A 72089-nucleotide genomic window follows, 5' to 3' on the forward strand; every position below is an offset into this window, starting at 1 on the left:
AACTGGGGACAGTCATAAAGGCAGCACCTACCACTTATACTGTATGTGAAGCTGCAGCTCAGGGCCCATCACTCTTAGGAATATAAAGCCTTTTGGGGGGGGTTAAGTAAAGCTGATTAATTTTTGATAACCCTAGTACCCCTTCTTATTCCTTTTGATGTTCAGGTGGCTGATAGCTCAAAGTAATATATGATTCAGATAATAGCTGAAACTTTATTCCCTTTGAAATATGATATGATAGGAAATTCCCTTTAAAATATTCTACAGTACTACATATTTCTACAACTGAGAATGTATTAGTCTATACTCATAGAGTTTATCCGCAGCATGAGAATCAGCTTGGTGTGGCATTAGACATAATGTAGATATCATTATGATTCAAGTCGGGATATTCTGAGACAATGGCAACATGTTCTCATATTTTCTATAATTTTTCTTGTCTTTCTTTTCTATTTAATTCCATCCTGACATTTAAAATGCTATCTTGTTGTCTCTCTAGCAACCAGAAAGCAAAATAATTGTGCAGCAAAATGTTGCTATTATCATTTTTAGCACTTATAATTCTAAACCCTCTCTTATTCATCCTGTGTCCTGTCTTTAAGACTACTGCCTTCTTGCAAAGGTAACTGGAGCCCTAGCAACCAGAAAACCGTTTATATTCCAAGTGGAAAAGATACAAAACAAAATGGTGAAATATTCAGTTTAGAATGCCATTGTTTACATTATACTAAGGGACTGATTTCTGAAAGTTTGTAGAATGTTGTACTTTTTAGCAAAAAAAAAAAATTTCTTACAGTTAATTAATCCACAATTTTTTCGTAATTTATCAAGTTTAAAAACCATAAAATCTACTAATACAAAAGAATGGCAAGTAAAAGCTGTCAAGGTCCTATAGAAGTCAGTGGCAGTCCCCTTTCTTTTCTTGCTATAATCAGCATTTTGTTCAAGGTTTTAGAGGTTTTCGGAGATTAAAAGCTTCATTTACGAAAAATTCTGGGTTTACAAATTTTTCCAACAGCTATTTTCATTCAAGCTTTTTTTATTCAAACTTTTAATAACGCTCATGCAATTCATGATTTTAGCGAAATAGAATTAAATCGGGGTTTCAAAAAGCTCTAATACCACTGACATTTAGCCTTTAGTAAATGGGCCTCCCCAAGGTGAAATATTACTTTAATATCTGTTAAAGGTCTGACCCCTCTAAAAACAGTGCATATGAAAAACAAAACTAAGAACTATGAATAACTTGTAAAATGTTTTCATCTTAATATAATATACAGTAATGCAATATAAGGTCATATCATCAGTCATAAACAATGCTTAATACCATCACTGGAATCATATGCCTTGTTGAAATTTGAGTATTGTAATACAGTAAATTGGCACAATGTACATAACTACATAATGGAGCCATATTTTGTTGCTGCGTCTTTGTAAAATACAGTCTGAGGATAGTGCAACTACATTATTCCATAAACTCAAGGCCAGAACTAGGGGTAGGCAGAGTAGGTGCCCGCCTGGGGTGCAATCACGATGGGCGGCGGACTTTAAAGGGGATTTTTTTTAAAAAAAACCTGGTTTGCTTGGCCTTTAATAGTTTTTCAATTTTATGAACAGCCTATTCCAACCTGCTCGTGTCCGTGATTTGTACTGCGGGCACTCCCCACCTTCCTCTTGGCAGCTGCTGGCACAGGTACATATTTGTGGGCAAATTGGTGGATTTTTGGCTTCTGCTGGCACAAGTACATATTTGGAGGCAATATTGTAGATTTTCTGGCTGATGCTGGCACATGTACTGATTGGGGGCAATATGAGGGATTTGCTGCTGCTGGCATAGGTACAGACTGGGGTAACAATATGATGGATGTTTTGTATTATGCTGGCACACAGATTGGGTGCTTGTGGGCAATCTGAGGTATTCATTGCCATTGGCACAGGTACATATGGGGGTAATATGATAGGTGCTGGCACAGGTACATGGGGCAACATTATAGATGCTAGCACATGTACAGGGGACAATATGAATGGTAAGGTGGGAAATAGTCATGTAGAACTGGGTGGGGGGGGCACTGATTGAAGCCCTTGCTAGGGGTCCAAAATACCATGGCCCGGCCCTGCATAAGCTGTTAGAGAATACTTATTCTAAAGGCTGAAATCCTCAAGCCTTGTGTCTTTGTGTAGTCACAGAAGTCCTGTGACTTATCATGTCCTTTTTTTACAATTTGGGGGTCCAGTTCTGCTTTTGCTAATTTCCACACAGCAGATACATTACTTCATTGCATAAATACCAAAGCCTAGACCAGTACAGCATTTTCCACTCCCAGTATCTCCTGACAACCTTTCATGGTTGGAAGATGTTCAACAACAGCTTGATGATCATGCGTTCTTAATTCATGTGTTCATAATTCTTAATTACTATGTGAGTACTGGGCAGCTTTTCAGTTCTAATGTAGAGTGAGAGAGACTGCAGCTCTACCAACACCTACTAGTATAGATTCAGGTGCAATATAGTGTACAACTTCTGTACCTGTCTAACCTATTGCCCCATACTGGTCTGATTTACTGCCCTGCTTCAGTCCAGCTATGTTCTCAGTTGGTTACAGACCACAAACCATTAGCGAGAATAGCAGAAAGCAATTTTCAAAGCAGGATAAGTGTAAATTATATTTAAATAAATTAAAACAATAACATTGATTTTAAAAATGTAATGGAAGCAGGACTCATTTACCAATGGTACTCACATGGTTAAAAAAAACAAACAGGACCAAGAAGCAACAGGGCACTGTGTGGTTTATGCATTTTGTACTAGACTCAATGATTAGAAATTCATTTAAATCTCTGTATTTACATCCACATGGTGAGGGCAAAGTTCAAGCCTGCATAAATAATTGCAGCAAGTTCCCTGTTAATAATGTAAAGGAAGTGGTCTGTGAGCAGAAGAGCGATCAGGTTTTGATGCTAGATTACATACTGTAATTTCAGTTAGTGACGTATATTAATAGCTAATACCCAGAGATCAGGCTTATTTATAGCACAGTAAAAGTCATAGAAGGACTGTTATGACCATGATTGTGCTCATAGGGTCCCTTCTGTTCTTCAGTTTGGGTAAGGATCAGACTGGGCTCACATATCAGGACTGGTTCAGCCAACTAACTCTCTTTCTCTCCTTTGCTTTACAGAAGTCATGTCTGATGTGCAAATGGCTCAGCAACAATCTAAAACGGCAAAACTTGGGGAATATGTCAAACTATGGTGCGGCCTCTGGATACACATTCACTAATTATTATCTTGTTTGGTTGAAACATGTTCCTGGAAAACACCCACTTTACATTGGCAATATTTTCCCAAGTACTGGTAACACTTGGTACCCTCCCTCATTCAGGGGTGGGAAATTCACTATAACAACACATAATGCAGAGAACACCGGGTACCTGCATATAGATAATGTTGATTTTGAAGACTATGCTGTGTATTACTGTGCTAGAGAAGCACATTGTGAATATTAATCATCTGCTCATACACATATTTAATCTCCTCATATCCCTGAGTGGCAGTAGCTTACTGTTGTGCAATCATAGTATTAATAGAAAAGAGCAATACTGTACAATGAGCTGGAGCAGATGTGCAAAGTACAGGATGTTTTTCTTTTCACCACAAAATAAAATGCATTTTGTACAATGTAAATGGAGAGAAACAATTTCATCACTATTAAATGAATCAACCATTTACTAACTACATCATTAAATTTCCCTTTCTGACATCTGAATTGCATCTTGACACTGACTGACCTGTGATTTGCTTAAAGGAGGTGTCTTTTTTTGGTACAAAATACCTGCTTACTGTGTCCAGTTTAAAAAGCAAGTTTACATCACAGGACAGCTATTCTATTGGCTCATATGTATCCTGTCAATCAATTTGAAAGTCTCAGTGTCAGCTCCTTTAGGCAGGGTCTCCATGCCTCAGAGGTAAGGACATCGCCATTGCCAAGAAGCAGTGCATAGGCGTTTTGCAACGGTGGCTGCAGACATCCCTTCTACCACTTTTCCCCAAAATGGTAATAGCTTGTTTAGAGTTAATGAAGAAATTGTCAGTTATAGAGTGGCTAATTCTAAGAAACTTTTCAATTGTTCTTCATTTTCATATTTTTTATAGGTTTTTAATTCACTGACCCCTTCTATAAAAGCTTGTTATTGCTAATTTTTATTACTCACCTTTCTTTTCAGGCCCTCACCTGTTATGTTCTGGTTACTTATTCAAATCAATGCAGGGTTGCTAGGGTAATTTGAACCATAGCCACTAGATTGCTTAATTAAAAAGCTAATTAATTTTAAAACAACAAATAATTAAAAAAATAAAAACCAATTGCAAAGTGCAAATCTCAACATCGTACTAAAAGATAATTTAAAGGTGAACAACCCCTTTAATATGATCACATAACTACTCAATGAATAGGTGTAGTAAAGGGTGTCTCTTGTCGCTTGCACACAACTTACCTGTATTTATTAGGTTTAGGAGTAAGAAATGTAATATAAAAATAGGGTAACACATGCAGCTCAAAGCCTGGGTCCACAAAAATGTGTTCCAGAGCTTGTAAATGCATTTAGTTAATAAAGAGAAAATGGTTTGTAGACAAAATAAAGCTTTTGGTTTTGGTGCTGGATGACATTTTTAATAGGGATGGACCTTAGCAGTTGATAGGTGGAGCTTAAGCTTATTTATAGCACAGTAAATAATGTAGCAGGGATGTAATCACCATGATTGTGCTCATAGGATCCCTTCTGTTCTTGTGTTTAGGTAAGGATACATGCAGACTGGTGACATATCAAGGCTGGTTCAGACAAATAACTCTCTCTTCTTTGTTTACAGAAGTCATGTCTGATGTGCAAATGGTTCAGCAAAATTCTGAAACTGCAAAGTATGGGGGAAATATCAAGCTATGGTGTGCAGCTTCTGGATACATATTCCCTACTAATTTTCTTGCTTGGCTGAAACATGTTCCTGGAAAAGACATTCTTTATATTGGTAACATTTTCCCACAGTCTGGTGGCATTTCATACTCTTCCCTATTCAAAGGTGGCAAATTCACTATAACAACAGATAATGCAAAGAGCACAGGGTACCTGCAAATAGACAAAGTTGATTTGGAAGACGCTGCTGTGTATTACTGTGCTAGACAAGCACATTATGAATATTAATCATCTTCTCATACACATATACATCTGCACTATCCCCTCATATCACTAGTGGCAGTTGCTTACACTTATTCAGTCATATGAGTAACAGGAAAGAGCAATACTGTACAATGAGCCAACACAGATGTGCAGAGAACAGAAAGTTTTTTTTTCTTTCCACCAAAAGTTTAAATGTAGAGTGTATCATGTGAATATGAAGTTATTCTCTTGATTCCTATAGCTGTCAACCAGTTTGAAATCCCTAATTACCATTCTCTGTAGTTTTACAACATTGGAAACATTGAAAACACCTTCCTTATAATGAGTATATTTACCCACGTAATAGTAATACTTGGTTCTCTCCCACATTCAGGGGTGGGAAATTCAGAGGTGGGATAACTACACACAGACAACTCAGATGTGTATTACCGTGATAGAGAAGAAAACTGTGAATATTAATCACCTGTTTATACTCATTTTTATCTGCAATAATCCCTCATATTACCAATTAACATCTTACTGTTACTCATTCATATGAGCTAGAAAAAGGAACTAAAATGTTCTGAAAGCTTGCTATCATTATATTAGTTAGCCATTAAAGGTATCACCTTTATACCACTTTTGTTATTTTTTTATTTCAAAAGGGTTGCCCTGTAACATTCATATGACTAATAGAAGAGAGAAACTCAAAAAGCTGTGAAAATGTGCAGAAAACAGGAAGCTTATTTTTTTAATAAAAAAAAAGATTACATACAATTCTAAATGGCAAAGCAATAATCTCAACATGGCTGGATGAATAAGTGTCTGTGTTAGGTAGGGCCAGAAGTAGCTGTAGACAGAAGAGGCACCTGCCTAGGATGCAACAATAGGGGGGGGGGGCGCTGGGTGGGTACCTGTTAAAGGGGCTTCTACCTACACCGAGTCTGTCACTCTCCCCGCCCTCCCTTCCCCTTTGTCACTCTCCCTTCCCCTCTGCCGATCTCTCCCCTCCCTCCCCTCTGTTACATTGCATGGGCGCACACACGGAGGGTGAGTGGTGGTTGGCCAAGTTTCCTTGGGCACCTGGTCAACTTGGCCCAGCCCTGGTGTAAAGACATCATTAACTTTCAGGATCACACTCACACTAAATACTGCATTATATCATGAGTCTGATTCTATTATCTGAGCCAGGATCATCTATCCCAGGGTTATAAAAGTTTACTTCTAAAATGTCCCAATTTCGCTTCAAGAGTCCTGGAATTCTGTGAGAAACATAAGGAATCAACAAATAAGTGATCAATTTTAAGATTTCTTTTCACCTTGAAGTTAATACTTTTTTTTGTTTAGGTCTCAATAATGTAAGTGTATTAACATGATTTTTAAAAACTGTTTGGCAAAACTTTTAGGTAAGGCACTCTGTGTGCTTTTTATTTTCTCCTCACTTGGTGTCCCCCATTCAGATCTATGTACTGTAAAGTGTACAGGATCCAGATCTAACTGCTCAGATGTTGACTTTTAGAAGAAAAATATTAGCCCTCTGTACAGACAAGGTCAATGCTTCTATCATAGACTGGGCCCGATATCAAGCTTAAGTGCAACACAGCCTCACAATGTTATTTATTTTTAATAGCACTATGCAAATTAAAAAGGTACTGACAGTACCATACTGTAATCCTTTCTTTGTGCTTTCTTCTAAAGCCGGGATCTGGTCATGAAGAATATCTAAGTACCCAACATGGTATTAGTGCCACCACATTAATGGGGTATATATTTCAGGGTATCTTTCAAGAAATATTAAGAGATAAAAATTATTTAATAAATAATAGAAATATAATATATGAAGAGTGGTAATTAAAGACTTGTATGTACAGTATGTAGCCTGTGTGTATATGTGTGTATATAGTGTTACTAGGATACACCGCTCTGTACAATTCTAAAACTTAATGGGGTTATTCACCTTTAAATTAACTTTTACTATGATGTAGAGAGTGATTGTAAGGATCCGCTTCCACGTTCCTTCCGGCGCAGGCGCAGGCGCGCTCATCGGGGAACCGATGCGCGTCAGCGCGCAGCGTTGGACGCCGGCGACGGTCGCCGACGCAAGGGCGTCAGCGACGGACGCTGATGACGGACGCACTGACGTCAGCTGTGCGACACCAGCGTGATGACGCCAGTTTGGCGCCAAATAAGCTCTATTTAATCCTAACCAGTACTGTGACTCCTTGCCTGGTTATTAGGTTATTTGACTGAAACCCTAGCATTGTATTCTACTGATCTTCTGTGTTTGACCTCAGCTTGTTCCCGGATTGTCTATTGCCGCCTGCCCTGATCTTCTTGCCTGACTTCGTTTACGACTCTTCGCTGCCTGCCCCGACCTCGGCCTGTCTGACTTCGCTTCTGCCTGAACCCTCTGTACTTCGCTTCAGTTAGTCTCATTGGCTACTCGTCACTTCACTTCTCCCTGTTCCACTCCAGGTGGGTTAGTGTTGTGCGAGGCGCTTGTGGGTTCGTGTTCTACAAGTTCCTGCTCCTTCTTCGTTGGATTAGACGGTAAGCCTGACAGTATAACCAGGCCATGGATCCAACTGAAGGGGCTTCTCCATTTGCTGTCCTGACGCAACAACTGTCATCTTTGACTCAAGCCGTTCGGGAGCTGCAGAGCGGTTACGCTCAGCTACAGGAACACATCAGAACACATCCTCCGGCTGCAAACCCTTCCTCTGCTGCAGCATCCTCTTCCTCTGCTCCAGCTGAAGTACAAGTCACTTCCGAAATTTCGGAGCCAAAAGTCGCTTTCCCCGAAAAGTTTGCTGGGGACCGGAAGTTATTTCGCAACTTTAGAAGTAGCTGCAAGTTGCTATTTTCGCTTAAACCCCACACTTATCCAAATGAACAGACACGAGTGGGGGTTATCATTTCTTTCCTGACTGGCGAGCCCCAGACGTGGGCCTTCCGTTTGTTGGATCGGCAAAGTCCTGTTTTGGCCACTGTGGACTCTTTCTTTGATGCCATGGCTGTGGTCTATGATGACCCACACAGAACCTCCACTGCCGAAGCCGCCCTGCATGCCTTGAGACAAGGTACCCGTCCTGTCGAGGACTACACTCTGGAGTTTCGCCAGTGGGCCGAGGATACGGAATGGAATCCTGCAGCTCTGAAGAACCGCTATCGTCTGGGCCTTTCCGCTGAATTAAAGAATGAGTTGGCCCGTACAGGCATTCCTGACACCTTGGAGGAGCTTATCCATATATCCATTCAGTTGGATCAAAGACTGAGAGAACGTAGGGAGGAGGAAAAGGCTGAAAAAGCTGGTCTTGTGTCTCCTACTTGGCTCTTACCTTCTGCTCCACCTCCTATCCGTATGCCTCCTATGATGACATCTACGGTTCCTACAGCCACTAACAGTTCTGCCCCAGAGCCGATGCAAATTGGAGCCATTAAGTCTGCATTAACTCCTGAAGAACGCCTCAGACGCCGCAGGCTTAATCTTTGCCTGTACTGCGGTCAAGCAGGTCATCTTCTTCGGAATTGTCCGACCCGTCCCTCGGGTAAGGAGACTTATGAAAGAGACTTTAACGGTTGCAACTTTTCTGTGTCCTTACTTACAATTTCTCTATCCTTGCAGTGGGGAGACAAAGTGGTGGCACTCCAAGCAATACTTGATTCCGGGGCAAGTGGGTGCTTCTTGGTCCATGAAGTTGCTCTTCAGTTCCAAATTCCTCTCCAATCCAAGAAGAACCCTATAGCTCTTCGTGTGGTGGATGGTTCTCTAATTACCTCGGGTCCTGTGGTTCAAGAGACTGCTGCACTTTTTGTTGTGATTAATAAAATTCATGCTGAAGTAATGAATTTTGATGTGGTGACGTCTCCATTATTCCCTATCATTTTAGGGTTACCCTGGCTACAGAGACATAATCCTTCTATCAATTGGGCCACTGGCGGTGTAACATTTTCTTCTAAATTTTGTCTTTCTAAATGTACATTAGAGGATTCGTCTTCTTCAATTAAAGTATGTTCCCTTTCTTCTTCTTCTGAAATTCATGATCTTCTTCCTCTGGCGTATTGGGAATTCGCTGATGTCTTCAACAAGAGAGGGGCCGACAGGCTACCTCCCCATCGTATTTATGATTGTCCCATTAATCTTCTTCCAGGAGCTCAAATCCCCTTTGGACGTATTTATCCTTTAACTGAGCCTGAACTCTTGGAATTGCGCACTTATTTGGATGAAAATCTAGCCAAGGGATTTATCCGACAATCTTCTTCTCCTGCCGGAGCTGGGATCTTCTTCGTTGAAAAAAAAGATCATTCTTTGAGACCGTGTATCGATTATAGAGACTTGAATAAGATCACGGTCAAGAATCGCTACCCTCTTCCTCTCATTCCAGAGTTGTTCCAACGATTTAAGGAGGCCAAGATTTTCTCTAAGCTTGATCTTCGAGGGGCCTACAACTTAGTTAGAATTCGGGAAGGGGATGAATGGAAGACAGCGTTCCGTACCCGTTATGGTCACTTTGAATATCTTGTCATGCCGTTTGGACTTTGTAATGCCCCCGCAACGTTTCAGCATTTTGTCAACGATGTCTTTCGAGACTTTCTCGATATTTTCGTCATCATTTATCTGGACGATATTCTAATTTTTTCTAGTTCTTTGGAAGAGCATAGAATACATGTGAAGAAAGTTCTTGCCCGCCTCCGTACTCACCAGCTCTATGCCAAGGTCGAGAAATGCGTTTTTGAACAGACATCTGTGGACTTTTTGGGGTTTTTTATCTCTCCTTTAGGAATTCAAATGGATTCTAAGAAAATCTCGGCAATTATTGATTGGCCTATTCCTTCTTCTAAGAAAGCTGTTCAACGCTTCATTGGATTCGCAAATTTCTATAGAAAATTCATTAAGAATTTTTCTCGAATTATTTTACCAATAACTGAACTCACACGTTGTAATCAAAAATTCTCTTGGTCACCACAGGCTCAGATGGCTTTTGAGAGATTGAAAGGACTCTTCACGTCGGCTCCAATTCTTCGTCATCCAGACTTGGCTCTTCCATTCACATTAGAGGTCGACGCCTCAGAAAGTGCTGTGGGCGCTGTTTTATCACAGAGGTCTGGGATTCAAGAACTCCATCCAGTCGCTTTTTTTTCACGCAAATTGGCCAAGTGTGAATGTAACTATGATGTGGCGGATCGTGAATTACTTGCTATTAAACTGGCATTAGAAGAGTGGAGGTATCTCCTCGAAGGGTCCAAACATCCAATTCTCATTTTCACTGACCATAGGAATTTGGAGTACCTGCGTTCCGCCAAGAGATTAAGACCTAGACAGGCAAGATGGGCCCTTTTCTTCATGCGATTTAACTTTCACCTTACCTACCGGCCTGGGTCAAAGAATGTCAAGGCTGATGCTCTTTCCCGCATGTTCTCCTCTGAGGATGAGACTCTCTCTTCTCCTGAGACAATTCTAAACTCTAATAACTTTCTTTTGTTACAATCTGTTCTTGTGGATCAAATTAAGGATGCCTCTAAAACTGTTTGTGAACCCTCTCTTGTGCCCAAAGAAGGGTTTCTTCTTCATGAAGGGAAAATCTTTGTTCCTGAACAAATGCGTTTGGAGGTTCTCAAGAACATTCATGATTCTAAACTGGCGGGTCATCCAGGTATAAAGAAAACTATTGTTTCTGCTAAAAGACTGTTTTGGTGGCCTGGGATGACTAAAGACTGTTCGAAATTTGTCTCTTCGTGTGAAGTCTGTACCAGGTCCAAGGATTCTCATGTTCGACCTATTGGCCTCCTGCAACCCCTTCCAGTTCCTTCTCGTCCTTGGGGCTCAGTGTCAATGGGCTTTATTTCTGACTTACCACTCTCCTCTGATTGCTCCGCTATTGTTGTCTTTGTTGACCGCCTGACCAAGATGGCTCATTTTAAATCCCTGCCTGGACTTCCTTCTGCCTCTGAGACGGCTGATTGTTTTATCAAGGAAGTAGTAAGACTTCATGGCCTTCCCGATGAAGTAGTATCTGATCGTGGTCCACAGTTTACGTCTCAATTCTGGAAAGCTTTATGTGGGGCTCTTAAGATTTCTGTGTCACTTTCATCGGCTTTTCATCCTCAAACCAATGGCCAGACGCAGCGAACTAATCAGACTCTTGAGCAGTATCTGAGATGTTACTCATCGTATCTCCAGGATGATTGGGTTAATCTCCTGCCTCTAGCGGAATTTGCCTATAATAATGCCCAACATTCTTCTATCAATCAGTCCCCCTTCTTTGCAAATTACGGTCTACATCCTGTCACCTTCCCTTCCTCCATTGTTTCTGATATTCTTGTTCCTGCAGTCAAGGATCGGTTAACCTTTTTGGCTGATAATTTTCTGAAGCTCCAGAGGAACATGAGGAGAGCGCAACAGAATTTCAAGATTTATGCAGACAAGAAACGAAGAAGATCCTGAGTTTAAGGTGGGGGACCGCGTTTGGTTATCTACTGTTAATCTCAAGTTGTCCTGCCCCAGTAAGAAGTTGGGTCAACAGTTCCTGGGTCCTTTTCTTATTACTCGGCAGATTAATCCTGTGGCTTTTCAACTTAAGCTCCCGGCTACCTGGCGTATTCATCCAGTTTTTCATTCTGCTCTACTAAAACCAGCCTCCACATTCCACTTTCCTGGCCGTACAACTTCTCCTCCACTTCCTGTTGTTGTGGACGGTCAAGAAGAATTCGAGGTTGAGAAGATCCTGAATTCCCGTGTTAGGGGCAAGCATCTACAATATTTGGTCAGTTGGAAAGGCTTTGGTCCGGAAGAGAATTCTTGGGAACCTGTTTCGAACATCCATGCTGCTGAGCTATTGAAGAATTTTCACAAAAGCTACCCTGATAAACCTTCTGCCAGTTGCGTCCTGAGGCCGCTCCTTGACGGGGGGCAATGTAAGGATCCGCTTCCACGTTCCTTCCGGCGCAGGCGCGCTCATCGGGGAACCGATGCGCGTCAGCGCGCAGCGTTGGACGCCGGCGACGGTCGCCGACGCAAGGGCGTCAGCGACGGACGCCGATGACGGACGCACTGACGTCAGCTGTGCGACGCCAGCGTGATGACGCCAGTTTGGCGCCAAATAAGCTCTATTTAATCCTAACCAGTACTGTGACTCCTTGCCTGGTTATTAGGTTATTTGACTGAAACCCTAGCATTGTATTCTACTGATCTTCTGTGTTTGACCTCAGCTTGTTCCCGGATTGTCTATTGCCGCCTGCCCTGATCTTCTTGCCTGACTTCGTTTACGACTCTTCGCTGCCTGCCCCGACCTCGGCCTGTCTGACTTCGCTTCTGCCTGAACCCTCTGTACTTCGCTTTAGTTAGTCTCATTGGCTACTCGTCACTTCACTTCTCCCTGTTCCACTCCAGGTGGATTAGTGTTGTGCGAGGCGCTTGTGGGTTCGTGTTCTACAAGTTCCTGCTCCTTCTTCGTTGGATTAGACGGTAAGCCTGAGACAATTGGTATTCATTTCATTAACTTTTTATTATCTGTGTTTTTTGAGTTATTTAGCTTTTAATTCAACAGCTCTCCAGTTTGCAATTTCAGCAATCTGGTTGCTATGGTCTAAATGACCCTAGCAACCATGCATTGATTTGAATATGAATAGAAGAAGGTCTGATTAGAAATATGAGTAATAAAAAGTAGCAATGACAATGCATTTAGTATCCTTACAGAGCATTTGTTTTTTAGATGGGGTCAGTGACAGTGAAAGTTGGAAAGAGTCAGAAGAAGAAGGCAATTCAAAAGCTATCAAAACTAAATAATGAAGACCAGTTGAAAAGTTGCTTGGTCATTCTATAACATACTAAAAGTTAACTTGAAAGTAAAACACAAAGTAAGCAAAGTTATAGGACTTGATGGAATACACCCAAACATCCAAAGACAACAAGTTGAAATGTATTTCTTTTACCATTGAAGAACATGTACTGGTGATAACATGATAAATACTAACCAGCAATTTTTATAAAGGGAAGATCATGTCACTGTGTGTTGGTATAGAACTGGCTAAAGGATTGATTCAGTAATTATTAACTGAATTTGACATGGGGTTTGACTGGCAGACGAACATCCCTCCACAGCGATTTGAAGCTTCAAATGTTTTCTTTCATCGAGACCAGCAGGGACACCTTCTTCCATGTGTTCCTGGATGATCCTTCCACCTCATGGCTGCTGGGGGGCCATTTAATAAATCATTATCATCTGTATCCCCATAGTTACAAATATTGTCAGTTTCCTGGGGAACTCGTCGATGGGTCGAACAGAATTAGTTTTTGTTGCTGATCACATGATTTTTAGTATTGATGCTTAACATTTTATACACAGGGCTCGGTCTCAGATAAAACAGTAAATATTCGCATGTCTATAATCACCATGATTGTGCTCATAGGGTCCCTTCTGTTCTTCAGTTTGGGTAAGGATACATGCAGACTGGACTCACATAGCAGGGCTGGTTCAGACTAATAACTCTACTTAGTTCCTTTTCTTTACAGAAGTCATGTCTGATGTGCAAATGGTTCAGCAAAGATTGGGAAGTGTAAAGTATGGGGGAAATATCAGGCTATGGTGTGAAGCCTCTGGATACACATTTATTTTTATTTATTATCTTGCTTGGCTGAAACATGTTCCTGGAAAAGACATTCTGTACATTGGCAGCATTAACCCAAAATCAAAAGCACTTGGTTCTCTCCCTCATTCAGGGGTGGGAAATTCACTATAACAACAATTAATGCAAAGAGCACAGGGTACCTGCAAATAGACAATATTCATTTGGAAGATGTTGCCGTGTATTACTGTACTAGAGATACACATTGTAAATATGAATCATCTGCTCATACTCATGTTTTATCTGCACTATCCCCTCATATCACTGAGTGGCAGTAGATTACTGTTATTCAATCATAGTATTAAGAGGAAAGAGCAATTCTGTGAATGAGCTGAAGCAGATGTGAAAAGAAAAATACTTTTTAAACAAAGAAACCCCTAGACTTCTGTTTCCATTTTCCTCATATAGATTTATCACATGGAACATGGAAATCAATTTACGTCAGTCGGTTTCTTATATAACATAGGCAGCACATTCTCTCCTATTTTGCTAGCTAGTTTCCATTAGTTTACATAACAGGATGGTCAACTCCAAAAGTTAAAAAAAAAACAAAAAGGATTAAAAAAAAGCAACTAAGTTCTTCATCTTTATTTATTCCATTGGACTTTTAATATATTTGGATCAATACTGTATCTGAGGCTACACATTGTAATTACCACACTTACAGGCTCATACCCTGCACATGTTTATTGGACACCTAACTTTTTAGGCTACTGTGTTTAGGATTTGCTCATGACTATAAACTTAGCAACCTGCTTCCATAGCCAAGTTAATTGGCTGCTAATTAGTGACGGGCGAATTTCTCCCATTTCTACAGTGCCAAAAATTCGGGAATTTCCTGAAAAATTTGCAAAGGAGTTCCACAAATTTTTCGGCGAGGCGAAATAGGACAGATTCGCCCATCACTGATTGCCACTGCTTGCATTAATATTCTCAACACCTAGAAGGTTGCGGACATACTTTATAAAGATATACTGATCGTTTTCCAGTGCTATATAAGCAATGGACAGCATGCAGCCCACAAAACAATTTTTTGTTTATTTACAGGACACTTTAACTGTGTAACTGTGTTGGTTTGCACACAACTTACCAGTGACTTTTTGGTTCAACAATTTACTAAAAAATACTACACACTACAAAAAAAATCTGCTTTTAAGTACAGCTATTTCCCTTTTAATATAGAGTAAACAGTATGTGGGCAGAATAGAACTCTAGTTTTGGTGCTGGATGTGATAATTTTTTGTGGGATGGACCTTAGCCGCTGATAGGCTGAGCCTAAGCTTATTTATAGCACAGTAAATATTGTAGCAGGAATGTTATCACCATGATTGTGCTCATAGGGTCCCTTCTGTTCTTCAGTTTGGGTAAGGATACATGCAGACTGGACTCACATATCAGGACTGATTCAGCCAAATAACTTTCTTATTCTGCTTTGCTTTACAGAAGTCATGTCTGATGTGCAAATGGTTCAGCAAGAATGGGGAAGTGTAAGGTATGGGGGAAATATCAGGCTACGGTGTGAAGGCACTGGATACACATTCACTGATTATTATCTTGCTTGGCTGAAACATGTTCCTGGAAAAGACATTCTGTACATCGGCAGGATTTACCCAGAATCTCAGAGAACTTGGTTCTTGCCCTCATTCAGGGATGGGAAATTCACTATAACAACAGATAATGCAAAGAGCACAGGGTACCTGCAAATAAATAATGTTGATTTTGAAGACTATGCTGTGTATTACTGTGCTAGAGATACACATTGTGAATATAAATCATCTGCTCATACACATATTTTAGCTGCACTATCCTCTCATATCACTGAGTGGCAGTAGCTTATGCTGTGATGCAATCATATTATTAATAGGAAAGAGCAACACTGTGAATAAACTGAAGCAAATGTGCAGATAACAGAAGGTTTTTTTTAACAAAGAAACCCCCAGACCAGTTCCGGATGGCAGTAGCTTACTGTTATGCAATTATATCATTGCTGGAGAGAGAAATACAATGCACTAGCACAGATAGAAGTTTTATATTTTCACCAAAAAAAGATTTATTGCATACAGTATAATCATAATAATGCACTCTGCTATACATGAGAGATGCACATATACAACAATATGCCCTGGTTTTCCTGGTTCATATCCCTTTTCACGTCTGCATCCCATGGTTCTTATCATTTGCTGCTAAAATGTCCCAATTCTGCTGCAAGTGTCATGAGGATAATAAAAATTGAGCAGACAATAAATTGTAGGATTATTTTTACCTTGAAATAAACCCTGTATTTGTGGAGGTCTCCGAGTTGAAATGGGCGTAATTGTCAAAAAACTTTTTGATGATACTCAATGTGTGCCTTATGCTTCCCCCTTCTTTTGTGTCCCCCGTTCTTATTTCTATACTGATCCAGATGCGTGAATCCAGTCCTGATACCTGAGCATAATAAAATGTATTCAAATGTTGAACATATTGAAAAAATAATTGCCCTTCTTGTTTACAAAGAATGTCAAATTATTGATCCTTAACTGGGCTTTTTATCAAGCCTTATAGGACAAAGAAAGTTAAACTAAAGACGTAGGCTAGAAATGTTGTACATTATGTTTTGGGTAGGGATGCACCGAATCCAGGATTCGATTCGGACAGGATTCAGCCTTTTTCAGGAGGATTCAGATTCGGCTGAATCCTTCTGCCCAGCCAAACCGAATCCGAATCTTAATTTGCATATGTAAATTAGGTGTGGGTAGGGAAATCGCATGACTTTTCGTCACAAAAGAAGATTTTTCTCCACTTTTTCCTTTCCTGCCCCTAATTTGCATATGCAAATTAGGATTCAGTGTTCGGACGAATCTTTAGTGAAGGATTCGGGGGTTTGGCGGAAAGCAAAATAGTGGATTCGATGCATCCCTAGTGTTGGGCTTCTGTACCAGCCCCAGGCAATCACAGCCCTTTAGCAGTAAAGATCTGTGTCTCCAAAGATGCCCCAGTAGCTCCCCATCTTCTTTTCTGCTAATTTACTGCACATGCTCTGTGCTGCTGTCACTTACTGACCTTAGGGGCTGACTCAAAATATACAGTACACATAGAATATAAATGTCACAGTATAATTCTCATTAGTAATTAATATGAATAATTACTACATGGCAGCACAGAAACCAGTGCAACTAGCATCAGAATTTAACAATCAGCCCTGCAGCATCAGTTTATATTACAGGCCAACCTAATTTTCTGCTTGATAATTTGCAAAAACCTCTAAGCTTAGCTTCTCAACAGCTGCTCAGAGCCCACAGAGCATATGAGTGTCACAGACACTTTCCAAGATGGTGACCCCCTGTGACAAGTTTGAAGTCCTGGATCATTGCTGCTATTGACAAGCTGAAACTTTACACTGGTGCAATAAGTTCAGTATATATTCAGTGCCATTTCAGCCCTATTCATTTTTAGGGTTTAGTTTTCCTTTGAGGGCAACACAATCATGTTAAATAGTACACTGAAAAATAATGGTACTGAAATTTTTTTTTTGGCTTTGGAATATCTCGATACCCTTCATGGTATTAGTGGGAGATCCTGTGAATACTGGCAAAACAGTTCAATAATTAAACAAACACTGAAGTTCCTTTGCCAGGAGTGTTTACATGAAAGTTTATATCACAGGACAGGTAAGACAACTTCTCTGGACCCTCAATAATTCTCATTGAGCACTGGAGACCAAAATTGTATGGCATAGTCTAGATGGGGCCTTATCAGCTCTGTACAATGGAAAAATAACCCCCTCCTCCCATGACTCTATGCCCCTTTTAATACAGCTGAAGACCTTGTTTGCCCTTGAAGCTGCTGACTGGCATTGCTTGCTACAGTCAAGTTTATCATCTATAAGGACTCCAAGGTCCTTTTCCATAATGGATTTGCCTAGTGCAGTCCCATTAAGGGTTTAAGTGGCTTGGATATTCTTACATCCCAGGTGCATGACTTTACATTTATCAACATTGAACATTAGAGTGAAATTCCACCTCTCTCCATTCATTTCTATGGGATTTTTAAAGGCGTATTTATCAACGGGTGAAAGTTCATCATTTGATAAATACGCCTTTAAAAATCCCATAGGAATGAATGAAGAGAGGCAGAATTTCACTCTAGCAGATGGTGGTGATCTCTAACTTCACTATTTGATAAATATATCCCTAAAGCTGGCCATAGACTCAAAGATCCGCTCGTTTGGCGACATCGGCAAACGAGCGGATCTTTCCCCGATATTCCACTAACGGCATGGCTATATCGGGGGTAATTCTAACGTTCAGCCGTATGGCCGAACGATAAAATTACGATGCGCCAAGGGGCTCCGACGGGTCGATCGGTTAAAAATCAAACCTTCCCGATCGATATCGTGGCCAGATATCGATCGGGAAGACCCGTCGGAAGCCCCCATACACGGGCAGATAAGCTGTCAAATCGGTCCAAACGACCGATATCGGCAGCTACCTTTAGTCGTTAATTAACAAGTTAAATAAAAGTGGGCCCAATACAGGGCTCTGAGGGACCCCACTAAGAACCTTACTCCAAGTAGAGAATGTACCATTAACAACCACCCTCTTTACCCGATCCTGTAGCCAGTTTCCTATCCATGTGCAAATGACTTCATTAAGCCCAATGGGCCTTAGTTTAGAAAGCAGTCGTTTGTGGGGCACAGTATCAAACGCTTTGACAAAATCCAAATAGATCACATCTACTGCCCCCCCCCCCCGCTGTCCAGCATCTTACTTACCTCATCATAAAAAGCAATCAAATGTGTCTGACATGACCCATCCTTCATAAAGCCATGCTGATTGTTGCTCATAATGCCATTCACTAGGAAAGAATTTTCAATGTGATCCCTTAACAACTCTTCAAACTTACAGGCCTATAATTGCCAGGCTGAGATCATAATTAATTTTTTAAATATAGGAATTACAGCAGTTTTCCTCCAATCCATTGTTACCATACCAAATTAAAGCAAATCGGAGAAAATCAGAAATAGAAGCCGGCCTAAAATTGAACTGAGCTCTCTTAAAACCCGGGGGTGTATTCCATCTGGCCCTTGTGCCTCTTTCATATAAATTTTTATTAAAACTTTATGAACCATATCCTGAGTCAGCCACTGACTAAATTGAGCTGAGCCATCAGTGCAGCTATGAGGTGGGTCTGGAAATTCTGATTCCTCTATTGTATACACTGAAAGAAATTAAACATATTTGGCTTTTCTGTATCTGTTACAACCATATTGTTACCATTATTTAAAGGAGCAACACTCTCAATCCTTCCGGATTGCTATTTTACAACATTTATTATAGTGTTTATATTCATTAAATGCAGATTCTGTCTCCATAGGCTTTTTCTTCATTCCTATTAACTATTTTACCTCTATATTAAGCCACATAGGGTTTTCTTGGAGCTTCTACATTTACTTCTTAAGAGAATAAATTTAGAACAGTAATGATTTTATTAAGGATCAAGTGGTGTTTTCCACGAAAATTCAAGTTTACGAGGTTATTATACTATCCTTGCATTATGGATTTGCTATTAAATCTCTAACAATAATGTGCTGAAATTCCCTTGCAAGAATTGTCTTGTAATGTGCTTATAATACATTTCTGTAGTGAACTAACTGCCATGTCTGGTGTTAATATGTTCATTATCATTTTCTGTGGTGATCTAAATGGCTGGTCAGGCGTTCATATTATCATTATCCATTTTCTGTGGTAATGCCCAGGGTTGATGGAGTACTTATTGTACATTTTCTGCAGTGATCAGTTGGTTTGTCTGAGGTTAATGTGATTATAATCCATTTCTGCAGTGATCTTACTGACATACCTAGGGATAATGGAGGGATGATATTGCCATATCTGGGTAATTATGCCCAACGGAAGTTCCAGAAAGGGGCAGTGATCGCTATATTTTCTAATTGTTGTAGCACTGGGCATTTAAAATCATTCTCTTTGGCTTTGGAGTCAGTGACACTAAATAGAAGGAAGTGCCAGATCTTCCTAATAATGTTTTGCACTCTGAATTTCTGTCTTTGATGTCATTGCCTATTGGTTTATAAACAGAGACTGTAGGGATCAGTAAAGTATAGAAGAATAGTGACTTTTCAGTGGAATAGTGAATTGTTTTAATGCAGAAGTGGAATTTCTCAATCTATGGTTATAAGCATTAATGAGACAATATTTTGTACCATGCATCTTATTACAAGGCTTGGACTCTGCTTTTTATTTTCTTGGGTCCCAGATTGAAATCAAAGCTTCTGGAAATTCACGACAAAGAAAACCAGACTGTAGGGGTTGGGGAGGAGGTCAATTTTCAGTGCAGAGTATTAGAGGGGAATATGGAAGCACTGTGGATGTACTGGTACAAAAAGGACAGTGAGAACCAGCTAATTTGGATTTATAGAGAAGGTGGAATGTACGCACCTGGATTTGAATCATTTGTTGAAGGATTGGTTAAATCTCCTTTGTGCACTCTCCGTATACAAAAGTCACAGACAGTGGAGTGTATTACTGTGCTAGCAGCGAGGCACAATGCTCAGAGGCTGCTGTGATTAATACCCTCCCTGCACGTCTAAATACACAGATATCATGTAGCTAGCAATCCTGTTAAAATATATGTATTTGTATAATGTACGGTATATAGGTGATTTTGCTCACATATTAAATTGTTATCATTAAACCCTGGGTAAAGGATATATGCATTCTGATTTAACTCTTACTTTACTTTCCAAAGTTGTTTGTTTGCACTGTAATAATGTAATGTAATCATAAAACCTTACTGTATATGGGCCCCTATACCTAAATACACTGAAGTATCCTCCCCATATTAGAATGGCTCCATAGTCAAATGGTTTAAAATCCAGGACAATGTAAAATCAGGGAAATGCATTATACATAATTTATTGCTACAGCCATAAAAAATAAAGTCGTAATTTCTTCCCACAATTAGTCAGTTATTCTGAAGGCAGAATTGATTTTAAAATAAGCTTTAAGCTGTTATGCAAAGCATGCAAAGAGAAAGAGAAGAATTGCCAGTGCATGGTTTGCATTTAAAAATAATTATTATAAAAAATGAAGTGCTAGTACCAAACTTTCAAGGCCCCTCATTGTAGGTGAGAAAAACTAAAAAATAAAGAATACCTCAACTATTAAGGTTTCTCTTCCCCATGAAATGAGTAGTGTGACTTCCTTAACTCACGTGGGGTGTCCTTATACAAATACTAATGCCTTGTCTGTAGGAAATTAATATATTAGCAGGGCCCAGAAATTTGCACACATCTTCAATCGTGTAACTTGGGGGTGCTGTTTAATTGATAACTAAACCCTAAAAATGAGTATAATCCAACAAACACAAAGTAGTGCTACACAAACACTCTCATCGCTTTTTGTAGCGTTGTGTGCCATCTGTGACACTGTCTGCCCAGGTCTGTTTAGTGTACAAGGAATTATTTCAGCAGCACTCCGATTATGGTGAAAAAATTGTAGCTTTATTCGTGCCTCAAGCTAAGCAACGTTTCGAGCTTTTCCAGCCCTTTATCAAGCTTGGCATTACATTTTTTTTGCTAAGATAAAACTCCCATATACAGCTCTGCAAAATATGTTGGTGCTATATAAATACATGTTAATAATAATAATAATAATAATAATAAAGTGAATTCCAGGTTAAAGCAGGTGGGACTTCTACTTCTACATAAAGTACAATAAATCACATGACATTGCCTTCAACTGTAGTGAGCATTTCAACCTAGGTACACATTACAGACAGACGGAATGATAGGTACACATTAGAGACAGAAGGATAGTTATATATTAGGCTTCTAAATAGTCTTTTAAACTGAAAGGTCCCTCCTGTGTCCATCTGGATGCTGCTCAACTAACATTCACCAACTTCTTTTTTGTGGTTAGTGGGCAGAACAGAATTACTTTTTTGGTGCTGATCACATGATTTTTGGTAGGGATGTTTTTATAAATAGGCTCTGGCACAAGAAAAATACAGTAAATACTGTCCCCTGACTGTAATCACAATGATTGTGCTCACAGGGGTTCTTATGTCCTGCTTGGGTAAGGATGTGCCTAGACTGGGTTCCAACATCCTGAAAGGTTAAGCCAAGTAACTTTATTACTTTTTCTCTCTCCTTTGCTTTACAGAAGTCTTGTCTGAAATACAATTGGTTCAGGAAAGATCCATAACTGCCGTCTGTGGGGAAAATATAAGATTAGGATGTAAAGTCACTGGATCTACATTCACGACTGGTAATGTTGCTTGGCTGAAATATTTTCCTGGAAAAGACATTTTGTATATTGGAAGGATTAACCCAGAAATGCAAAGCACTTGGTTCTCTCCCTCATCCAAAGATGGGAAATTCACTATAAGAGCAAATAATGCAGAGAGCACAAGCTACCTGCAAATAATCAATGTTGATTTTGAAGATAGAGATACACACTGTGAATATTAACCATCTGATCATACTCATATATTTTACCTGCACTATCCCCTCATATCACCGAGTGGCAGTAGCTTGTGCTGTTATACAATCATAACATTAATAGGAAAGAGCAATGCCATTCACTGAGCTAGAGCAGATGTGCAGAGAAGAGGAAGTTTTTTTATGAAATGTGCTCTGAACAATGTAAAACTATCTTATACATGGGGAAAATCATCTCATCACTGCTAGATGAATCAGCCTTATACTAACTGCATCATCAAGGGGCACATTTACTAAGCTCGAGTGAAGGGTTCAAAGTAAAAAAAACTTTGAATTTCGAAGGTTTTTTTGGGGTACTTCGACCATCGAATAGGCTACTTTGAACTTCGACTACGACTTTGACTTTGATTCGAACTAAAAATCGTTTGACTATTCGACCATTTGATAGTCGAAGTACTGTCTCTTTAAAAAAAACATACTTCGCCACTTTAAACCTACCAAGCTTCAATGTTAGCCTATGGGGACATTCCCCATAAGTTTGCTAAGCTTTTTCTGATCGAAGGAAAATCGTTCGATCGATGGATTAAAATCCTTCGAACCGTTTTTCCTTCGAACGATTTTTCCTTCGATTGATCGATCTAAGTATTTGCGGTAAATTTTACTTCGAGAGTCGAATATCGAGGGTTAATTAACCCTCAATATTCGACCCTTAGTAAATGTGCCCCCAAGTGTCAGGATCTGAAATTAGAGTAACACTGAAAACTGTATTACATCTTGACAATGATTCTGATTCTGGACCTGATACCCAATTATTTGTCAAGCCTTTGCATAGATTTTTCTAAAGAGTTTTGTTTTTCTATAAAGTCCTGGGGATTGGGTTTCTACATCCATAGATTTCACTGGACTGCTAGCTGCACAAACCTGATTGTAATGCACCAAAATTTAGGGAGGTATGTTCAAAACCAGATTAAGATTAAATGGGGCCCTAGGCAATGTAGTGCATTTGGGGGCCCCAGCTTGATTTTTTTCATAACTGCTTTGCACTATTGGGAGCAGCATTCACCTCAGTTCCAGTAAGAACATAGGTAGTGTTGGCATGCGTAGCAGCACATACCTCCCAACTGTCCTGTTTTTCATGGGACAGTCTAAATTTTGACAGCTCAACCCTCAGTTTCCTTCACCAGCCAGAAAAAGATAAAACATTTCTAAAACCTAATTAAATAGTAGGCTTTTAGCAGAAAGTCCAGAATATGTGGTAGCTGCACTTAGATATATTTGTAACAATTTAAGATAAGCAAAAAAAACAATTGTAACTATTAACGATAAGCAGGTAAAGATAAGCAGGTATCTTGGGGAAACTTTCATCTTAAAAGGCAATTCACTTTCATTAGTAAAACAGCAAAACTGTAATAACACATACAACTTACCCTAAAACCCCTAGAAATGTGTTCAAACTTTCCATAACCTGCAAAATTTAGTAAAATGAATGTGGTATTTAGGGGGTGTGGCATGGTCAGAAATCTTTTCGCTGCACTCCAAGTGGCATATTTTTTTGGCCCTCTTTTCATATTCCAAATGTTGGGAGGTATGGCAGCACATTTTTTAGACCACATCATCTTGATATGTCCCAATAAACCACTTTCCAGATACACCCTCAAGAAATATATAGATAGTTAAGAATCTATTAGAGTTTCTCTAAACTAATGTATGGCCCATAGGGTTAATAGCCCCTATGGCTTTAAATCACTACAGTTTCAAATATAACCGGTGCTCTGCTTGTTTCCTAGTCAGACAAGATCGAGCCTTGCCTAGATGGGGTTACACTATTTATCACTTATGATACTCAAACAAAAGCCACTGAGGCATGCAGGGATGTCAGTAAATACTTCACAGATGAACACTGTGGCAATGCCATGAGCAATGCTCCAGAACTCACAGCAGGATGGCACAGCGGCAATTCCATATAAATGTAGGGGATGAATAAATGGGTTCTCCATTTACTATGCATTGCCCAATTACCGATTGTGCTCAAAGGAGACCCTTAGTCCAAGGGAAAGAATACTGCCCTATTTCCTGGGTCACAGTATGGCCCCTAGCTATCACAGGACTCCCTTAGGAGGGAGTTCCCTCTACTGCCCTCTCAAAGTGAATTTGAGCCTCCTGTGGAGTCATCATTAGTCAGGACTAGTAAGAGATAGCTTTGTATCAAGTCATAAATAAATCCACTTTCATACACCATCCACCAAAGAAGGCCCCTAGCTTTTTTCAGTTCTGTCTCCATCTTCCTCATTTTTATCAAAATTCGAGTTTGTAATAAAAAATTGTGGACGCAGAAATAAAATGCCAGCAAAACTTGAGGAACTTTTTTTCTTGAATGATCGTTTATTTACGCAAAAATGCAACAAGATATTCCCACACAGCTCGTTTTCATGGATAAAAAGTCACACGCCAACAGGAAATACATTGTTCCATTCTTTTTCAGTGAGGCTGAAAATCTCAAACGTTTTGATAAAATATTAAAATGAATCAAGTTGTTAGAGACTATTCCCACTGATTTCTATACAGACTCACCATGTTTTACTTGCAGAGTTTTTCCTAGCAACTTTTCTCGTCTTTTCGAATATTCAATGCTTCTCGTGCATTTTTTTTGAATTAAGGAAAAAATGGCCACTTGATAAATTAGCCTCCTATAGTGATGAATTAAACGTGGAAGTTCATTACTATCAATCAATTTCTTATACAAGTACGGGATCCATTATCCAGAAAGTTCTGAATTACAGAAAGACTAGCTCCCATAGACTCCATTTTATCCAAATATTCCACATTTTTTTTAAATGATTTCCTTTTTCTGTGTATTAATAAAACAGTTATAAACAACAATGGGTGGCACTCCAATTAGAGAAAATGTATTGTTTTTTAAGAGAGGTGCAGCATAGCCCCAGACCATTTTCAATAAGTGGACACAGAAACACTATTGCAAATATATAGGGCGGGCACAGTCAAAAAATAATCAGCACCATATTCACACAGTGGTATATTTAAATGTAATATAATAGCATTTACAAACTTATACAGTCAATTTGAATCCAGAGTATTTATATATTAAAAAGAGAAAAAAAATTCCCATTGATAAAGGCTTTTCGCCGAAACATCGGGGTGATTCTCATTCCTGGCAAGGGTGTCTGCTCACTTGTTTGGTATACGCATTGCGAATTGGTGGTATGTAAATGCTCAAAAAAATGTTTTCTCTCTTTAATATGTAAATACTCTGGATTCAAATTGACTATATAAATGTGTAAATGCTATTATATTACATAAAAAAAAAACTTTTTTAAGAATATGACTGTGTGAATAAGGTAATGATTATTTTTTGAGTGTGCACGCCCTATATATTTTTAATATTAATAAAACAGTAGCTTGTACTTTATCCCAACTAAGATATAATTGATCCTTATTGGAAGCAAACCCAGCCTATTGGGTTTATTTAATGTTTACATGATTTTCTAGTAGACTTAAGGTATGAAGATCCAACTTATGGAAAGATCCATTATCGGGAAAACCCCAGGTCCCGAGCTTTTTGGATAACAGGTCCCATACCTGTACAACACAGAGAGCAATTTAATTCTGTTTTGTCAGCTACTCTCAATTACATTAGATAACAGCAAGGTCATTTCCAGTTCTAAGTAATACACAAAAGAATTTATAAAAGAAAAACAGAAATGCTTACATAAAGCAACTCAGCCCATTCATTTCCATGGGTCATAAACAAAGTAATTGGTAACTCCATCTGCTTTCTTTCTTTAAAAGGGTAATATCAAATGTTCCCCCTCTAGGAAATAATTTCCCTACCTCTAGTCCAATCACTTAATCACCAAAATGAATCAGCCACTAATTCATTTACAAGACAGAAGTGACACCATTCACTTACAAATGTAGTAATAAATGAGCAGCAACTTGCTGCACACACTACAGTTGGTATTCACAATTGTGCCGGAGTTCTGGGCAATTGTTAAAAACCATTGCAATATTTACATAAAAAATGGAGTTTGTCATTTTACTCCTAGGTGTAAATACGGGGATTACACACAAGAATCCCCGAACAGAAGCAGGTCCCTGTTGTTGCTGTAGTTCTGGGGTCTATTAAAATAGTCACATATCTATTAAATTACTTTTAATATGTTTGCATTTTACAATTTGGGTGTAGGAATTGTGTCCAACATTTAATTGAATTGAATGTCACTGCTAGCATAATACTTTCAACAACACCTAGAGAGTTGCTCAGTGATTCCTTATAAAAATACTCATAATATGAGAGTGCTGTTTAACCAATGGGCAGCATTATATTCTAAAGCAGAGATAAGGCATGCAATCCAATAGAATACGTCACATAAATATAACTAATAACATCAAAGTGCAATGTATAAAAAAGTTGTATTTTAAACTCTCAACTGAAGCAGCATGAATTTCCCTCATTAAAGCAGATGTGTAATTAAAGAGCCACTAAATGGGACCATAAATTTACAGGGCACTGCAACTGTGTTCACAACTTACCTGTCCTAACCTAATAGGTACAACTATTAAGGTCAACAATTCACTGGAAAAAATAGAGCACTGGTTTGGTGCGTGATGAGATTGTGTTTCATAGGGACGGATCTTAGGAGTTGGTAAGTGTAGAATAAGTTTATTTATAGCACTATAAATATTGTAGTAGGACATAATCACCATGATTGTGCTCATAAGGTGGCTGGGGATTGGCTTCCTCTCAGTGTAAATTCAAGAAGTCCAGTGTAAGAGGCATCATGGTTTCCAGTCAGTGGGGTAACCACCCAGGAAGCTGACCCTGACCAGGCCTTCTGAACCCTCTGGGATGAACCGTAGCCATTGATAGGTGGAGCTTAAACGTATTTATAGCACAGTAAAAATTGTAGTAGGAATGTTATCACCATGATTGTGCTCATAGGGTCCTTTCTGTTCTTCAGTTTGGGTAAGGATACATGCAGACTGAGCTCACATATCAGGACTGGTTCAGCCAAATAACTTTCTTATTCTGCTTTGCTTTACAGAAGTCATGTCTGATGTGCAAATGATACAGCAACAATCTAAAACTGCAAAATATGTGGAAAATATCAAACTATGGTGTGCAGCTTCTGGATACACATTCACTGATTATTACCTTGCTTGGCTGAAACATGTTCCTGGAAAACCCCCTCTTTACATTGGCAATATTTTACCAGATTCTGGTAGCACTTGGTACCCTCTCTCATTTAGAGGTGGGAAATTCACTATAACAACAGATAATGCAAAGAGCACGGGGTACCTTCAAATAAATAATGTTGATTTGGAAGACGCTGCTGTGTATTACTGTGCTAGAGATACACATTGTGAATATTAATCATCTTCTCATACACATATTTTATCTGCAATATCCCCTCATATCACTGAGTGGCAGTAGATTACTGTTATGCAATCATGTACTGTAATTAATAGAAGAAAGAAATACAGTGAACAGCACAGATGTGTAGAGCACTGGACTTTTTTCCCCCCAAAAAAAGACATTTATTGCATTGCATGAAGTACAAGACATCTATACAAGAACATCTAGTGTTACCCATGGTATTAGTGTGAAATACTGCGAATATTGGTGCCACCACTTAATATTTATATATATCTCACGGTGTCCCAGAAGAAATTAAAATAGCAACACAGTGAAATAACATATACAGATAAACATTATATTAGAATAATAATGCTAAAAATAGAGTGTTAATTAAAGACTTGTATGTATAACTTTATATAACACGACTAGGCTAGCATATGCAGAACTTTATAATCTTACAATTTAAGCAAAATTAAAGGGCTTGCCTGAATGTGCCCACAAGTAATTATCTGTGGCATTGTGCTACACTGGTGCCAGAATCATAATATAGATATATAGATATCACATCCAAAACATCTGCAAAGTAACAACACCTCTACAATATTCAAACCAGCAATTTTGTATTTTGTCTGCAGAAGTGAAAAAGCTATGTCGACTATTTGCATCTCAATTTCATGGCATGGAGCCTATAGCAAGGTCCTCTACAACCTCTTGTAGGCTGCAAGTACAAACATTTACTTTGTATATGCTTTCAGAAAAAACAATTAAGTCTTTGATGAATTTTAAGCCCTTGATAGATTTTAAGTTGAGAACCACTACTATAGATTTAACATGATTTCAGCCAAAAAATACAACAATATTTGTTACTACATGTATGAGAACTGTTATCCAGAATGCTTGGGACCTGAGGTTTATGGATAAGGAATCTTTCTGTAGTTTGAATCTCTATACCTTAAGTTTACTAAAAAATAATGTAAACATTAAATAAACCCAATAGGATTGTTTTGACAAAAATGTAAATTCATGCAGCTTTGTTACCATTACGTACAAGGTAATGTTTTATAAGAGAACAAATAATGGAGTCTATAGAAGACAGGCTTCCCATAATTTGGAGCTTTCTGGATAACAGGTTTTCAGATAATGAATCCCATACCTGTGATATACTCTGCTGGAGTCATTATGCAACAGTATAATATTGAAGGGAAACTAATCTGAAAAGAAAAATCTAATACAGAATGAGCTTCATGTTATGGAATTGGAGAGTCGGAGAAGGTGAATAAATTCATGATGTGCTTCCATTTGTCTGTCCCTTGTGACAATTTAGTTAACTGTACTAATGGTTATAGCATTGGGTATCTGCAAATCATTCTCTCTGGCTTTGGAGTCAGTAGTGATACTAAAAAGAAGGAGGTGCCAGCTCTTCCTGTCAATTGGTTTATAAGCAGCCTGTGACTGTAGGGATCGCTTAGCAGAATTGTTTTACTATAGACACAACATTTATCAAGGGTTATAAGCATTAATGAAATAAGATTTTGTACCATGCATCTCATTATAAGGCTTGGACTCTGCTTTTTATTTTCGGGGGTCCCAGGTGGAAAGTCCAAGGTTCTGTTGAGTCAGGATAAAGAAAAACAGACTGTGAAGGTTGGGGAGGAGGTACATTTTCAGTGCAGGGTATTAGAGGGGAAAATGGAAGAGCTGTGGATGTACTGGTACAAAAAGGACAGTGAGAACCGGCTAATTTGGATTTTTAAAGAAGGAGGAAAGTATGCACCTGGATTTGAATCTCTTGTTGAAGGATTGGTTAAATCTACCTTGTGTACTCTCCGTATAAAAAGAGCAAGAGTCACAGACAGTGGAGTGTATTACTGTGCTAGCAGCGAGGCACAATGCTCAGAGGCTGCTGTGATAAGTACAAGAACCTGCTGGTTTCCTCCCTGCACTTCTAGATACACTGATAATGCTCTCCTACACAACTACCTGCCCCCTTCCTATTGTCAGCGGGGGCCTGCAGCACCCACAGGGGGGTGTAGTAAGGATCAAGGAGGAAGTCCTTTTCCAGTGAGTCCAGGCAGGGTACAATTCAAGGGTAATCCAAAAAAGAGGTCAAGTTCAGGCACGGGTTCGAGATGGCAGGCAGCAGGGTTCAAATGTCAGGAAACAGGCAGAAGATCTATAACAGGAAAAACAGGCAAGCTGGGAGACCCAGGAACACAATATAATATTGAGCTATACTCGGGCATCGAACCCGGGTTTCCGGCGTCTTTTTAAGTTTGAATTTGGCGCCAAGCGCGTGACGTCACCGCGCCGACGCTCCGGCGCCGGCGTCCTTGTGCCCACGTGTAGTCCTGGGCGACGCCATCTTGGATCCGCCGGGGGAAAGGTAGGGAGCGCCGAGCGCTCATTGTGACAGTACCCCCTCCCCCACGGGGGGCCACCGGACCACCAGGACGAGGCTTCTGGGGAAACCGACTATGAAAGATATTCACAAGGCTGGGAGCATGCACATCCGAGTCCTTCTCCCAGGAGCATTCCTCAGGACCAAAGCCCTTCCATTGGATGAGGTACTGGAGAGATCCCCTGGAGAGTCTAGAATCCAGAATCTTCTCGACTTCGTACTCTTGCTGGCCATCCACGAGGATGGTAGAAGGAGGTGACTGACCAGAGGAGAAGTGATTGGACACTACAGGTTTCAACAAGGAAACATGGAACACGCTGGGAATCCGCATCTCAGGAGGTAGTTGCAGACGGACAGCCACAGGATTGATCACCTCGGAGATGGAGAAAGGACCCACGAATTTAGGACCCAACTTAGGAGATGGAACCTTCAGGCAGATATTCCTAGAAGAAAGCCAGACTTTATCACCAACCTTGTAAGGAGGGGAAGGCTTTCTCCTACGATCAGCAAAGGTCTTGTGCACCAGGGAGCTCTTCTCCAAATTAGACTTAGTAGCAGTCCAGATGGCAGACATGTGAGCTGCATGATCTTCAGCAGCGGGAACGTCGGAGAGAAGAAAGTCCTGAGGAAAGGCTAGAGGATGCTGACCATATACAGACAGGAAAGGAGATCTTCCAGTAGAAGAGTGATTGGCATTGTTGTGAGCGAATTCCGCCCACGGGAGTAGATCTGACCAGTCGTCTTGGCAGAGGGAAACATGGTTTCTCAGAAACTCTTCCAGTGCTTGATTCACTCGCTCCGCTGCCCCATTGGTCTGAGGGTGATAGGCAGAGGAGAACTGAAGAGAAACCCCCAAAGACTTACATAGGGAACGCTAAAATCTGGAGACAAACTGGGATCCCCTATCGGAGACAATTTCCACAGGGAAGCCATGTAGACGGAATATATGCTGTATAAAGAGAAGAGACAGTTCCACAGCGGAGGGGAGTTTCTTTAAGGGAATGAAGTGTGCCATCTTGCTGAAGCGGTCTATTACCACCCAAATGACAGTGTTCCCACAAGACGGCGGCAGCTCCACAATGAAGTCCATACCCAAATGAGTCCATGGACGAGAGGGTACTGGTAGAGGTTGTAGAAGACCGCAGGGTCGAGAGTGGCTAGCCTTAGTGGTGGCACAAACAGTACAAGCTGCGACAAAGTCTCTGACATCCTTACGGATGGTCGGCCACCAGACTAGTCGCCGAAGGAGCTCAAAAGTCTTTTCTGAACCAGGATGACCGGCTTGTTTGGAGCTATGAGTCTGCTGGAGGATAGGAAGGCGTAATTCAGGGGACACAAACGCCATTCCAATGGGGGTATCTGGAGGAGCGGCAGACTGGTAAGACATGATTTGTTCAGCGAATTGGGGAAATACAGCAGCGAAGATCCTGGATGGAGGGATGATAGGATCTTGCTCTATAGGAAGGCGGTCCTCTGGGGAGAAACTTCGAGACAGGGCATCTGCCTTCCGGTTCTTGGTCCCAGGATGATACGTCAGGACAAAATTGAAACGAGAGAAGAAGAGAGACCATCTTGCCTGACAGGGGTTTAGTCTCTTGAGGGATTGTATAAACTCTAAGTTCTTATGGTCAGTGTAAATTGTGACTGGATGAGGTGCGCCCTCCAAGAGATGACGCCATTCCACGAGAGCGAGTTTGATAGCCAGAAGCTCACGATTCCCAATGTCGTAATTCTGCTCAGCGGAGGAACACTTCTTGGAGAAGTATGCACACGGATGGAGCTTACCATCTGCAGAATGTCTCTGGGAAAGGATAGCACCTGCCCCGACGTCAGAGGCATCAACTTCAATAAAGAAGGGTAGGTGAGGCTCAGGGTGCTGAAGAACTGAGGCAGAAATGAAGGCATACTTCAGGGACTGAAAGGCTTCAAGAGCCACAGAAGGCCAACAATTGGGCTTCCCTCCTTTGCGGATGAGGGAGAGGATAGGAGCAATGCGGGAAGAAAAGCCTTTAATGAATTGGCGGTAATAGTTGGCAAGCCTATGAACCTCTGGATCGCCTTGGTACTCTGGGGGAGTGGCCATTTCTGGATAGCTGATACCTTGGCAGGATCCATCTCGGAGCCCTCAGACGAAATGATATAGCCAAGGAAGGAGATCTTAGGGACTTCGAAAGTACACTTCTCCAGCTTGGCGAAGAGAGAATTCTCCCTGAGACGAGTAAGAGCCTCTTTGACTTGGGAGCGATGGGTTTCCAAATCTTGAGAAAAGATGAGGATGTCATCCAGATACACAACAACCGACTTCCCCAGGAGGTCCCGAAAGACATCATTAACGAACTCCTGGAAGATAGCAGGGGCGTTGCAGAGGCGGAAGGGCATCTCAAGGTACTCGTAATGCCCATCACGAGTATTGAATGCTGTCTTCCACTCATCGCCCTCTCGGATCCTGATGAGGTTGTAAGCCCCACGGAGATCCAACTTGGAGAAAACCTTGGCCCCTTTTAGCTGGTCGAAAAGTTCAGAAATAAGGGGTAAGGGGTATCTGTTCTTGACAGTTATCTTATTGAGACCCCTATAGTCAATACAGGGGCGGAGACCACCGTCCTTCTTATCCACGAAGAAGAAACCAGCTCCGGCTGGGGATGTGGAAGGACGAATAAAACCTCGCTGGAGATTCTCAGAGATATATTCCTTCATGGCAATAGTCTCCGCAGGAGACACAGGGTAAGTCCGCCCACGGGGAGGCATGGTTCCAGGAAGGAGGTCAATGGGGCAGTCATACTGCCGATGCGGGGGAAGGAATTCTGCTGATTTTTTGCAGAAAACATCGGAGTAGTCCCTGTAGACAGAGGGCAATGAAGATAAGTTCGTTGAGGAAACTGTAACCCGTTGGATGGGCTGAGAAATTAAACAATGTCCTTGGCAATGTAGACTCCAACGGGAGATTTGACCGGAGGACCAGTCTATGGAAGGGTTATGTAGTCGTAGCCATGGTAAACCCAGAACGACCGGAGTGGAGGGACAAGGGATGATCAGGAAAGACATCTTTTCCCGATGTAATGCTCCAGTCTGAACAGATACTTCATCAGTAGACAGAGTGATGGTGTCAGTGGAAAGGGGTCTGCCATCAATGGCGAAAACTCGTATGGGAGGACACACGGAGGATAGAGGAGCTCCAATCTTTTTAGCAAAAGCCAAGTCCATAAAGTTTCCTGCAGCTCTGGAGTCAAGGAAGGCCGAAACAGGAATTGACTTGGAGGTCAGCAGGATCTGCAAAGGAACACGAAACTGATGAGAGTTTTCAGAGGACTTGGAACAGACACCACTGATAAAAGAAATTCCAGTCTTACTCTGAGTAGGAACATTCTTCAACTTTACAGGACAGGAGACAGCTAAGTGGGATTGCCCACCACAGTAGAGACAAAGTCCAGCCGTACGTCTACGGAGCCTTTCTTGTTCAGAGAGACAAGCCCTTCCAAGTTGCATCGGTTCTTCCGGAGGAGAAGTAGAAGCTTGAGAAGCTGGAGTATACAAGAGAGGCCTTTGGAAACGGGGTGCCAACAAGGGTTGAAATCTTTTACAATGCTCCTTCTCTACTTGATGCTCTCTGAGACGAGTGTCCACCTTAATGGATAGTGCAATCAGATCTTCTAGCAGGTCAGGGAACTCCCTGGAGACAAGATCATCTTTAATGCGAATAGACAGTCCTTGATAGAATACAGCCTTATAGGCATCGTCATTCCAGGAAGTCTCAGCCATCAAAGTTCTAAAGTCTATAGCATAGTCACTGACACTGCGGTTACCCTGCCGGAGTTGCAGAAGACGAGAAGGAGCATTAGTGACCCGACCCGGGGCATCAAACACAGTACGAAATGCATGGAGAAAGGCCTTCGCATCAAAAGTCAGTGGAGAATTCTTCTCCCAAAGAGATGTTGCCCACTCAAGCGGTTTGCCCATCAAACGAGACATTACATAGCCCACCTTGGAACGTTCATTGGGGAAGTGCAAAGTTTGAAACTCGAACTGGATCTGGCACTGTGTAGCGAAACCTCTGCAGGCCTGTGGGTCCCCACTGAAGCGAGGAGGAGGTGGAATACGAGGCTCACCAGACGAGAATCCTGCGTTGGACAAAGCGACCGCCAAGGGAGGATTTACAGCAGCTTGGGAAGCAGGGGGCGCTGGAGGCACACGAGAGAGAAGGGTATCGAGTGCCTGCCCTATGCGATACTGCTGGGCTTCATATTCCTCCATGCGGGATGCCAGTCCGCGGAGCGCACGTCCGACGTCAGGCGTAGCTTCCTCAGTAGGATCCATGGCCCGAGTATAATGTCAGTGGGGGCCTGCGGCACCCACAGGGGGGTGTAGTAAGGATCAAGGAGGAAGTCCTTTTCCAGTGAGTCCAGGCAGGGTACAATGTCACTTACTGTATGTGGCTATCAAAGCTGCAATTACTATAAAGGCAAAAAAGACCACTATATCAGTTATATGAGATTTACATAGCTGATAGCTGGCCAACCACTATTTTATATGCACTGTATATAATGGTTATACATTGTATTTTAAGACTTTTTTTGGATAGTTTTGAAATAAATATATTTGGAGAGTTGGAGCCAGAACATAAGATTTTATGGGAAGTGATATACAAACAATAAAATCTCCTTTCTCTTAGCAGAATAAAAACAGTCAGATTTAGTAAATCTAAATTTAGTAATATTTAATGAGCACATGTAAGCTAACCAGACAGGGTTGTAAGCCGTGCAATAGTAGTATCATGTGTATCCTCATAAAATCCCAATAAATAGGTATAAATACAGTCAGTTTCCTGAGGAAGTGGTCGATGGGCAGAACAGAATCAGTTTTTGGTGCTGATCACATGCTTTTTGGGAGCAAAAACATTTTATAAATAGGGCTCAGTCTCAGATAAAACAGTGAATATTGTCTCATGACTGTGATCACCATGATTGTGCTCACAGGATCCTTTCTGTTCTTCTGCTTGGGTAAGGATGTGGCCCCAACTGGGCTTAAATATCCTGAAAGTTTCAGCCAAGTAACTTTATTTATTTTTCTCTCTCTCCTTTGCTTTACAGAAGGTTTTGTCTGAAATACAAATGGTTCAGGAAAGATCCATAACTGTAGTCTTTGGAGGAAAAGTCAGATTAGGATGCACTGGATACACATTCATTTTCAGTTATATTTTCAGTTATATTGCTTGGCTAAAACATGTTCCTGGAAAAGACGTTATGTACATTGGTGGAATTAACCCAGAATACGAAAACACTTGGTTCTCTCCCTCATTCAAAGAAGAGAAATTCACAATAACAACAAACAATGAAGAAAGCACAGGGTACCTGCAAATAGACAATGTTGCTTTTGAAGACGCTGCTGTGCATTACTGTGCTAGAGATACAAACTGTGAATATTAATCATCTGCTCATACTCATACATTTTGCCTGCACTATCCCCTCATATCACCGAGTGGCAGTAGATTACTGTTATTCAGCTATTCATGATCCACTGAGATGTCCAGAGTACAGGATGTTTTCCTGTTCATGAAAGAGAAAGCATGTATTGATGTAATGTAAGAAATATACAATGTCCTTTTCTGAACTCTACTGTATACTTTTTTCATAGCTTTACCATCTGTTGGCTTTTCTTATCTGAGTAAGATGGTTCATAGCTGGAGAGCTAAGCCAATGTGTGTTTTACTTGCCATTTTTTTCATAACATATCTTAAACCGCAACCGGAGCAACTAAGTGACCAATGTTTAGGCCTTCTTCACACCAATGCTTTAGTGTCAGTCCCCCGTTCATGCTTTGCCTTGGCTTTTGCTACCATTAACAGGCCATGGAAGAGCAGAAACAGAACTGCAGGTACAGTTTCCATGTGGCAAAACCTGAAGCACCAGTACAAGGACAGTACAAGGGCAGTATTGGATCCAATAGTATCTTATATAACTGTGGCCTAACAAGCCAGTAGACAGCTGGATATCATTGGGGCTAGAGTTGGTTCCCTATCAGCTAAAGGATCAGCCATAACTCATAGGTAGGGAAAGATCACCCTTGCATACCATGGCACTCCAAATGTAGAATGTCTGGGGCACAGTGTTGGAGCAGTTGGAACCCTCCCAATCAAACAGGAATAGGAACAAATCAATTGAACACTAGGCAGGCGCTATCAGGGATAACCCCTTGAAAGCTTATAGCAAAACATTGCAACATTCAGGATGTCTTTTGTCAAGCATGCTTCACAACCCCAAAATGTTGCACTTCCACAATAAACTTGAAAGGGTTCGCCCTGACAGCACCTGCCTTGTGTGCCAGTAATTTGCCCTTATTCAGCCATAACTCATGGCAGGTCTGTTGATTTATAGCATAAATAAAGGGACATGGCTAAGTGAGTAGGAGATCATTGAACAGACAAAACTGAGAGTTACCTTTAATGTGACTTATAGGAGGACCCTCAGAACATGTACATAAGAAACCTGCATGAAATAAACATAATTCATTTGGTATTTTGTGCTTGCTCCATACTAGATGGAGGCCCATCCCTCACAACAAATCACAGCCTTAAAGGTACTATCAGTTTGGATTATGGAACCCTTTTACTGTATAAATGAAAAGTGAATAATACACAAATGGAAATGGACAGTTCCTAGCAGAGAAAAAGCAGCACTGATCTATAGTGAGAAAAGCTAGACGTCAGACAATAGCACAAAGCAAATCAGGGCTTTTAGCTGCAGCCCCTCTACAACAGAAATTGCAAACACAACTCCAAATATTATAAAGCTGTAAAACCTGCTAAAGCCATTTTGAATTCCACCATGATAGCTTTACAATGTAACAAAGCATGTGAGTGCAACTATTGTTTTTTTCTAGAAAGCCAGAAAATGGAAATCAAACCTTTTATTTTATCCTATTTTATTCAGCTATGAAGAGCATGCTAAATTCATTCTAAGTCATATACTGTACAAACAATGGCAAGCATCGCACAATACACATGTTTTTCCTTTAAAGAAACCTTATCCAGCTTCCTCACACATTCTTAGAAAGTTGGCAGGATGTGGCCACACGACTCCCTACAGTGAACCAAACTGTTTTAGACATACTGTGTATCATTGTGCGCTACGTACCACAGTGAAAAGATCTAGTAGACTCCCTGCATAAAAACTCTACCAATGCTCCAGATCCATTTACTCCTAATATAAAAATACTACTTATTATTATAATGCACAAAGATAAACAGACAGTTCTTTATTTTGCTTTATTTTTGGAGAGGGAGTGGGGGCCAATGGAGGGAGCCTGGGGTTGGGGCAAAGGTTTCACACTCTTTTAAGAGTTTTGACCACAACTGCGATCAAATAGAAAATATGTGAGGAAGATTAATGGCCATAATTAAGGAGGATCAAAATCTGTTATGACCAAGGAAAACTGTTATTAATAGTTCAAATTTGATGCAGACGTTTTCTGGCATTACTGTCATCGTCTATAAATAATATTCTATACATAATAGACATATTATTTTAGAAGATGGATTCATTCTTGCCCACACAAGAAAGTTTTTGTTGTCACATCAAATGTTAATATTTGTGTTATATGATATGTCATGGTCTGTTTGCTGCCTCAGAGATCTCCTGACCAAAAATACTGCAGCTCTAACTATAACAGAAAGAAGTGTGGAAGCAAAATACAATTGGTTCATGTGACCTAGCATGTATGTGTGCCCTCGATTTGTGTGTGTGCACCAATTCTATGGTCCCATGGAGCGGCAATTTTCTATTTAGCATTACCCAAATGAAACATACTACTAAAAAAGTTTATTTTTATGAAAATGGTTTAGATGAAGGTTTAGATGAACATAGTAACATAGTAAGTAAGTTAGGTTGAAAAAAGACACACGTCCATCAAGTTCAGCCTTTATTTTAATCTGCCTAACTGCTAGTTAATGAAGCAGGGTTTTACATATAAGTTGTTTTATGCAATATACTTTTATAGAGACCCACATTGTTTGGTGGTATAGTTTTCCTATAAGAGAACCCTGACATGTTATTTAAAGAATTCCCTATGAGTTTTATGATTACAAATGCAACTTGCGTTTCTATGTTCTATGAACACAAGCTAACCTAGGTGCCAAATCAATACAATTACTGACACTATATCAGTGATTTGTTTTAATCAGTTTGTTACAGAAAATTAAAGCAAAGATCTGATTGGCTCTAATAGGCAACTGCATTAGGTTAAGTTGACCCTTATTATAGGCACAAGAAAGTGACAATGGAAGGAAAGTAACACATTTAGATCCTATATTTAATAATTGCCACTAAGTTTGCCCAGGAGCAATAACCTATAGCAACCAATAACACCATTTTCAAGGAACAATTCAGTGTAAAAATAAAAACTAGATAAATAGATAGGCTGTGCAAAATAAAAAATGTTTCTGAAATAGTTAGTTAGCCAAAAATATAATCTATCAAGACTGGAGTGACTGGATATCTAACACAATAGCCAGAACACAACTTCCTGCTTTTCAGTTTTATAACTCTAAGTTAGTCAGCGACTTGAATGGGGGCCACATTGGACATAACAGTTCAGTGAGTTTGCAATTCATTCTAAGCATGCAGCCAGGGGCGTATTTATATTAAGGCCCCTGAGGGCCTGTGCCTAGGTCGGCATGGCTTTAGGGGCGGCCCTCGGAATGCCTATTTTTTAAGTTTTTGGTTTTTTTTTTAATCCATCCACCCATCGCCACAGATTTCCATAGGAAATCTGGTGACAGAGCTGAGGGGGGGGTAAGGCGTAGGGAGGCCCGAGGAAATTTGCGGAAGTGACGTCACGTGCACAACATAAGGGGCGTGTTTAGGTCCGATGCCTAGGGGATTGTCGGACCAAAATACAGCCCTGCATGCAGCTCAGATTCAAAAGCAACAGTTGTAACCCATGTGGCTCTCCCTCAAGTCATTGATCAGTGTAAACCAAGAGAGTAGTGTTCTGGCTATTATATTACACATCCAGTCACTCCAGCCTTTATACATTACAGTTTTGGCTAAATAAATAAGAAACATTTTTTATTTTGCACAGCCTCTCTATTTACTCTGTTTTTATTTTTACACTGAACAATTCCTTTAAACAGGTGACCAGTAAATGCTTCCTGCTGATTGGTTGCAATGGGTTACAGCTACTGGTGCCTTTTATTGCATAGCCCTGTGTTTGCTTCACTCCAGCTTGATATTCAAATCACTGTGTGGTTGCCAGGGCTAATGATCCAACCAGCAATATTGTATTTTTTTTGTTGTTGTTATTTTTCTGTTCAAACGCTCTCTTATTTCTGTTTCAGTCCACCATTCACACCAACGCCTGGGAACTAGCAATATGGCATCCTAAGAACTGAATTCCAGAATGGACAGTTGTAGAACAAAAAGTAAATGCAAAGACTGCAAGAAAAAAAAAACAATTGCAAATTGATATCTACATTATTATTGTAAAGCACTATCTAAATAATACTATACATCATTATCAAGTTGAGCTGCCTTTAATACATCCCATGAAACACACTGAGGGCAAGGGAGAAAAAGTCAAGAATCTAAGCAAATTCACATTTAACAGATAACAATTTTGAATTGACTATAAATTAAATAATTGTGAAGATATGTACAGTTGTGGTATTACTTCAAGTTGGATGAATGCATTTGCTCATTCACAGTCTCAGTAAGTCAGGTGCAATGATCTGCCTAACCTCAAACACCATAACTTCCTGTATTATTCCACCTCTGCTCATCCACTTACTTTATCCAGTATTGCATGTGCCAGTTTTTGAATGAGTATATTTTACAGTGTATGGTCGGACGCACCATGATGCAAATGTAACTGAGACCTGTACAAAAACATTATGCAGTGGGAAAGCCTTGTGTTTAATGGAACCTGTCTGCTCTACTCTGCAGTTACATACTGTATTATTGGAACTCCCGATACATAACTTGCCATTTGATTTCGTTTCTTTGTGAGTGGATATAAAATTGTGTTTTGTATTTCCCATTTCATTGTGGTTTTCGTTGGTTTTATTCAGGAACAGTTTGATTTATTTAACCTGCACTTCCATTAGTGGAGGGTTTTACACAGCAGTCTACCTTATTTTTGGAAAAAGGAACAAGCAAGTCCCATCAAGTAAGTGATAGCTCTGGTTTGTTCCACTGATGTAATGTTACTTTAATGACACTGTATTCACTACACAATTTCTAGCTATTACATACTGTATGCAATGATTCCAAATGGCGTGTCATTGGATTATAATGTTAATAAATGATACTGGAGCAGCTGCATTATTCTGGCACACTGTTTAATCAGAGTCGGAGATGGTTAGTTGGCCTTTGTGTTCATACAATCCAGAACACCTACAATGTTTGATAGTTATAGGTGACACTTCATAGATTGTTACCTATACACAATGCTCTAAATACTGAGTACAGACTTTAAATACATAAAAATTAATAAGTAATATATAACAGAGGCCACACAAAAGAAATACAGTTCAGAAATGAATAAATACAGAATATAATGGTATGGGACCTGTTATTCAGAATGCTTGGGACCTGCGGTCTTTCTGGTAAGGGGTCTTTCAATAATTTGGATCTCCATACCTTAGGAGGCACATTTATCAAAGGTTGAATTTCGAGTTCATATGAGTTTTTAAAAACTCCCATAAACCCCCATGAACTTGAAATCGACCAATCGAAAAATATTAAAGAAAATCAAATTCCAAAACTCAAATCGAATTTTAATCAAGTTTTAAAAATTTGTCTCGATTTGTCAGGAAGGCTGTAAGCAACTCCAAATTGATCCCAGGACGACTTGCATTTTCTTAAACAGCAGTTCGGCAGGTTTTAGGTGGCAAATAGGCCCGAGTTCTTAAAGGGCCAGTGTATGATAAATCTTGAAAATCAAACTCGAATTTTTACAATTCCCTAGCCGAGTTTTGGCCATAAAAAACTCAAAAATTCGAATTTGAAATTTGACCCTTGATAAATCTGCCCCTAAGTCTACTAAAATATATTTTAAACATTAATTAAACCCAATGAGGATTCATTATATCTTAGTTGGGATCAAGTACAAGGTACTGTTTTATTATTATAGAGAAAAAGGAAATAATTTTTAAAAATGTGAATTGTTTGATTAAAATGAAGTCTATGGGAGATGACCTTCTCATGATTCTGAGCTTTCTGGATAATGAGTTTCCAATACATGTAGGTTTATGAGGCTGGTTATCACAATGATTTTAGTAGACATTTAGGGGCAGATTTATCAAGGGTCGAATATCGAAGTAATGGGAGTTTTTTTGAGCTCCCATAACTTCAAAGTATTTTTTTAAAAAAACGTATTTTTCAAAGTCCACCAATTGACTCCAAATGGGTTTTAGGTGGTCCCCCATAGGCTAAAACAGCAATTCGGCAGGTTTTAGATGGCAAATGGTCAAAGTTTAATTTTTTTTTTCTCTTTATTTAGCATTTTTCAAAATAAACGTTTGAAGTATAGCAGTACAGCAATTATGACATTAAGGGGCTGATTCACTAAGGGTCGAATAACGAGGGTTAATTAACCCTCGATATTCGACTAGGAATTGAAATCCTTCGACTTCGAATATCGAAGTCGAAGGATTTAGCGCAGATAGTTTTATCGAACGATTGAAGGATTATTCCTTCGATCGAACGATTAAATCCTTCGAATCGAACGATTCGAAGGATTTAAATCCAACGATCGAAGGAATATCCTTCGATCAAAAAAAGTTAGCCAAGCCTATGGGGACCTTCCCCATAGGCTAACATTGACTTCGGTAGCTTTTAGATGCCGAACTAGGGGGTCGAAGTTTTTTTTAAAGAGACAGTACTTCGACTATCGAATGGTCGAATAGTCGAACGATTTTTACTCTGAATCCTTCGATTCAAAGGTCGAAGTAGCCCATTCGATGGTCGAAGTAGCCCAAAAAAACCTTCGAAATTCGAAGTTAGTGAATCGGCCCCTAAGCATCGTAATTTAAACAGTTCTACACTCATATTCAAACCACCATATTCAAAAACATCCTAGATATGGAAGATACATCTCGCTCACACCAGACACTGCATATGGAAAGTACCACTCGATTTGAGCTCAGTATAAGAATGTAGGTAGATAAATTGAAGGTGACCATTAGTAATTTATGTAAATGCTCATATGACAAAGGCACTAAGTTGGGTTATGCTTCTTATAAGTTTCCCAAGGTTCCCAGATTTGTTTATGTTCTTCTAGAGAATCAGATACTAAAGCTGCAAGAAAAGTTAAAGAGTGTATGTGTTCTTTCTGGGCCTTCGTTTGCGCCAGGTGGAACCGATTCCGAATCCTAATTTGCATATGCAAATTAGGGGCTGGGAGGGAAATCGCGTGACTTTTTGTCATAAAACAAGGACGTAAAAAATGTTTTCCCCTTCCCACCCCTAATTTGAATATGCAAATTAGGATTCGATTCGGTTTGGTATTCAGCCGAATCTTTCGAGAATAGTGGATTTGGTGCATCCCTAATCTTGTTGCTGCTAGGAAGTGTGATAGCAATGTATTCTGCAACTTAGTGAGTTTCCTAGAGGGAAGACAAAGTAAAGCATTATCCAAATCCGGTAAAAGATGTATATTGAAAATTTGTGAAGCCATCTGGAAGATATCAGCCCATATCTGAGTCACAATTGAGCAAGTCCACCAGGAATGAAGGTATGTCCCTCTCTCTTTGCAATTTCTAAAGCAAATATCTGAAGAAGTTAATAAATACTTCTGTTTTTGAACAGGCATGGTGTACCATCTCATAATGACTTTATATGCTGTTTCTCTAATGCTGACATTGGGGAGAGATGTTGAATAGAATACCAAATTATTTTCCATTTTGCTGGCGATATCGTAATGGAAAGGTCACTTTCCCACCCCTGCGTATATCGTGGAGGATTATCAGGGTCTGTTGCATTTAACTGAGCATAAATCAGAGAGATGGTGCATTCAGGGTTTCTACATCTAGATTCAAAAAAGGAACTTTCCAAAGTTGGTCTAAGGGAGGATTGTCAATTGTAGAAATGTGATAATTGATTATATCGGAACAATTCTGCATCAGGAATGCTATAAGATTATTGTAAAAGAGCTCTTGAAATAAATCCTCTGGGAGTGAGCAAGTCTTTTATAGTGTGAAAGTTGTTATTCGACCACCAAGTATAAGATAAAGTTGTTAGTCCTGGGGTAAAGTCAGGATTACCTATAATTGGTTGCATGTTACTGTGTGTCTCATGCAGCAGAATTTTCAGTTTCACTGTACTCCATATGTGTAGCTGTAATCGTATAATTGGGTTATCTATGCGATAGAAACTGATTTTCTGGTTGATGAGCCAAAGCAACGCCAAAGTTGTAATCGGAGAGATGATAGAGTTTTCAAAATCAACCCATGGTATTGTGTTGGGTGTTGCATGCCAAAGGATAGATTGTGCCAGTCTGGCTGCCTTATAATATTGTATAAAATTGGGTACTTTAAGACCTCCTTGGTCAAAGGACCGATACAATGTAGATCTATTTATCCGGTGTCGCTCTCCATTCCATAAAAACTGTAGGGTTGAATGTTACAATTTATCAATATCTTTATGCAATAATGGAATAGGCAATGTGTGGAATAGTTATTTTGACTCCCAGGTATTTCACAGCATGCTGTTTCCACTGGAACGGATAATTCAGTTGTAATAACTTAATTTGGTGTGAGGGAATATGAATCAGCATAGCCTCAGTTTTATGTAAATTGACCTTTAAGCCTGAAATTTGCTGGAATTTATCCAATATTTGAAATAGATTGGGGAGGCTGGTTAACGGATTAGTAAGTGTAAGACATAGGTCATCCGCATAAAGGCCTAATTTATACGATTTTTCACCTTTGACATAGCCCTTTAAGTTACTATCCTCCTGTATTATCCATGCAAGTGGTTCTATTGCAAGCGCAAATAGAAGTGGAGAGAGTGGACACCCTTGTCTCGTGCCTCTATAGATGGTAAAGCTTGAAGATGGTACATTAAACATTTTGACAGAGGCAACCGGATTATTATATAAAACCCATAATCCATCTAGGAAGGGACCCGAAATATTGAATCTGGGAAGAACATTGAACAGGTAAGGCTAGGAAACAGAGTCAAATGCCTTATAAATGTCCAACATTAGTACTAGCAATGGGGATTTTGCAATATTGGTATCATGTATTATATTGATCAATCTTCAAATAGCATCAGTAGTTTGCCTCCCAGGGATAAATCCTGACTGATCGGGATGTACCAACTTCGGCATAAGTTTATTGAGGCGAAGGCTAAGGATTTCGGAGAATAGTTTTACATTTAAAACTGATATAGGTCTATAATTTTGTACTTTGGTTAAGTCAGAGAGATTGGCCTGTAACATTTCTGGAGGTATAGAATGTCCTGCTAACATGTCATTGAACAATACTGTGAGATGTGGGATGAGGAATTCTTGGAATTTCTTGTAGTAACTGGAAGGTAGTTTATCTGGACCAGGACTGGACTTGTTTTTTAGGGTTGAATAGCATGTTTGACTTCCTCTTCTGTGATAGGGCTATTAAGAGAGTCTTTATCTGAGGGAGATAATGTAGGAAGTTTAATACAGTCAAGATATTGATCTCTTACTGTATGTGTCTGTCCGGTACAGCCGGAGTGGCATATAAATTTTCATAAAATTGATGAAATCCCACCTAGATATCCAACGGTTTGTTAATATGATCACCAGAGGGCTTAATTATAGTAGTTATAGGTCTATAACCTTGTTCATTTCTCAATTTATTAGCTAGGTATCGATTTGGTTTATCCTTCAATGAAAACAATTTCTGCTGAGACCAACAAAACGCTTTTTCTGCTTTTATTTGCAAAAGTGTCTTCAGTTGTTGCAGTGTGTTATTTAAGTTAGCCATGGTACTGGGAGATGAAGATGTTTTGTGTTCAGATTCAAGCCTTCGTATTTGACCTTCAAGGAAATCATTTTTTTTTTATAAATTCTTTCTTCTTTTGGGTAGCAAGTTTTATAAAAGAGCCCCGAATAACTGCCTTATGAGCTGCCCATAAAGTCCCCATAGAGAGTTCCTCGTCTATATTATTTTCCAAATATTCTTGTAAATCATCTATAATTGAAGTTGTCATGGTGGTATCAGTCAAGATGGATTCATTTAACCGCCATGCATGTCTGGTGTGAGGAGATTGAGAGAGAGAGAGAACATACTATCAGCACTGGAGCATGGTCTGACCATGTTATAGGGAGTATATCTGATTTGGTAACTTGTTGCAAGGTATATTGGGAAACAAATACTGTATATGATCAATCCTAGAATAAGAATTATGTACAGGGGAGTAAAATGTGAAATCTACAACCTTAGGATTCAAAGAACGCCAGGAATCTATTAAAGTACATTCTTGAAAAAAATGTTGAGGTATTTTGGTGCTGCAAGAGAACTACTATTAGATCCTGCCGAACAGTCTAGTTTGGGATTCATCACTAAATTGAAGTCCCCAATGACAAATACCAGGCCTGTCATATGTTTTTGCAGCAACCCAAAGACCTCAAGATAAAATTGCTTGGCCCCAAATGAAGGAGCATGCAGATTGAGGAACGTAACTGGGGTACCACTGAAAGTTCCAGTCAGGAGAATATAACGGCTCTCAGGATCTAGAATTGACTTTTCAAGCTCAAAACGTACATGATTGCGGAAGGCAATTGCCACTCCTCTTGTCTTAGATGAATACGTTGTGGCATATATTTGTGGGAAATATCTATGTATATAAGGTTTGGGTCCCGAAGCAAGCCAATGTGTCTCCAGAAGAGCAACAATATCTGCCGAAATCCTAGCATAATACTGCCCTGCCATTCTATGCTTGACTGGAGTATTTAAACCCTTAGCATTATGCGTAACAATTTTCATATCCATAATTGTATAAGATAAGGATTATAGTTAGAAAATTATCCTGCAACCAGAAGAAATCTAATGGCATTGCATCAATAAGAATCAGTACAGGTATCCACATAAACAGTATCAGCCACCGGAACACTAAGGCCATCATAAACTAAGAGATATTGAGAAACATTCTTAAAGAAACTATATCGCAGTATTGCTTTTGTATCAATAACTCTGTAATGATAATATATTGACTAATATCAGGTAAATTTAAGAACCATTTGTGCAGTAACATTATAAAGTAACAGCATAATATAAGAGAATGTGATAAAAACATATCAGACCATAAAAGGGTATTTAGCAAGTTAGTATGAGCGATAAAGTTTGTATTTTGTTGTACATTGTCAAACTGAACAGATCGAATTGCAAACATTAAAGTATATATGTCAAGACAGTACTTATCAAACCGTGGCGTTTCAAAAAAAAAAAAAACTCCCATCAAAAATAGCTCCAAAGAGGGTTTGCTTATGTTGCGTTACCTTAGAAAAAAACAGCAAAACAGTCAGAAAAAAAGGCAAAATATAAAAAGAAAAAAGAAAATACCACAAAAGGAAAATTCTAAGCCTGAGAGAGTTCAAAGAACCGACGATCCTTAGGGGGTGAAGGATGCATAACTCACGCTGCAAGTATGACATCACCGAATCCAAACCACAGTATCGCTGATTGTTGAAATACATCCAAATGTCGGCACAGATAGGGAAATCCTCGTCAAATACACCCAGGATCAGAATAAGCCATCAAGGAGTATTGGAGACCGAGCTGGAGGAACCAGGGGAAAGAGGTGGAGACATCTTGAGTTTCGATGCTGCTTTCTTTGTAACTTTCTTTTCCCACATAGGTTGTAATGCTGGAAGTTTTGCTGGCCTTTACTTACTTGGGGAGTCAGAGGGGAATAGGCCCAATTTCACCAAAAATTAATGCCCATCTGCTGGATCCGTCAAGAAATAAGATACACCATTTTTGAATACTGATAAACGGAACGGGAATCTCCATCGATATTTCCATCCTGCTTGTGTGAGGCACGCTGTGACATTTTTCATCTCTCTGCGCTTCAACAGGGTTGTAGGGGCCAAATCAGGAAGTATCAAAATCGGCTTTCTATTTCTACGGCTTTGTTTGTTCTAGCCGACCGCAAAAAATCTTCTTTCGTTCCAAAGTAGTGTAGACGGGCTATGATATCCCTGGGTGGATCTGCATCTGACGGCTTAGGTCAGAGGGCCCGATGGACCCCATCTAACAGTAAAATGTCAGAAGCATACTCTTGTAGTAGTTTGGCAAAAAGCAGATCAAACAACTTAGGAAGGTCAGTATGAGTCTCTGGCACATTACATAACCAAACGTTGTTCCGTCTCAATCTATTTTCTAGATCTTCTGTGTGATTAATGAGGGATAGTACTGACCTTTCAATCGTGGAGACTCAAGTGACCAATTGGTCATGAGCAGTGACTATCTCATCGTGTTTGGTTTTAAGGAAATCCACCGAGACCACAAAGCTGCCATTTCTGTCTTAATATCAGAAATTGCCGACCGCAACTCTGAACTCTGATTGAAAAGTAGAAGTCATCTTTTGCAGTAGAGAATCAAGGCTTTTATCCTGCATAGCTTTGGTTAGATTAGTGGTGCTCGCGGCACTCTCTTTCACATCTGGAGATGCGGCGCCATCTTGATTTTTCAGCGGGTCTGCCATTTGGCGCTTAAAAAAATTCCCAGGATCTCTTTGGGAACAGGATCGCTGCAAAGCTATTCCAGATGCAGTCCAGAGAGGTAAAGGTTGAAGATTTCTGCAAAAAATTTAATCAGATAGGTGTCCCAACTATAATTATAGCGAAGGTGGTAGGAGAGCTCTCGGTATCTGTGTCTCTACAGCATGGCGTCAGGCTCTGCCCCCGAAGTTGAATTTTTAAAGAGACAGTACATGATAAATTTCGATATTTGAATTTTTGGATTTTTTTCAAATTAGAATCGAATTTGGACTATTCAAAGTACCGTATATACTCAAGTATAATCCGACCCGAGTATAAGCCGAGGCACCTAATTTTACCTACAATACTTGTAAAACTCATTGACTCGAGTATAAGCCTAGGGGTGAGAAATGCATTTTAGGACATCTTCAGCAGTACACACGCACCTGCGTGCACTCTGCTAGGGAAGAACTTGCCTCTTACTTAGTGATCTGAAGAGGCTGCAGTCACAGCTCTGTGCTGCCCACACTTGCTGTTGTAAGGGTATACATACATTACATACATACATATATACATACATACATTACATACACATACATACATTACATACATACAAACATATAGCAAGGGTCAGACCAGTGCTGCTCCATACTAGCCACACTAGCGTTTCCTGGTTTTCTGTTGGCTTCCTCCCTCTCCTTCACTATCCCACCCCTAAGGGCTCTGGTGTAAGTAAGGGCGCTGCTGCTGCTATGGACTGGGCTTTGTACCGCCTGTGCAAGTGAGAGTGCCAGCCTCCTATGGACAGGAGTGTGAGTGGGCACACTGTGCGAGTGTGTGACAGGGGAACCTAGGTGCACGGGGTCAGTGCTTCCCCTTTAGTGCTCCTTAACACACAGCTGCTGGTGCGCCACTTTTCTAGCAGTGCTCCAGCCTGCCCCCCTTTTCTGTCACACCAAGCCCCGCACCACCCGAGTGGGACAAGAGAAAGAGGCACCCGGCGCAAGTATGCGCAATGAAAATGCGCCCGGATAGCAAAACCTTTACAAGTCACACTTAGCGGATGCTAGGAGTCAGGAGAAGATTTGTAGCTCCTGGATCTGCTCAGCTCCAGGCAGGTACCGGACTTGTCTGGCCAGCAGCAACGGTGGGGGCCCTTTAGGACCTGGGGCCCCTGTGGTGCAGTCCTGAGATGGTGCAGACATGGAAAGTACCAGTCCAGCTTGCGCTCCATCATAATAGCCTCGCATAATAGAATGCGCATGTGCGGACAGCATTAGGTTTGCTGCTTCCTACCTGCTTCCTGCCATCAACGTAGAATTTTTCTTGCAGGTGCAGTGCAGCCAATCGCCAGCGGGAATGCATAGCAGGGTCCTCAGCAGCCTCGACTCCTACCAAAGGTACTGGCAGTAAGCAGCAGGCAGCTAACTATAGGCGGAAGCCCATTGACTCGAGTATAAGCCGTGGTAGACTTTTTCAGCACATTTTGGGTGCTTATACTCGAGTATATACGGTACACAAAAATAGCTTGAAATACAAATCTTTTTAATCCGAATTTTCAATTCGACCCTTGATAAATCTGCCCCTAAATTTAAAAGAAACCAATGTCTACATGTGTAGATTTGTTTACCTATTTCCTGTCTACTGAAACCAAGCACCATGTACCTGGTCATATATTAACAAATATTAGCAGTTGATGGGTTAAAGGAACGGTTCAGTGTAAAAATAAAAACTAGATAGGCTGTGCAAAATAAAATATTTTTCTAATATAGTTACTGTAGTTAGGCAAAAATGTAATCTATAAAGGCTGGAGAGACTGGATGTCTAACAGACAACTTCCTGCTTTTCATCTCAAGTCAGCGACTTGAAGGGTGGCCACATGGGACATAACTGTTCAGTGAGTTTGCAATCGATCCTCAGCATTCAGCTCCGATTCAAAAGCAACAGTTATGACCCATGTGACCTCTCCCCTCAAGTCGCTGATTGATTACTGCCTGGTATCCAATCAGTGGATTTGATTTTCTATTCAGGCCTCTCCTATTCATATTCCAGTCTCTTATTCAAACCAATGCATGGTTGCTATGGTCATTTGGATCCTAGCAACCAGATTGTTAAAATTGCAAATTGAAGAGCTGCTAAACAAAAAGCTAAATAACTCAAAACCACAAATAATAAAAAAGTAAAATCAATTGCAGATTGTCTCAGAATATCACCCTCTACATTATACTAAAAGTTAATTCAAAGATGAACAACCCCTTTAAGTGATATAGTATGTATCCATATTTATGTAAATAGATGTACATCAATAGTTTAATGGTTGCTAACTTTCATAAACTCAGATATGTTTATTAATCCCACTATCTGAAAATACTGGATAAAGAACATAACAGATTAGCTAGTTGGGAGCATTTTTATCAAAAGGAGAAAGTAGAGGTTTTTTTTCATCCATTGATAGATATGCCCAAAAATCCTGTATACTGTATCTCCTGACTACAGAGCTGTTAAATTTCCCTCTGGAGAACTCGTCCCCTTAAAGGGAATTGTATCCCCACATGCCAGTGTTTATTTATAGGGCAAAATTAAATTACCTATATGGAGTAGCATACTGCAGTGGAAGTTCCCCGTTTTAGAAAAATAGCTTTTGATCATTCTGCCTCACAGACTGGGAGTTGTGAGTGGTTTTGGTAGGGTGGTTTTATGGTGTGATGAGACAGCTGGATTAACATTTGGAACTGGAACAAAACTAACAGTGGAACCAGGTGAGTAAACATTCAGAAAAATGATACAAACATCAATTCCCATTTCTCCATTTATGAATAAATTGCATTGTATTTTGTTAAAACAAAAAACAATTATGATACTATAGGTCTACCTTCTTGATTTCCCAGTTCCCTCATTTGCCCTAATAATCCTTATGTGTTAGTTCAGAATTCTCTGCTTACAGAGCTATATTAACCTGTATATACTGGAGTAACATGATGGAATGAGTTAATGAATACATTATTAAACTATTAAAATCTTTAATTTCTATATAGTATGTGCTGAAAGTATTGGATGAAAGTATTTATTATCAAGGTATAATCATGTAAAATTATATATATATATATATATATATATATATATATATATATATATATATATATATATATATATATATAGTGACTAATATATTAGTGAAAGTCCATTGGATGATACCACTGGGACACTTGAAATGCTGTTGTCTGCTGGCAAATGCTGAAAAATTACAATATGATGCCATGTTATAAGCATTCAGCTCTTTCAGATCTTAATAAGCTACATATCCCATGATGATTAGTAGCCTCTTTATTCACAGGGCAACCACCGTTAAAGATATGTGACGGTGATGTATTTTTCTTATTGTAAATTTTTTTCATACAAGATAATAGTCTCTAAGGTCCATACACATACACTTACACAGATAAGTTTTGTTAGCCCGACTGGCTGAAAACATTGGTTAAAGAACATGTAACATACTAGACAGTTTTTACTAGGGCATTTTTATTAAAGGAAGAAAAAGAGATTGGTCTTGTTTCATCATTTGATAGATATGCTCCCAACAAATCCTATATACTCTATATCCTACATACAAAGCTGTGACTTTTTCCTCTGGAGAATTCCACCCTTAAATGTATTTAATAGTCCTCAATGAGATTGCTTTTTTAAGAGGACAAAACTAATTACCTTTATGAAGTAGCATACTACTACTATGGATGTTACCCTGTTTAGAAAAAAAGCTGTTGAAAATTCTACCTAAGAGACTGGGAAATGTGGGTGGTTTTAGTTGGGTGGTTTTATGGTGTGCTGACAGAGAAGCTCTAACGTTTGGAACTGGAACAAAGCTTATAGTGGAACCAGGTGAGTAAATGGGCAAAAAAATGAATGAAAGAAAAATAAATAAAAGAAATTGAATTGTTTCTTGGTTAAAAAAAAATAATAATCTTGATATCTCTTTGTAAAAACTGTATGATCCCCAGGATATTCGGTCCTTGTGATAGTACTGCTGTTATTTTGTTACAGGTTGGAATCATCGTCAGCATTCCTTTTATTTAAAATATATTCCAGAGCTTAGGGTAATACGCCACCAACAAAATGAGAAAACAACCGATAAAAGTTATTTTTACATACAACAATTGTAGGCACGCAGTTTTGATCAAATCATAGATTTGAAACCCAAGCGTTCCAGTTGATAGATGACCTCATAAATGTTCTAAAGTTCTTGTCTGTGTTTTACGTTGGCCAATCAAATCTGGTGTGACCGAAGTTTGAATGGTCAAGTAAAAAATTAAATATATGAAATATATGAATCCCATGCAAGCAGCAATTATCATAGGAAACATGGTAGAGGGTTCATGATTAGTCTTATACATCTTCCCAGTTTTGCAAAATATAAAAAAATGCAAACTAGAAAATGTAAGTAAACCTAGAAGGTTTGGGGATATAGATTTGGGATAAATTAAAATGTGAATTTTGACTAACAGAAGCAGAACATGCATCATGATAGCAGAACTGTATTTGACTCCATGCCATGATTTGGAGGAAAATACTAAGTGAGTTTAACAAAAAAATAAATAAATTAAAAAAAAAATATATATATATATATATATATATATATATATATATATATATACTATTATCGAAACTTTAACCATTGATGAATAGCTTTTGTAAAAAGGGCAGCCAAGTTTGGGAGTTTTACTTTGAAAGCAGCTAGTAAGTTGCAGGTAAAACGTATTCGTCCCTTTTATAAAATGTATAATTAAACCATAGAATTCTTAATGAATCAGATGAAAATTGAGCATAGGACTGGCCAGATATGGGATGACTTTGACGTAGTTGGCCAGCTTAAATATATTGCAATATATGGACAAACAATCCCTGTTTTGTTTAAAGGGTAAGGCATTTTTCAGTAGCAGTATGCACAAAATGTTGCTGTCTTAAATATATTGATAATGGGTTGAGTGCAGAGGAATCTTGTATTTGTCTATATATATATATATATATATATATATATATATATATATACTATTATCGAAACTTTAACCATTGATGAATAGCTTTTGTAATTTGTGATTGTAAAAACAATTAAAGTATATATATATATATATATATATATATATATATATATATATATATATATATATATATATATTACTGTATAAGCCACGGTACTACTAGAGAATAGATTGTTAGTGCTAATTAGCAGGGCCTATTTGTAGTATGTGATAAACCATTGTAAAAACCTTGTAAATTATTGTATGGCACTGCATATATATCTGCAACTATATAAATGAATGATGATGAAGATTAATTCAGAAGATTCATTAAAAAAATGTTTCATTAGAGGCAATAGCTTTGCCCCCATCAGGGTTCGGGAAATAAGTTTAAACAAATAAGTTTAAACCATGTCAGTACTGTATTACTTTCATCTCCTTCAGTAGCTCTTGGTTTTCCTGTTACATTTCCAAGAATTATACTGAGAAGTTGAAAGAGGCAATTTAATATCAGATACTTAAGTAGAGGGGGGGTTATATGATTGACTTAAGGGGGGTTTTGGTTGGGTTGTTTCTGGATGTGATCAAACTGATGCTCTAACATTTGGAAATGGAACAAAACTCGTTGTGGAACCCGGTGAGTAATATCCTTTCTTATACAAACTAAGGGTGCTACGTAATAAAATACATAAAGAGGAATTTAAAAAATCTGAGAATAAGGATAAAAAATCACATTCTACAATGCAAGAATGTTCATTGCACAATTTATTAAGTTGCACACTAAACATCAAACATCTTTTTTTTGGTTTTCCGTTGAGTTGCAAGGTGGTGGCAAATTATTTTTTAGTTGTGTGCAAAGTAAAAATTATTTGCACAGAGGGAGAACTATAAAGAACACTACTATATACTACATATATATATATAATACCAAGGAAAGCCGGCACTCTCGAATAGAAAGTTCATATGCCTGGGTGCAGAATCCATAATTTTATCCACAAGAAATCCAAGAAGATCCAATGTTTCGGTCCTTTTTAAGGATCCTTGAAAAAGGTCCCCAGGTGGGACTGAAACGTCGGATAATAATGCAAAAATAAAAGCATTCATACACTTTTGAAAACAAGGAGTGTGCGGATCCCTTATTCTTATATATATATATATATATATAGCCAGGTAGGGCATACGGTAATAAGTCATGTCTAATTGAATCAGAATCTAGCAAGTTTTCCTTTTAACAAAATAAATAAATCAATAATCAACAAAAGCTATGTGTAAAGGACTGTGTGACTTTACAGGACCCAAAGTGTTGTCCAATGGCCATACTATAAAATTCATATTATAAAAGAAGCAATGTGCACTTGTACACAGCTCCTGTTTTTAAATGCCTATTTAGAATTTGCTTAGCAAAGAAAAATAATATATATGTTAAGTTATCAGATTGGGAGGGATAATATTTAATTTATTGTGCAACCAAGTATCTAATTATGATTTATTTTCGTTATGTTCATTTAAAAGAGAATAAGATTGTATTTCAAACCATTCTCCATTTTCTGATAATATAATTCTGTTTTTATAATGCAGTGTAACTAGAAATAAAAATAATTCTGAGCATGTGCAATAGTTGTAATTCCATTACTTTTCCATTTTATGTTGTAACATAATTAAAATGTCTTAACTTTGTATCACTCAACATATATATATATATATATATATATATATATATATATATATATATATATTCTCCTTTTAAAGATGAAAATACGCCAGCTCAGACCCCATCAGTGTTTGCACTGAAGCCTCAACAAGGTGACTCTCCTGTTGCCTGTCTGGCGAAAGATTTCTTCCCGAAGAAATTGGACATCTACATGAATTCCACCCTGGGCAATTCTAATACTTCAAGTCCCTCCACAGTTCTCTCTCTGAATGGCAATTACAGCGCTGTATATGTGGACAGGTTGGGGATAGAGAAGCTGCAGTGCCTAGCCAAGCATCAAGAAGAATGGGTGCCAGACAAAGATGCCTCTTCTGGTGATACAGGGATCAATCCTGATCCAAAAGGTACAACTACATACCCAAGTAAAATGGCTGGGTATGTATTTAATACAATGTGTACAATAAAATTACACAATTTTGTGTTTTGGGGGTAATCACCATTCAAATACATCACAACAAGTTTTTATTTGAAAACAAAGAACAAAAAGATAAACTATCTGTGTTCTAATTACCATGACAAGCAATGCTTTTTGGGAAAATGTTAAAATTCTGTTGTTATTTATGTCAAATAGAAACAAGCCCTATTACAGACCAAGAGGTAAAATGTGAGCAACCCGCAACAGAACCAGCAACAACACCCGCAACACCTGGTTAGTAAAAGCAGCACTAAACTCTATAAACAATAAACATTGACAATACATATACAATAACATTAAAGCCTCATTCCAAGACAGAAGTTGAGCGTACATTATAATTTGTAAAACTGTATAGCTTCATTCCCTGGTATTCCCTTCCTTGAAAGATTGGGAAAAGAGATTAAAGAAGGGCAACTTTATAAAATCACGGTGCCATATGACAACAAATGTAACCATGTATGGGTTTGTGTTGTAAAAATAGAATAACCCTGTGTTTGAGACATTCAAGCTGTTCCTATTGGGCTTCCTAGACAATCACAATTCAAAATTAATACATTAATGATCATTATAATAGAATGCTTGCTTGTACAGATAAAGGAATGTGTAAGAAGCAACTGTTTAAAATGCTATGCACAGTATTTAACATGAAAAGTCAGCAGTGCACCCCTGCTGTGTTTATTAAATCCAAAATTATCAGCAAAATCAAGTGGATTTGTTTCTTATCCAGCTCTGAGCAACGAGAGGATAAACATTCTGTCTGTGACTGTGCTGGGGATGAGGCTGCTTTTCGCAAAAACAATGGCTTTCAATCTGCTTCTAACGGCTAAATTCTTTTTGCTGTAAGGTGAGAGTTTTCATATATTATTATTTTCATATATTTTTATTATTATGCTCTCTAAAGTTTTGATGCATACAAATGTAACAAACACAAGTGGAAGAATGCACTAGGGCACACATAGGTGGTTATTGTCTTTTAATGCATAATCATTTCCCACGATAGCAACCGTATACCTCATTGTGTCCCCAAGTACTGAGATTCAGCCTGTATTAAACAACCCCCAAGAATAATGATTTGTCATACTGCACATAATTGATAATGCTTGATAAAGAAACAAATAATTATTTATTGTATCTATGTATCTCCAAGAAAAGTCATAAACAAAAATTTCATAGTAAAATACTGTTCGCTCTAGGAACTCACATAAAATGTCTCACACTTGTGTTATGCTGCGGACCTGAGAGAAACAGACAGACAGACAGGGAAAGAGATAGATATATAGATAGATGCTTTTATTCTCTTATGAAGAGATAGCAACCTTAAGATGAACCTTTATTTGGCTTTTTGATGAGTAAACTGCCACTGTCAATTCTGGAGAGCTTCCCATTGAATAAGCTAGTTCAAATTAACTGAATGGAAAGTGACACAAGAGTGGGCAGCACAGTTCTGATCACCGACACATGGGCTCAGACTACAATTAGTTTTTATCATAGCCAGTACTACTCTCATCTCATTTATAATAAGGGCTAAAACCTGCCTTGATATGGTCAAACAACTCATCTATTATTGTAATTCTTTTTATTTCTAGTCTTTCTTCTTATGATTTAATATTAAACACTGATAAACGTTTCTGTTCTAATAAATCATGTTAAATTGCATAGAAATTATATCAAATACATTAGTGAATATTTTGCTCTGTTTTAATCTAAACTTATATGTTCACAGGATCCAAACAATACTCTCAGCTTCAGTTAATTAACCTTTCTCTATTTTTCTCTATTTTAGATTCACAGCATGAGCAGTCAGTCACCTGTGAAAGATAACCAGAAGTCCTGACTGACCGAAATTGACTTCTGCATATTGGCTCCCATAGATGTTCCTTTGCTTAACCTACATGTAAATTGCTGTATTCATTATTAATATAGCTCTATAATCTAGAATATGATATGTTTGCACAGAGAAGATATTTAGTATGCATCCACTTCACCAACCAACTGTTGATTTTTTTCTTGAATAGTTGCATAAGCTTTCTTTAATTTACTAAAGCAGTACTACAGCTGTGGAACAGTTTGGATTCAAAGAAGTCTGTGGGGCAATAAAATGTCTTAGAACAGTATTTCCCATTCTCTGGAGCAGGTCCCCTTTTGAGGCCCTGAATCAGTGATTGGGGGACCCAACCTTTTTTTAATCTGAAAAATGCATATTAGTTTTCTTAGATACTCCTGGAAGTACAGTTTCTAGGTTGATTAGGGTAAAATATGGGATAAGGACATATTTACGATCCTATTCTTGAAATCATGGCTTAATGATTAGAATAATGATTTTGTTACAAATTAAGGAGGGCCCCAAACCTCTGCCTTAAAGGGATACAGTTCCCCCCACCTTTGCTGTCAGACTATAAACTGATAGTCCAAACAAAATTAAATATTTTATAACAAATGATACCTGTACAGATGCATCATAACAGTAAATAGTGTTAACCCATAATCATTGCCACAAGGTGGGCTTCAGGGTTTGACCAAAATATCAGATGAACTCAAACTAACACTTGTCAATAGACTTATCTTCCACAGTGACCCTTCCTGACATAGGAACCACACTGACGCTTTTATAGGTTTTTATATTCTAAATGATAACTAAACGTGCTGTGTAACTATGTTTTTGCAACTCTCAAATAATAATAAACTGAATCAAAAAAGTTCTGTTTTTTTATTTGTGATGTTCAATTTATTTAGGTTTAATGATTAGAGTAATGATTTTGTTGCATAAACCTTGGGATACATATCCACTGGAATGTATGTCTTTCATGCCCTCCCAAAATTTAGGTCAGTCAAGTTTTAAGCACGGAATTTAGATCCCTCTTATCAGCTTTGCCTTGTCAAACTCATTCAGGTTAGATTCTTTATGGAGGCAATTGGCTGAAAGGTTGTATGTAGTTTAGACCATAACCTTGGTAATGAATAGAAGTTGTACAACTGCCCAGTAAACCAGCTTCATAATAGCTTAGCTTAGTACAGTGATCCCCAACCAGTAGCTCTCCAACCCCTAGGATGTTGCTCCCAGTAGCCTCAAAGCAGGTGCTTATTTTTGAATTAAAGTCTTGGAGGCAAGCTTTGGTTGTATAAAAACCAGGTGCACTGCCACCAGAGCCTCAATGTAGATTGACAATCCACATAGGGCTACCAAATGGCCAATCACAACACTTATTTGGCACCCCAAGAACATTTTTTATGCTAGTGTTGCTCCCCAACTCCTTTTTCTTCTGAATGTTGCTCACTGGTTCAAACGGTTGGGGATTCCTGGCTTAGTATGTAGCACACAGATCACACAGCAATTTTTCAGGCTTCAGATAGCCCTGCGGGTACTTAATGCAGAAGGGAGTGAAAAGTATGCGTGGTGGCTGCTGTTAATAGAAACAGAACAGTGTAACTTAATCTATTAACAAATACATACAAATACAAATATTTATTTGCCAGGTTAAAAATATGTAAATGAATACAGGCAATTCGAAATGACTGTATAGTAAAGATTAAATATCTACCTACCCACAAGCCTAAAATATTTTCTACATGAGGAAAACTTTGATTGCACTTTACAGTATATGCCAAAAGGACATACCTAGTAACAGCTGCACAAAACCTGGGCTTAGGTTAGACAAAACGTTATTGAGGTTTCACAGGAACAAGCCCAGGACTTTACCAAACAAGATGATTTCCAAAATGTGGAATACAATAAATGTACTCCGAATTATGGAAGCCTATCTCCCAAAGACTCCATTTTGACCAAATAATTACAATTACTTCCTTCTCCCTGTAATAATAAAAGAATACCTTTTGCTTAATCCAATCTAAGATATAATTAATCCTTTTTTGTAGGTTAAACACTCCTATTGGATTAAATTCATGTTTAAGTGATTTCAAGTAAGCTTAAAGTATGGCAATCCAAATTAAAGGGATACTGTCATAGGAAAACAGACTGCTGCGCTGAAATCCGTTTTCAAAACAGCACAATTTTTTTAGATTTCATTTTGAAATCTGACATGGGGCTACACATATTGCCTGTTTCCCTGGTGCCCCCAGTCATGTGATGTGTGCTCTGATAAACTTCAGTCACTCTTTACTGCTGCACTTACCCCCCCCAGCAGCCCATCAGCAGGACAATGGGAAGGTAACCAGATAACAGCTCCATGGTAGATATAAGAACAGCACTCAATAGTAAAAATCCATGTCCCACTTTGACTCCTTCAGTTACATTGAGTAGGAGAAAGACCAGCCTGTCAGAAAGCAGTTCCATAGAGCAGCACTGGCTCAGGCAAAATGACCTGCGATGGCTTCCTACACACCAATATTACAACTAAAAAAAATACACTTATATTAGGAATTAAATTTTACATGGTATATTTGCAGTGTAAACAGCGTAATTTAGAAATAAAAACTACACCATAATAATCATGAAAGAATCAGTTTAAGGAAAGATCCTTTATCCTAAAAAAAAATCACAAGTGTTGAGCATTCTGGATATCAGTTCCCATAAACAGTGTATATGTATTTTTAAAAATGGGTCTGCAATCATATCAATAATAACAACTGCTTTATTAGTGGGCGCACAGGTTAGACAACGTCAGAACTTGAAAAAACTGTTTGTAGTTTTTAAACAGGAAATATAAGATGGTATCTGTCAGTGGTTGGAAAACCGTAATTTGAATTCTAGATGAGCGTATACATTTACGTTAATGGTATGTTTTCTTGTGGTTGCAGCATTGAGTTTGTGGGTCGTTTTTTTCAGAGATGGGTGTTTGCATATTTAATAATGTGGCTTAATACAGTATTTATAACAAAGAACAATTGTACATTTGAACAGGAAATGTAGATGGCTTGAATGGAAAGGAAAAAACAGGTGCAGACACTACCTATCCCATTAAATAGCTTTATACTGATAGACAAAGCAGTTGATTATAATCATTATAAACAGAGGTTGGCCAAAGATCTTTGACACCTAAGGCAGGAGTAAAGAAGTATTAAATACAGTAGTGGACATTTTATGAAAGTGTGTGACACTGTCACACATTGACATTTATGGCATTGATCAATAAAACAGCTATATACCTGAATAAACATTTTTTGGAACCAAGCCCCTTGCTTTTCCCAAAATATCTGTGCCTTAGCCAGGTGCCTCTGTTGCTGACCCCTATTACAAACAAGAATATCTGAGTTGTTAATAGGAAGAAAAGATACATGCAAAAGCTAGAATCTGTTTTCTATAACAGAAAGCAGTGAGTAAAGTATTATGCCTTATAATAATATATGTAAAAAATATCAGGGGGCACCTAAAGTGTCTCCATATGCCTAAAAATACCAAAAACAATATGCATTCCAATGGAAAAGAAAAGAGATATCAATAGCATCTAGCATAAAGTATGCTCGTGTTATGTTGAATAAATAGTGTAGCAGCACAGTTTCTTCATTGGAGTATCTGTTCCTATAGCCAGAAGTATTGAATCTAGCATAAAGTAAGCAGAGTGGCAATCACTGCTCATATATCCAAATTAAATAAATTCCATTGAAAATGAGGGCCTTTCTAGAAGGGTTAACAAAATAATAATAAGGCACAGCTCACACATGAACTAAAAATATATTTTAAAACAATAACATGATTAAGAATTTAAAGGGCAAAAGTGAATTCAATCATATATGATTACAATATTGTATATATTTCGGGGATTATTGGGGATTAAAGTAAGGCACACTCACTGTGCCTGTACAGACAACTAGAATTATATAAACTGAAAAAAGGTAGAATCATATACTGTATTTGGTTATGTAAGAAAATAATGTAGCTATACCTTATATAGCCATCATATGGATGTATAATTACTGCTACATATACAGTATACTAGAGAAAGGTCCCAGCGGGGACCGAAGAGTCATGTTGGATATACATGATTGAATAAATACACTTTTTTGATTTTCAAAAATATACTGGTGTTACTGGTTCTCTTATTGTTGTAAGCAATCTTGAGAAAAAAAGAATAAAAAAAATACATACACCTTTCTTATTCACTGAATACATGCTCCCTCTGCTGGTAAAATTCAATAATTGTTGACATGTTTGGATGACCTACATACTTGGGCTGCCATAAGTTAGAACTAGGTCAAGCTTCTCCACCAAAGCCAGCATACCTGGGCATGTATTTCCAGATGTTCCACACACCCTGCTTATTTCAGTACATCTAGGTTTTTGGACGAGTCTGTAACACCGTGAGCTACTGAAAGTGAGTTAAGCTTCATGTCCCATGGTGCTGCAATAATCATATTAGCAGGTAAGATTTATGCAAAAATTCAATAGGGATTCAGGTTTAGACTACTATAGGCACAGCTGAGAAAATAGCATGTCAGTAATCTAGATGTGGGGCATAGTACAGAGCCATTTGGTGTACAAAAGTAAAATCATTGTCTACTTTTCATGTAGTTCTATCAAAGAAATGTAAACATCATTATTATCTGTACAGCGCCAACACATTTATCAGCACTTACATATACATCATTCACATCAGCCCCTGCACCAGCAGAGCTTACATTCTATGGTCTGTATCACATGCACTTTAACTATGGTCGATGTTATCAGGAGCCAATTAACCTGCCTGTATATTTTTACAGCATGAAAGAAATGCAGATTACCTGGAGAAAACCCACTCAGATCATGAGGCACTACATGTATGTACCTTATATTAAATAAGTGTGGATAATCTTTATATGTTTCAATGCACCTACATTTTGATTTCCTGGTCTTATTACACCTTTGGAATAGAAGAATAGTAGAAACAGAAGATATTTGTTTTCTAAATTGGGCCTAGAACCTTTATCTGCAAGGTGTACTTGCCTACCCCAGGTATAATACAGGTATGAGACCTGTTATCCAGAATGCTCAGAACCTGCATAACAGATCTTTCCATAATTTGGATCTTCATACCTTATGTCTACTAGAAAATTAAATAAAAATTACATGAATCCAAATGGCTGGTTTTGCTTCTAATAAGGATTAAGTATACCTAAAGGTGGCCATACATGGATAGATCCGCTCGTTTGGCGATATCGCCAAACGAGCGGATCTCCCTCCGATATGCCCACCTTGAGGTGGGCAATATCGGGCTGATCCGATCGTGGGCCCTAGGGCCCAACGATCGGATCCTAGCATTTCGGAAACGGGCCCGCATCAACGAACAGATGCGGCCGCGATCCGACGGGATTTTTAACCCCATCCGATCGGCCAGATCTCGATCGGGGAAGCCCGTCGGGGGCCCCCATACACGGGCCAATAAGCTGCCGACTCGGTCTGTCGGCAGCTTTTATCGGCCCGTGTATGGCCACCTTTAGTTGGGATCAAGTACAAGGTACTGTTTTAATATTACACACAAAAAGCATATAATTTTTTAAAAATTTTGATTATTTCGATAAAAATACACCTATGGGAGATGGCCTTTCCGTAATTCTGAGCTTTCTGAATAAAGTGTTTCTGAATAAGGGATCCCATACCTGTATAGTAAAACCAGGCTATTTGTGGATAGACAGGGCAGTTCAAAGCTCCATAAAGGAATTCTACTAAAAAGCCAATTGAAGGGTTGGGATTGTGCATCCACACTTGTGCAAATGGGGAGTACCTACATCTGCTTAGCACTATTGCATCCAGTTTCCACTAGTAAACATTATATAACACATTGAATTGTACTTGGCTTCTGATCTCTATATGGTGGTCTTGTTTGAGAAACTTTAGCTACCTCACAGTCTGCGTCAAATATATACAGAGCATACTAATCATTTAATTGCTAATTCTGGAAATATCTTTGCAAAGATTTAACCCAACATCTGTCAGAAATTGTTTGAGAAAAAACTTGCAGTAAACTCATTATTGTAGAAGCATTTGTGGGATGTGTTCAATAATTGGTTTCTTTATAAACACGCAAGCATGTTTTATGTCTGAAATCACATTTTCCAACCACCGACCAATAATCTTTAAAGGCAGAAAATGTGTATATGCAGCAGGTGCTGTAGCCCAGTCTATTTTTAAAGCAGTTGTTAATAAATACATATACAAGAAATGCCAGCTTTGAAGCCTTTAGTCACACTGAGTAAATAGTTACAAAGAAAAAAGTAGTTAATGGGAGGGGGGGTGTAAACACAAAACTGAAATGTTCCTAATAAAAGAAAATGCCTACACACAGTAATATTTATTATTATTATTATTATTAGCATGTATTTATGGAGCACCAACATATTGCGCAGCTCTGGATTATGAATGTTTATGTTGTTTGTAAAAGTATCTGAAATTACAAGCAGTATTTTCCTGGCCCTTTTCTGTACTGCTGATTCTGCAACAGGTCAGTCGTGCATGCTTCTTCATATGTATGATAATCAACTAGTGGGTTTCTGCTACACAGTTTTAAGTGTTAGCGAAGTAAGCAAACTAATTGCCACAACAATACTATATCCGCAAGTAAGCCAACTCTATACACAATACTAATTACACAATTGCAACAAATTAGGGTGAAATGTGTCTAGATACATTTCCCCATATTGTTACCAGCAAACCAGTTCAGATACCGATTGTTACAATGTTGCTACAACGTAACTTTTAATTAAAGTTACTAATAAACATGTTGCCCATACACATAAAGACACACTACTTATCAGTGTCGGACTGGGACACCAGGGGACCACTTAAAAACCTTAGACCAGGTGCCCACCAAAGAACCATAGACCAGGGGCCCATTTCCAGAACTATTATTCTTCTTCTCCTTACTCAACCTCTATTCTCCTAGTCTCTATTCTTTACGTACAAACTGTAATACTATAATCTATTATTCCATCTATTTAGCCTCTTTGTTCTCAAAGAAATAGGGTATGGCCATGAAATAGGCCAAATGTTTAGCAGCACAAGGGCCCACAGACACTTGGGCCCATCGAGAGTTTTCCTGGTATCCCTGTGGGCCAGTCCAACACTGCTGCTCATGAAAATTCAAAGTAGTGCAGGGCCTTGTTCTTAAAAAGACACTTAATTACTAACTGGAGAGCTACTGAATAAAAAGCCTAATGTCTCAAAAACTACAAATAATAAAAAATGAAGACCAATTGCAAATTGTCTTACTATCACTCCCTACATAATACTTAGGGGGTTATTTATCAAGGTCCGAATTTATCTCAATATTTCTAAGTTCAAAATCCAAACAACTCCAATTGGACCTTATTTATGAAGAAAATAGCCCTAAAAAATAGGGTCGGGCAAACTTCAGAGCTTTCCCCAAAGGGGGAGTTTTTTGTGCAGAACCACAAACTCATCAGATATCGAAACGTACATCCAGGGCTGCCATCAGGGGGACAGGGGAAGGAGTTGTAGGGGGCCCCGAGGGTAAGGGGGCCCAGCCACGCTGCACTTTCTTGATTAGCCGGGCCCCCTGCTTTCTGAGAGCTGCTGATTTCGGGAAGGCAGGGTGGGAGCACAAGGGGAGGTATCATCTCCCTTTAACTTCCCCTTATTGGTCACTGAGTTTAAGTCCTGGTTGAGAGACTGGATAGCTGAGGTTTTAACTTCTCCTCCAGGTCATCCAATCACCATGCAGATTTACCAGGACTTGAAATTCTGTGACCAATAAGGGAAGAAATGCAGCCACCTGTGCTCCCCTCCTCCCTTCTGTAGTTGGCAGCTCACTGACAGCAGGTGGGTCACACTAATGAAGTAAGTGTAACATAGCAGGGCCCCCCTAAAGGTAACCCTTTGTGGTCCCTGTTGTGTGGTGGGGCCCTGGGCACTTAATTTTTTTTAAACTTCGAGGGGCCTAGCCACCAATATTTTTTAATGGGGGGCCCTGACCACAAATGTTTTTTTAATGGGGGGCCCTGACCACAAATGTTTTTTTTCAATGGGGGGCCCTGACCACCAATAATTTTTTATTTTTTTATTAACATGTTGGAACCATAGCCACCAATGGTTTTTTGTTTTTTTTAGTGTGGTGTGTGGTGAGGGGTGGACCTGTGGGGTGGGGAGGACCTGTAGGTGGGGCTTGTAGTGTGTGCAGCCCAGGGGGCCCAGGAAATTTTTTCATATGGGGCCCTGCGATTTTTCCCTTCGAAAACTATGAATTATTTGAGGTTCGGATATTCGGAACTTGATAAATAACCCCCTAAAAGTTACCTAAAAGTGAATAACCCATCTAAAAAGGTTATAATGTGAACATCTTATCTATGACTATATACTCTGTATATCTTATCCAAAAGATTCCTAAAAATGTTCACTTAGGCAGGGGGTACATTCAAACTCAGACCAGTACCATTTTTTTATTTTATTTTAATAACGAAGAAAATATTTAACCAAAAAATTACACAGTATAAATAAACCACAAAAAGGCGAGAATTGCCTGACAAGTGCTTATAAGAGTATTGTAATACAGGGCTATTGGGGTGATTTCAGGCACAAAGACTTGATAGGAAAAAGTACTCCAAAATCACAACATTCGCCATTGTCTTTATAGATCAATGTTAAAACAGTTATTGTATAACAACTTGTACAAAAGTATTCTGTATTCTCAGTAGTAAGAGGTAGATCCAGGCAGCTAGTCAATGCCAGGGTCTGTCCTCTAAGGGGCATTACATAGCTGCTTGGTGAATTATATCAAAGATACAGTAGGTATGAAGTCAATAATTTAAAAAAGGTTTCAGGTTTTTTGAAAAATATTTTTTGTATTCATGCAAACATTGTTGACAATGTATGTCCAATTATAAACAAGCTGGCGTGTAAACAAAATATATAAAAGAGTTAGTCCTCCATCATGCATCAGACAACCATTTCATTAGGCCTCTTTGCTTCCTTCATTTTATGATGTGCTCATTTTCATTGCCACAGAAGACAAGGATCCAAATTTGTGTGGCTCTTAACACAACAATATATTCTATATAAACCCGGTTCTAATAGACTAGCAAATATAGAGAGCGCATGGTCAGTTTTTAGAAGTCCAGGGCCAAACCTCCCATAGTCACCCTATATTATCTGCTGTAAGAATTGCCTGAAAACACTCCAAGTTTGTTTAAGTGCTTATTATGCATTTTTTGGGAAAAAAACAAAAACTGACATGTGCCATTGCCCTAAAGCTATGTCTCTTGTTATAGGTAATCTCATGTAAACTGTCTGTTTTAACATGTCTCAAAAGCCTTATAGGGGCATAATTATTAACATTGGAGACAATCATAACGCGATGGCATAACTATAGAAGAAGAATACTCAACCAATCAGCAAGTAGCATTTACTGGTCACCTGTTTAAATGCAAATGTTTAAATGCAAACATCTTATTGGTTGTTACAGGTTACTGCACCTGGACCTGCATTTTATCACATAGGTGTAAGCTTAAGTAGTCTGCACCCCTCCTAAAAAAATAACCCAACCAACACAAACAAGCAGATGGTACTGCAATTCATTTTTTATTTTATATAACGTGTTACATATGCTTTAGCAATTGAAGCAATGATGTTAAACAGGCTGTGAAGTCAATGGGCATTAAGATAATTTTGATGCGCAGCAATTTTTAAAGCGAGCGTCAATTTTTATATGTGCGACTATTTAGTCCAAATGCATCAAAAGTCATTAGGTGTCTGAATAATTTTTACGTGCATACAAATTGTATTTTCAGATGTTCCACACACTGCTAATGCACTCAACAATTTTTTTGTAGCAAAGTTTTTTTCGTTGGCAAATTACGACAGTTTCGCGATAATATTAGCAGGAGGCAATTGCGTAAATCCACAGCAAATCCATGCCTACTAATAATTACATCTAATCCTACTTATTTGCAAATCCAGTGTATAATAAAGAGAGGATAAAACAGTGTGCAGTCAATCAGAAAGTAACCAAAAGAAGAAAAAATAAATCAAAAAGTGACATTTTAATTGCACCTTTCTGTTTATTATACAGATACAGCCAGAACAGATTCAGCATGAGCTATGCCAAAGGCCTTTTAATTACAGAACTTGGGAAAAACCTTTAAAATCTTACAGTTTTAAGGGTAGTAGTAAAATTCACGTTTTGATTTTATCTGTATAATGTAAACAGGAAGATGCATTTAACATATTTCATTTCTATTTGGATTCCTCACCATCACCTTATAGTGTAAATCAGCTCTTCTCTAGTGGAAATTCCAACTCCCACAATGCCATGCATACTCCTTTACAGATCTGTTAATCAGCTGGTTTTCACTACATCCGTTCAATAGACAGAATCAGCAGTGCAGAGTATAGCAACAAAGAGATTGTGTGTTAAATATTTTGAAATAAATGTATATTGAAATGTTACCTAGAATTATATTTTCTTTTATTTGGAAAAGTTGTATTGTTAGTTTTACAACCCCATTTTAAAATATTTTTATTAGCAACCTTGCATTTTGCCTTCTGTTTTATAGTTTAACTCTTAAAATGTTTTCTTGCAGGGTCTGTTTCTGGGAGATACAAGTGGTGTATGTGTCAGAAGGTGTATGTGAGAACTGAAAAACAATTCTATCTGCATACTGTTACCAGGTATAGGGGGAGCACAAACATATACCCGTGGGTGTACCAGATAAAAGATTGTATTTTTTTTACTATTGAATGATTATATTATTGTTATGATTATATACTCTTTACACATTCACCCTTTCTTGTATCTGTGACTAGCTCTGTATATAAGACATTCTATGACTGCAGAAAGCCTAATCATTAATAATGAAATGTTATTTATAAATATCTTACTGGGAATGCCTATTATAGATCGCCTATATATACAGTTTCAACAAATGCCCATTAGAACTGAAAAGTGAAAGACTACATTTCCCCACACTGCCTTGCACATTTGTTTTCTCATTCTTTACTGGTCTGTTCAGGGCCGGCCTTAAGCCGATTGGACCGATTGGGTCCAATTGGGCCCCGCGCTCTTGGGGGCCCCGCACTAGCCATCATATACAGACATCAGAATTTTTACTTCAGAAGTCACGATGTATTCCCACCCTATACGCGTAACACAGCAGTAATTAATCATCACAACTGGACAGATGAAATTGAACTGAAAAAGGAACTAAATCTTCTGATTCACTACGATTATTTTTGCCCTCTCTCATATGTCTAAGAAGAGTTAAAGCCCCAGTTCGCTCTCGGGAATATGACGTAGAGGCTGCAGAGTGAACTATGACCTTTCCTCCAGCCAATCGCATTCTGGCACAGAAGAACCGGGTCATAAACACTTTGAGATAAGAGACCTGGAATTGATAGCAATATGCCAGCGGCTGCTGCACCGCTCCTTCTCCACTTCATTTTTGCGCAGAAGATCATAAGAAGAGGGGCAAGATAGCTAAGGAGGAGGAAAACATGTAAGAAACAGTCATAAAAGAACATAAAGATAACGATTTAAAAGCACAGTTGAAGAGTAAAGTAAAGTGAAAGTGAAAGTAAGTGGGTAAAAGTTAAAAAGGGGATTCAGTAATATAAAAATTGAGTAATATGATAAAAGAGAAAAGGCCACAGAATTACAGCAAAGGAAACAAAGCACAAGGTGCTTTTTCAATTCACTAAAAATCAATCCTGCACCAGAATCAACTGGGCTTTTGTGCTGTGATATTATAGAAAATAATAAAATATCTTCCATTCACTCAAGAGCAGCTACTTTATATAATATTGGCAAAGAACAGAACTGAAGCCCAGTGTTGAGGCAGTTCACATCACATCCTCCCCTGTGGATAGCATAGCAAACACCAGCACATGATTAAATACCTTGGGGAGCCCCTAACAAGAATTTCCAATGCTAACGTACCCCCACCAGGTTCATTTCCGCAGGCAGAGTATGGCACACACAGACAGACTATAGCACACACAGGGAGCATAGGGCAGACAGAGTATGACACACACACAGGGAACATGTGGAGGCAGAATACAGCACGAGACAGGGAAACTTATCAGGACTTTGTACCCCTTTAGTAGTTTGTCTGAAGTGTGAACAGTTGAACAATGTATGTAGGCACTTATAGTCTTGGTCTAAAATGTGAACAGTACAGATCTTTAAGGGTGTGAATAATGCAGGATCTTATAGTCTGAATTTTAGGTGTAAACAATGCAGGGCCAATTAATCTGTCTAATGATACCTTTTATAAGTTACACAAGTCATAGCAGGCATACTTTCATGTGGGGGCCACACAAGGGGGGTTGCTGGTTGGATGCTCACAGGCTGCCAGTTGGACATCACTGTCAATATGGAGAATGAGGGAGCAGGAGAGACTGGGAGAGAAAATCTAACAATAGAGGACAATAAAAGAGAAAGTGAGCAACACTTGCACATTTTGTTCATGTTTATCTATAATGTAAATGATTGAGAGTCTATGCCCTGCATTGCTTGTGTACATCACAATGCCCTGTTGGCAGTGCAGTTGTGATATAACTGTGTTTTGTTTATAATCTGACAACATTGTGCTTATCTAGTAGTTACAGTGTTCAGCATGTGCTCAGTGTAACATGTATTTGGTTTTCTAGTACACACTGCATTTCACTGTTTAATATGCCTGTAGTACCAGAAGCTCTCAGTATATAATCTGCTTTCAATAGAGGACCCACACTAAAATAAATATCAAAGACATGCACAGTTTCTCGCTTAAAAACATTTATTGGTGCATATATACCACAAAAATTGACATATCAATGTTCAAATCACACACACCACAAAGCAGTGTCTCCCCCCCAGTCTGCCTACCTGTTGTTAGCCACACCCTCCTCAATAGAGGACCCACACTACTCTTATTGTATAAGTTTATCAATGTGCTGACAAGACAATGGACAAAATGTTGGATGAAAAGGAGGAGAGATTTATAGAACAAAAGGGGCAGAATAACTGGGAGTGGTGATGGGGGGCAGAATAAGCAATGAAAGGAGAGGAAAACACTGAAACAGAAGAAAAGCTAGATGATGATGAAAGGTGGAAGGAATGAGAATTTCAAGAAAAAAGGAAAGTAGTATAGACATCCTGCTATCTTTTTCTATAACCCTTTTGGCAGGGGGCTGTCACTGTGTCTGTCATGAAATACATGTGTATTGCCATGGCCAAATTGTGCCATGAAGTGCAGGGGGCAATGGAACAAAGGAGAGAGGTAAAAAAGGCAGGGTTACAGCAGCAGTCAGCAGGAGAAAAAGCCAGCGTTGTGCCAGCCTGCCACCCAGTCTAGGGGGCCCCACCACAATGGTCCAAATAGGGCCCCGCACTTCATAAGACCGGCCCTGGGTCTGTTAATCACATAAATAAAAGGCATCCTGAGAATTGAAGATCTGGCTGCAAAGACTGGTTACTACTACATTGTTGTTTCAATGGTACTTGCAGTCAAAACCAACAGTGCAAGAAAGCGCCAATTAAGACTACAACATACTTCAGAAAAGATTTACTAAAAAACCATACAAAAAATTATTATCTTCATAAGTGGTTCTGCCTTTTGTAACAAAATATCATTGACAGGTTAAGGGGACTCAATGACAGTTTAAAGACATCTAGGGGGTTATTTATCAAAGTCTGAATTTATCTCACTATTTTCTCCTACAAACTCCAATCAAATCCGCTTGGGTTTTTTCCGCTTATTTATTATTACATTTTCCAGAAAATTTGTTTTGGGGGAGAAAATCTGATTTTCACGATTTTTTTCAGATTTTTTCATTAGATTTTCACAAATTTTTTTCCCGAATTTTCACCGGGGAATGGCACGAAACCCAGCACTTCACAGGTCTGAGATTTTCAGATTCTGACTTTTCCATCCTCAGGGTTTAATAAATTCCAAAAGATTCGTGATTTTTAAAAGTCTGATTTTATAAAAAAAAAAAATCACGAATTTTTCATGATTTTTGCATTCAGAGTTTAGTAAATAACCCCCTTAATCGTATGCAGACAGTAAAAGTAACATTTTTGACAAAATAAGTATTTTCATAGGGTTTTCTTTAGTGGAGGTGGGGCCTGACATTAGTAAATGGGTCCCTTTATGACTGGCCAACCAATGACACTTCAGTTGTTCTCAGTTAAAGTGGCAACCTTCAGTGTTTCTGAGGGGTTGATAAGAGCTGTAGATTGCACTGATACAAAGCATCCCAGACTCCGTCTTTCCCTACTGTCTCCAACTTACCCTACTGTCACAGTTTTACTCTGCTATATGTGCAATCCCACATTCATCCTACTTGAAGAAGTCATGAGGGAGTGAGGTGTTATGGTATCTCCCCTCTTTGTTTCTACCTAAATATTGCTCTGCCTCTTTATCGATACACATGAAAAGTTGCACTCCAAACACTTAGACAAGTGCAAAGATTTTGATGGTGCCTTTCCCTGAATTCCCAGCCACAAAACAAATATTCTTTCCTTGGCTTTGAGAGTCCTATGCCTTTGGTGTGGTCTCTCTGCTCCAATGGGGAGAGAGTGACTCTGATTTGTACTTTTTAATCCTATGTAACCTTTACACAATAATTCTGATGAAGGGAAATGGAGACTCCAAACATTGAAGTGGTTTTAGGCAAATAAATGGGTTAAGCACTGGCTTATTTTTACTCTGCCTCTATCACCTTGATTGGATTTATCTTCTTCATTCCAGTTTTTTTTATACATAATCACACCTGGAGGAAATCTCTGAGTACTTCATATGGCAGTATTCTCATTTTACCTTATATCTGGAACCAACATAACCTACAATGAATTCTGCTCAGAGAAACACATGGAAAGTGGAAAGACGTAGAGAATCATTAGCAAAGCTTTATTTCATAAATGTGTTTGCAAGCTGATTCTACAGACTGATACACACCACAAATAAAAATGGTATCATACACATTTGACTATGAAATACTGTTACTCTGCATTTAAAAATAGTTCATTTACTTCAAAAACTCCAGTACAGATTCTATAAATATGCTATAGAATAGCCATGGGGCTGCCATTCAGAAAGTCAGAGGTCAGTGACCCTTGCAACAAAAAAACAACAGTTAGTGAGGCTGCAGTTTTAGTATTATTTTCTTTTAATTACCTTTCTATTCAGTGCCTCTTCTATTCATTCTGTTATTCAAACCACTGTCTGGCCGATGAAATGGAACCCAAGCAATGAGCTAAAGACTGAAAAACCAAACTGAAAAGCTGCTGAAAAAGTTAAAGTGGGTAGTTTAACTGAAAATAAACTTTTAGAATAAGGTTCACTCAGGTATTCTGAGACAGTTTGCAATTGGTCTTCTCTCTTTATTTTTTGTATTTTTAAAATGATTTTGTTCAGTAGCTTTCTAA

At 38.9% G+C, this 72089-nt stretch overlaps 1 protein-coding gene and 1 long non-coding RNA gene across 2 annotated transcripts; both read left to right on the forward strand.

Moving 5' to 3' along the window:
- The first annotated feature begins 27280 nt into the window (after positions 1 to 27280).
- Positions 27281 to 57487, forward strand: LOC108695632 (T cell receptor delta constant). Its single transcript, XM_041584863.1, has 6 exons — positions 27281 to 27583; positions 53234 to 53309; positions 54422 to 54727; positions 54955 to 55032; positions 55526 to 55642; positions 56582 to 57487. Exons 1-5 carry the CDS (start codon positions 27281 to 27283, stop codon positions 55639 to 55641), a joined length of 879 nt encoding a protein of 292 aa, XP_041440797.1. The 3' UTR covers position 55642; positions 56582 to 57487.
- Positions 57488 to 61031: 3544 nt separating this feature from the next.
- On the forward strand, positions 61032 to 67810 carry LOC121394447. The gene is made up of 3 exons (XR_005961720.1): positions 61032 to 61115; positions 61453 to 61509; positions 67264 to 67810. It is a non-coding gene; the product is annotated as an uncharacterized LOC121394447 (long non-coding RNA).
- Positions 67811 to 72089: the final 4279 nt, after the last annotated feature.

The sequence above is a fragment of the Xenopus laevis genome, chromosome 1L, assembly GCF_017654675.1.
Source record: "Xenopus laevis strain J_2021 chromosome 1L, Xenopus_laevis_v10.1, whole genome shotgun sequence".
NCBI classification, from domain to species: Eukaryota; Metazoa; Chordata; class Amphibia; order Anura; family Pipidae; genus Xenopus; species Xenopus laevis.

Excerpts from the sequence above, each read along its gene's own strand:
- LOC108695632 (XM_041584863.1), top strand. The coding sequence starts at position 27,281 with ATGTCTGATGTGCAAATGATACAGCAACAATCTAAAACTGCAAAATAT. Across the intron at positions 54,728-54,954 it reads GATCAATCCTGATCCAAAAG|AAACAAGCCCTATTACAGAC; the intron begins GTACAACTACAT and ends TATGTCAAATAG. Across the intron at positions 55,033-55,525 it reads AACAACACCCGCAACACCTG|CTCTGAGCAACGAGAGGATA; the intron begins GTTAGTAAAAGC and ends TTTCTTATCCAG.